General features: G+C 45.9%; 1 protein-coding gene and 1 pseudogene across 10 annotated transcripts; one reads left to right on the forward strand and one right to left on the reverse strand.

The window, feature by feature from the left end:
• Positions 1-13693: 13693 nt before the first annotated feature.
• On the forward strand, positions 13694-18444 carry LOC136451727 (uncharacterized; annotated as a pseudogene).
• A 7614-nt stretch (positions 18445-26058) lies between these two features.
• On the reverse strand, positions 26059-35575 carry LOC136449658 (uncharacterized). 10 transcript variants are annotated; one of them, XM_066449787.1, is made up of 8 exons: positions 34969-35571; positions 34849-34887; positions 33910-33967; positions 33703-33838; positions 33459-33547; positions 27015-27135; positions 26443-26480; positions 26059-26324 (listed from the first exon to the last, which is right to left on the reverse strand). In XM_066449787.1, exons 1-4 carry the CDS (start codon positions 35242-35244, stop codon positions 33765-33767), a joined length of 447 nt encoding a protein of 148 aa, XP_066305884.1. In that variant the 5' UTR covers positions 35245-35571; the 3' UTR covers positions 26059-26324; positions 26443-26480; positions 27015-27135; positions 33459-33547; positions 33703-33764. The 10 variants fall into 10 exon arrangements, 6 of the variants coding, with proteins under 6 accessions (XP_066305884.1, XP_066305882.1, XP_066305881.1 ...); XR_010758069.1 differs by having other exon boundaries at positions 26059-26480; positions 33910-33980; positions 34969-35558; XM_066449785.1 differs by having other exon boundaries at positions 26059-26480; positions 33459-33597; positions 34969-35573.
• Positions 35576-72089: the final 36514 nt, after the last annotated feature.

Below are 72089 nucleotides of genomic sequence, written 5' to 3' on the forward strand. Positions count from 1 at the left end.
GCAGCCCCCGGTCTTCAACCGTGCTAGCTAGAATGTTGTGGCAGCGGCAATGCTAGTTAGAGCGATGCCCGAGCCCTCTACCACGGAGGGATGACGGGTCCACGGCGAGCTCTAGGAGCTTCTTAAGACCATCGCGGTACAGCAAGCCAAAAGCTCCGCATCTCGACGGCGCGGGGATACCCCAAAATAGCCCTCGGTGCACGACCGTCTCAGGGCTCCCTCGATGCACGACCGCCTCAAGGCTCCCTCGGTTCACGATCGCCTCAACAACCGACGTGAGGCGCAAGATGACCACAACGTGGTCAAAAGGCGATGGCGCCACGACCGCAATGGGGCCACCCGAGGCTATCGGGTGCACCAAGGCAGCCGCTACGATAGTGGGGAGGACCGTAGTCCTTCTCCCGGGCCACCTGGCCCTTGGGTCTTTAGCAAGGCCATCCGCAGCGCCCACTTCCTAGCCCGGTTTCGACAACCGGCCAACCTCTCGAAGTACAGTGGCGAGACCAACCCCGAACTATGGCTGGCCGACTACCGCCTGGTGTGTCAGCTAGGCAGCGTGGACGATGACCTGCTCATCATCCGCAACCTTCCCTTGTTCCTGTCAGACTCAGTGCGAGCCTGGCTCGAACACCTTCCCCCCATGCAGATCCACGACTGGCGAGACTTGGTAAAGGTCTTCGTCGGGAATTTCCAAGGTACGTACGCGCGCCTAGGGAATTCTTGGGACCTCAAGAGTTGTCGCCAGAAGCTAGATGAGTCTCTCCGAGACTTTATCCGATGATTCTCCAAACAATGCACCGAGCTGCCTAGCATCAGCGACTCGGAGATTGTCCAGGCGTTCCTCTCCGGCACCACCTGCCGAGACCTGGTCTGGGAATTGGGCCGGAGCGTGCCGACCACGGCATCGGCACTCCTCGACATCGCCACCAGTTTCGCCTCAGGCGAAGAGGCCGTTGGGGCCATCTTCCCCAACAACAATGCCAAAGGGAAGCAGAGCGACGAGACCCCCGAGGCCTCAACATCCCGCCCCACCCAGAAGAAGAAAAAAGGTCGTTAGGGGAAGCGGGAGGCCCACGAGGCCGACCTCATCGTGGCCGCGGACCGCAAGAACCCCCGAGGCCCAGGGTTCTTTGATGACATGCTCAAGAAGCCCTGCCCTTACCATCAGGGCCCGGTGAAGCACACCCTCGAGGAGTGCACCATGCTCCGGTATTACTATGTCAAGCTCGGACTCCCCAACGACGACACCAAGAAAAGGGGCGTAGGTGACAGGGAAGACGACAAGGATGATGGGTTCCCTGAGGTTCAAAATGCCTTCATGATCTTCGGCGGACCTTCAGCGTGCCTCACGGCGCATTAGCGGAAGAAGGAATGCCGAGAGGTCTTCTCGGTTGAGGTAGCCACCCCCCAGTACCTCCACTAGTCTCAGGAGGCAATCACCTTCGACCAAAAGGACCATCCCGATTATGTCTCGAACCCTGGGCAGTACCCACTTGTCGTCGACCCAATCATCGGCAACACCCAGCTTACCAAGGTGCTGATGGACGGAGGCAGCGGCCTCAACATCCTCTACGCCAACACCTTAGAACTCCTAGAGCTCGATCGGTCACGGCTCCAAGGCGACGCCGTGCCCTTCCATGGCATCGTGCCAGGGAAGCGCACATGACCCCTCAGACGCATCGACTTGACCATCTGCTTCGGTACCCCCTCCAACTACCGCAAGGAGGTTCTTACCTTCGAGGTGGTTGGGTTCAAGGGAACATACCATGCCATTCTGGGGTGCCCGTGCTACGCCAAGTTCATGGCGATCCCCAACTACACCTACCTCAAGCTCAAGATGCCGGGCCCAAACGGCATCATCACTATCGGGTCCATGTATGAGCATGCATACGACTGCAACGTCGAATGCGTCGAGTACGCCGAGGCTGTCATTGAGGCCGAGACCCTCATCGTCAACCTCGACCAGCTCGGCAGTGAAGCACCCCACTCCAAGTGCTGAGCTAGGACCTTCGAGCCAGCAGAGGCCGTCAAGCTCGTCCCGGTCGATCCCACCTGCTCCAGCGACCGAGCACTAAGGATCAGCGCCACCCTCGACAACAAATAGGAGGCCATGCTCATCGACTTTCTCTGCGCGAACGTTAATATTTTCACGTGGAGCCCCTCGGACATGCCGGGCATACCGAGGGAGGTCGCCGAGCATGCCTTGAATATTCGGGCCGGCTCCAGTCCAGTGAAATAGCGCCTACGCCGATTCGATGAGGAAAAGCGTAGGGCCATTGGCGAGGAGGTGCAGAAGCTTTTGGCGGCTGAATTCATCAAGGAAGTGTCCCACCCAGAGTGGTTAGCTAATCCTGTATTAGTTAAAAAGAAAAATGAAAAGTGGAGGATGTGTGTAGACTACACCGGTCTAAATAAGGCATGTCCAAAAGTTCCGTTTCCATTGCCTCGAATCGACCAAATCGTCGACTCCACTACAGGATGCGAGACCCTATCTTTCCTTGATGCATATTCCGGTTATCATCAGATCAAGATGAAAGAGTCCGACCATCTCGCGACTTCTTTCATCACCCCATTTGGCCTATACTGCTATACGACTATGCCATTCGGCCTTAGAAACACAGGGGCCACGTACCAGTGGTGCATGACCCAGGCCTTTGGCGAGCACATCGGGTGAACCATTGAGGCCTACGTGGACAACATCGTAGTCAAGTCTAGGCAGGCCGGTGACCTCGTCAAGGACCTGGAGATAGCCTTCAAATGCCTCAGGGAAAATGGCATCAAGCTCAACCCCAAGAAGTGCGTCTTTGGGGTCCCCTGAGGCATGCTCTTGGGGTTCATAGTCTCGGAGCGCGTCATCGAGGCTAACCCAGAGAAGGTCTTGGCCGTGACCAACATGGGACCGATCCGGGACATCAAGGGAGTGCAGAGGGTTATGGGATGCCTTGCGGCCCTGAGTCGCTTCATCTCATGCCTTGGCGAAAAAGGTCTACCTCTGTACCGCCTCTTGAGAAAATCCGAACGCTTTTCCTGGACCTCCGAGGCCGAAGAATCCCTCACCAAACTCAAGGCACTTCTCACCAATCCTCCTGTCCTAGTGCCACCAACTAAAGGTGAAGCCCTCTTACTCTATGCGGCCGCAACGACCCAAGTGGTCAGCGCAACCATAGTGGTTGAGAGGTAGAAAGAAGGGCACGCTCTACCCGTCCAATGACCTGTTTACTTCATCAGCGAGGTGCTCTTCGAGACCAAGACGCGCTACCCCTACATCTAGAAGCTAATCTATGCCATAATCTTGGCTCGACGCAAGCTGCGTCACTACTTCGAGTCCCACCCGGTTACCGTGGTGACATCTTTCCCCTTGGGAGAGATAGTCCATAACCGGGAGGCCTCAGGTAGGATTGCTAAGTGGGTTGTGGAACTCATGGGGGAAGCCCTGTCTTTTGCACCCCGAAAAGCCATTAAGTCTCAGGTCTTGGCAGATTTTGTGGCAGAATAGACCGATACCCAACTACCACCTACTCAAGCCTAGGCAAAATACTAGACCATGTACTTCGATGGGTCTTTGATGAAGATCGGGGCAGGCGTGGGTCTGCTCTTCATTTCACCCCTCGGAGTACATATGCGCTATGTAATCCGACTCTACTTTGCCGCTTCCAACAACGTGACCGAATACGAGGCCCTTGTCAACGGCCTGCAGATCGCCATTGAACTTGGGGCACGGCATCTCGACGTTCGAGGAGATTTGTAGCTCATCATCAACCAAGTGATGAAGGAGTCAAACTACCATGACCTCAAGATGGAGACATACTACATGATGGTACGTAGCCTAGAGGACAAGTTCGATGGCCTCGAACTCAACCACGTCGCACGAAAGTTCAACGAGGCCACGGACGAGCTAGCAAAGATGGCGTCAGCACAGACCCTGGTCCCCCCGAACATCTTTGCTAGAGACCTCCATAAGCCTTCCATCAACTACGTATCAACGGTAGAGGCAGGCCCCCCGGTTGAGCCCACCGTAGGGCCCGAGGCCCCCTCTGTCGCTGAGACCTCTGCTGCCGAGCCCGAGGCCATGGCAATCGATGCGGAACCTCCCATGGGCGACCAAGGCATGGACTGGCGAGTCCCATTCCTTGATCGCCTCGTTCGAGGAGAGCTTCCTGCTGATAGGACTGAGGCCCGATGGCTTGCGCGACAAGCCAAGTCCTACGTCCTCTGCAACGGCGAGTTGTATAGGCGTAGCCCATTCGGTATTCTCCAACGATGCATCACCACCAAGGCTGCCCAATCCCTACTTTGGGACTTGCATGCGGGAGCCTGCAGGCACCACGTGGCGCCTCGGGCGCTCATGGGAAACACCTTCCGCCAAGGTTTTTACTAGCCAACAGCGGTGGCCGATGCCACGAAGCTAGTACGCTCCTACGAGGGATGCCAGTACTACGCTTGATAGATGCACCTCCCAGCCCAAGCCCTCCAAACCATCCCCATCACATGGCCATTCGCCATGTGGGGGCTGGATATGGTTGGGCCTCTGCAGAAGGCACTCGGGGGCTATACCCATCTGCTGGTATCCATCGACAAATTCTCCAAGTGGATCGAGGCTCGTCCAATCACCCAAACCAAATCCGAGCAAGTAATGCTGTTCTTTATAGATATCATCCACAGGTTCGGAATACCGAATACCATCATCACCGACAATGGGACACAATTCACCGGCCACAAATTCCTAACGTTCTGCGATGACCACCACATCCATGTGGCCTGGTCAGCCATAGGACATCCCAGGATGAACGGCTAAGTAGAACGTGCAAACGACATGATCCTACAAGGTCTCAAACCTAGAATATACAACCGGTTGAAGAAATTCAGCAAGAAATGGCTTACCAAACTCCCGTCGGTCATCTGGAGCCTGAGGAATACACCAAGCCAAGCCACGGGGTTCACACCGTTCTTCCTGGTCTATGGTGCCGAGGCTATCCTCCCCACCGACTTGGAGTACGGTTCCCCGAGGCTACAGGCCTACAGTGAGCAAAGCAGCCGCACTACCCGCGAGGACACCCTCGACCAACTAGAGGAAGCCCGAGATGTCGCACTACTACACTCGGCCAAATACCAGCAAGCCCTACGACGCTACCAAGCCCGGCGCATTCGGAGCCGAGACCTAAAGGTGGGCGACCTGGTGCTGAGGCTAAGGTAGAGCAGTAAGGGCCACCACAAGCTGACCCCGCCATGGGAAGGACTGTACATCGTCGCCCAAGTACTGAAGCCCAGAACCTACAAGCTAGCCAACGAGAAGGGCGAAATCTTCACCAACGCTTGGAACATAGAATAGCTATGTCGTTTCTACCCTTAAATTTCCAAACATTGTTTACATTGTTTCTCGAAATACAATAAAGAAGCGTTCTTTAGTTGTTATAGTCTTTCGAGGAACCCCCTTATAGACAAGTCGATTGTATGGAACCTAAGGACCGAAAGATCGTCCCAAAGGCAAAAGGCCGGCCGAGCCGTGAGAACGGCCTACGCCCCCGAGCTACGGCAGCTCCCTCACTACCTTTTTCACCCAAGGGACATCTTAGGCTCCGAGGAAGTTCTTTGCAAAAAAGCTGTCTATCGATAGGGGCTCGATGTCACAATAACGCTATAAGGGAGACTCGGCTCTGCCTCTGCAAAGCCGAGCCTCCCTCGGGGGCTATAAGGGGGAAACCACACCATTTTTAACCATCTTTCGAAAATTTCTACGCCAAACTCTCTCGTGCTCTGACAGGACCATCGCAAAAAACCTAAGGACCAAAAGCTTGTCTCGAGGCCAAAGGGCCGGTCGAGCCATGAGAACGGCCTACGCCTTTGGGCTACGGCAACTCCCTCACCACCCTTCACCAAGGGATGGCTTACGCTCCGAAGAAGTTCTTTGCATGTGTCCAAGAACAAGACAGAGGGTACAGGCTCGGAAATAGAACAGAAAATGGTTAAAAACGCACACGCGCAAATACTTTAAAGGCCTCAACAACCACAAAACGTCATGATATGACAATTAACCCAATCCGGTTACATGGCCACTTTTGGCCCAGGTCAAAGCTTAAGGATCAGCGCCTGGCGTGGGAGGGACCACCTCTTCTTCAAACAAATGGGCCAGTGCCGTGCCAGGCGCCTCGGCCGCCTCCATCAGCTTCGCGACCTCTACATCGGCCTCCTCGTCATCTTTCGGCAAGACGTAGCCATCGCTGACAGCCTCAAGGTTGACGGCGTAGTGCGAAGAGACAACGGCTAGGGCGCGCTTGACACCCATGTGCAACGCCCCTCGGAGTCGCTCGTCGACACGGCCGCTCAACGTAGTCAGGCGGCTCCCAAGGGAGTCGGCTGATTCGACCCCCTCAACCTCTAGAGCCTCGCAGGCGATATGGGCGGCACTGCACAGCGCCTCGTGCTCCTAGACCTCAATGTCCAGCACTGCTTGCATTGCGACGGAGGCCTCGGCCGCCCGGGAGAACTCTGTCTCTAAATCTATGACACAACAAAGAGTCAGGAGTCAAACGCAAACCAGAGCAAATGGAACAAGGGGCGCGGCTCGGTAGAACTTACCCTCGGCTTTTTTCTTCCAATCTAAACCCTCGACTCGAGAAGCCTCAGCCACCTTGGTAGCCTCTGCCAAAGTGACTTTCGTCAGCTGGTCTGCACTCTGCTCCGCACCTAGCTGCCCGGCGGTGGCCTTGGTAGAGGCCGTCGCTTCTTGGGCCTAGGACCTAAAGGAGTCCCGCTCCTCCTCCAGCTCCTTGATCTTCGCCACCAAAGGGGCAGACTGCTCCTTAGCCATGGCCACCTAGGCCTGAAGGTCAGCACAGCGAAGGCGGAGGTCCCCCACTTCCGCACTCCGCGCCAACAAGAGCCCCTGGGCATCGGCAAGCAGGCCCTTCTACCGCCGAAGCTGGTCCCAGATGTCCCTCTCCCTTCGTAGGAACACCGATTTCCCAAGGGACAGGGCCTCGAGCTCCTAAAAAGGCAAAAACGCACGTCAAATGCTGCGACGGGGCTCAGAGAGAAAACAACGTGGCACGAGAGAGGAAAGTACTTACCTAGGTAACACCAGGTAAGTCCCCTTCCATAATAGACATCGCTGTCTGCAGCGACTGCACTGCTAGTTGGCGGTACTGCTTGAGGGTGTCCCATCGCCCCCCCTCCGCAACATCTTCAAGGGCGAACACGGGCTCCCCCTCAGGGTCGGCCCGGTCCCACCAAAAAACACGCGGGAAGTTCCACCCGCGGGGCTTAGGTCGGACCCGGACGAGGACCGAACTCCCCTCGGCAGGAGTCGGGACTGGCTGCTCCGCGGTACTGGCCGCCTCGATGTTCGTCGCCTCCTTCCCATGGGAGGAATCATCAGACGAGATCGCCTAAACCAGGGGCGGTGCCAAAACTTGCCCCGTCTCCGTCTCCACCGCCTCGGCCTCGACGGAACCGGGGCCTCTGGCCTCTGCCATCTCTACCTTGATGACCCCCGCGTCCACCGCCATGGCTTTGGAAGTCTTGGGAGCTTCGGCCTCACCCTCGATGGCCTCGGCAGGGGTGGACGCCTAGGCCTCATTCACCCCAAGACCCACAACACCACGGGGCATGGGCTCCTCCTCCCCCACCCGTTCCATGGCCGCCTCGACGCCCTTTTCTTGGGCAGCCGGTTCCTCTAGGACGGCCTCGCCCAACGCCGCGCCACCCTGCACGCCAGCCTGCGCCTCCTCTACCTGATGGGCGGTGGAGCTGATGTCCACCTTGAGCGCCTTATGGGGCGCCAAGGCAGGTTCCTCCACCCGACGCTTTAGGCTAGACGCAAAGACACCCCTAAGGTCAGCGTACAACCAAGGGGCGAGCAGGGAATACTACAAACTCTACAAAAAAAATACACTTACCGCGAACGGGGACACAACCGCTTATGTACGACATCCCTCCTCTTCAACGGCGGCGGTGGCGGCGGTGGCACGGCTCTGTATCCACCGGTACCGGCTGGTCACCACCGGACCCCGGCACCCCCTCAACCGTCCGCAGAGACGGTTGAGGTGCCCCCACCGTCGCTCGCCCTACTTTCGGCACCGAGCTCACCAGGCTAACAGCCCGCTTCCCCAACACCCGCGGCTCGGGCGTATCATCCTCGACAACAAGACGGACGTCTCCCAGAGACACCCTAGGCGCCACCTCCCTAACGTCGGGGAGACGGTCCAGGGTACCCTTCCCCGCCTCGCTCTCATCGTCATCGCCCGAGGATTCCGACGACGATGGCATCGGCGATGACTCCACTGGGAGACCCTTAAGCTTCTAACGCCGGCGACGTTCGTCCAGCTTTTCGCGCTCAAGGATCTTCCTCGTGCGCCTTGCCTCCTTGGCATCCTTCCACTTCTTTTGCTCCTCGACACGCGTCTGGTTCGCCGCCCGTCGAACCGCGTCCTCAGGAACAGGCGGCGGGGAGGCTCACGCGTCTCTCATCCCCTGCAGGAATGACAAAATAAGGCGACAGACAAAAAAGACAAGGAGCAAGAAGGTCGTGAAGGCCTCGGCAACACCCAACTTACCAGTGGGATGTACCCCCACGACGGGCGCATCGAGAAAGGCATCAAATCGTCAAGCTTCACCTTTCCATCCACCGCCTCTCTCACTCGACGTAGGGTCTCGTCGTTTGAAATGGCGAAGGCGGACATCTTGATACCTTCGATCGGATCACTCGGGGTCATCTCAAACAGGCACCGCCACCGAGCCATCAACGGCAGCACCCTCCGACGATGAAAAGCCTCCACGACCACGGCCGTCGTAAGGCCGTGGTCATGCAGCTTCCCTAGGGCCCTTAGGAGCGGTTCTAGCCTAGGCTGATCGACCTTGACAATGCCGTAACCCCATTTCTCCGGCTGACTCTCCACAATCCGCCCAGTATAGGGGGGAAACCTGCCATCATCATTGCAGAGGTAGAACCATCCATTATGCTAGCCACGGTTGGACGACGCGAGCTAAGCCAGGATATAGAGGGACTGCCAGTCTTGGCGCACTTGGAGAGTGCAGCCGCCGGCCCTCAACGCCTTTCGAGCGCCCTTCACGCCCGCCGGCTTGGTGGTGAAAACCGCCCGAAATAAGTGGAGCCACAACTCCTAGTGGGGAGCGATCCCCAGATACCCCTCGCAGATGGCGACGAAGATGGCCACCTGCATGATGGAATTGGGGCTAAAGTTGTGAAGCTCCACACCGTAGTAGTGCGGGAGCGCCCGCATGAACTGGTCCACCGGCAAACCGAGGCCTCGCTCGTGGAAAACGACGAAGCTCACCACGTAGCCGTCGCGTGGCCTCGGCTCCGACTCGCTCCTCGGAGCGATCCACTCCAGCCTATCGGGGTCGGTGATCGGGCGGAGAAGACCAACGTCGACAAGCGCCTACAGCATCTCCACCGATGCGTCGGAGCGACCCCAAGGATCCGCCTGGAGGATTCTGACACCCACCATCGGTGTAGTGGAGAACACAACTGCAACGGTAAGACGAACCCTCGACTACTCGCTCCATCTTTCTCTCTTTTCCCCTCTCCCCACTTCTTCCCGGCGCTCTCCTCTGCTCTTAGCAAACGCTCGAAGGCAGAGAGGGCGATTGCGAGCGAAAAAGGTAAGGAGAGGCAGAGCCACGGCTCGTCGCGTATTTATAGGGGAGAGGGCGAACGGAGAACGACGAAATCGGAAATGGGTGAGCGATGAAATCGAGGTGATGATTTTCTAGATCTAGCGCGATTAATGCAGATCCGGTAAAACCGCCCACGTGTCCGTTTTTTACTAACTACGCGTAGTAACATCCCGACCGCAGACGGCGCGACAGAGTCTATCCGCAGCAACGACAAGCACCTTTTTCGCCCCCCAAGAAACCGCCATGAAAGGCGTGCCTGCCGTTGTCAGCCGATGGAAAGGGAATATCCCCCACACGATTCCTTCCAGACTAAGGAACTGGGCACGAGCCCATTATGGTCCAGAGGTTCGAAGGCTGGGCCCCCGAGGGTCTCGACAGCCGCCTCAGGACAACAGAGTCAGGGATAACCATGGGCGAGCCCGTACATGGCCGAGGCCTAGGCAAGCGATTGCTTGGGATGCCCTATATCGTGTCCGAGACCAGCAGGAGTTCTCTAAAGGGGATTCCATCGTAGGGAGGCACCGAGCCCCTAGGGCCAATCGAACGGCCCTGGCACCCGCTAGAGAAGCCCTCTGGTACCTTTTTGGAGTGCGTCTCTAGATCACTAGCTGACCCCTATCAAATGGGGCACGGGCCTCCACTCGGACTTACCCGATAACAGCTCACCGGAAGTGTCACCGCTCGCACCCACCGAGGGTAGCCTAACATATTCCACCCCTCCTTGAAAAGGAAGCACGAGGGTCGTACAAAAAGCCAGGGGAACTCTTGATCGCCCTCTCACTCTGTGCGGAGGCTCGGGGGCTCTTCCTACAACCTTGCCGAGACCCGGCGACCTAGGCTCGCACGCGAGGGCTCGGCAAACAACCCCTCCTTCCAAACGAAAAGGATGCACGAGGGTCATACAAAAAGCCAGGGGAACTCCTGACCGCACTCTCGCTCCGTGCGGAGGCTCGAGGGCTCTTCCTGCAACCTTGCCGAGACCCAGCGACCCAGGCTCGCACGCGAGGGCTCGGTAGGCTCAGGGACTCCTCCTGCACCCCGAACGAAAAACTAACGACCTGAACTCACCCTCATGGGTCTAACAAACACGACAGAACACCTTGCTCGACGAAGAAAAAAGCCCCTGGAGGAATGAACTCACTCCTCTAGGGCCTCGGGGGCTACACCCGGCGGGTGCGCTCACGCGCACCCACCGGAATCACGAGTACAAAACAAACCCGACAAAAGCCACTGAGAAACAAAGTCCCAAAAAAAACCTCAGGGAGAGTGCCTCACACTCCCGCCCGAGGCTCGAGGGCTACTGTCGGATACCAGAAAAAGGGATACCCCAAGCAAAGACCGAAAAACTGCTTAGACCCTAAAAAGCATGAACCAGTAGAACAAACAAGGTCTCGGCTAAAATCTCCGATTCGCCCGAGGCCCCCTCGCTGAGGCCTCAGAAGAAGTACCGATTCTCCGATTCGCGTGAGGCCGGCTCGGCACCGGCCCCGCGACCGCCGCTTTGACCAAACTGCTCTGGCTGAACATCACATCCCATCAAAGCGCTCAACTACTCCGACAACTGCACGACGGCACAGTACAGCGAAGTGGCCGACTATACGTCAGTCGCATCAACACCCTGCCATCTGTGACGGGACGAAGCAGGGGTTACCGACCACTGTGCTGCCTAACTCCTGCACCAAGGATAACGCGACGTGGTGAGTCAGGGCTGGGTCCCTGTAACCTTGGAATCAGCGCACCAACCGCTCCATCTTGCCCGAGACCCCTCGGCAAGGCCTCGGACTCACTGATCCTGCTCCGTCTCGCCCGAGACCCTCCAGAGGGGCCTCGGACAAACTGTTCGTGCCCCGCCTCGCCCGAGGCCGGGCTCGTCCCGCAACCTCGTCGTCTCCGCCTCAAACGTCTCTCTGGCAAGTTGTCGCATCCAATTAATGCGCCCAGCTGCACCCACTACATAAGCCACGCTCGGCGGTGCACTACTACAAGAGCGACGGGACAACGGTCAAATCTCCTTTTTACCATCCCTTGCTGACAATACAGGAACCATACCCTGTAGACGCACGTCCCGCACTGTTCCGCCTAAATCAACTACGACGATGGCCGCGGAGACCCCCGCATTGTCGCTTCTAAAGGCCTCTGCACAGCGGGCCTCGGCGCGACCAGCTACAGCAGCCGCCAGGCCTCGGCACTCCACAAGTCAACAAATCCATAGGAGCGCAGCATGTCGCCTGTCTGACCATACTGACTAGACTTCTACGGGAACTCCCACGACGGCACACTGCCCCAGGAGTCGATTACGTCATCAAATAGTCCTTTAAAAGCTCTACGTATAGCTCTCTCGTGTACGCTGGCTTCCCCCTTGCGGCTATAAAAGGAGGTAGCCAGTACCGTTTCGGACGAGGACCAGGAGGACATATCAAACGGCTCACGAATGCCCACCCAAGTAAGGCACCTCGCTCTGTAATTCAGATTTCCCCTCGCAGAGACCTGGGACGAACTCCCTCTCTCGCCTAGCTTGTAACCCCCTACTACAAGCACCCCGGTGCGAGGAATACAAGAGCACTCTCTCAGACTGGACGTAGGGCATTCATTGCCTGAACCAGTATAAACCTTGTGTCTCTTTGCATCACCATCCGAAATCAGGAGCACGCAGTATAAATTCACTCGTTGGTTGAGGACCCCGGTCCAAAATACTGACAGAGGGACTCTAAAATACAGTAATATTGTAATTTAATTTTCCTGCATCATTGCAGCCGTACCGTCGTACCAAATACTCTTCTCGATTATAATCACCCCAGCGAGTCGAGCGCACGAACCATCAAGAAGATGGCACTGGACAGGACAGGTGACGGCACCCGGAACAATCTCTGCAGACAGGACACGCGCGACGACACCATAGGACTGCGCCATTGATGGCACGCAACCGTCACCACCAGGATGAGATAATGCGCGTAGCTATGGGACAAAAGGAGTTGGAGTCGAGAGGCACTCGCATCGTTACTACTCCGGCCGGTCGCCTCCCGGACCGCACTGACGGAAAGCTGTAGGTGCATGCAAGTCGTCGACTCGTCGCTGGACGCAAGCTCTGGGTGAATCAGTGGATCTGCTCGATCCATCGATTCTTTTTCCTGTGGTTTTTTCCATGCTGATCGACCGCTTCCCGCTTCGTGCATGCAACTATGCAATTTGAGTGCCTGCCTAGTGAGCTGTGAGCTTAGTGGTTGCTTACACAGCAAGCAGATCTCTTTACCTTTCCGTCAAGGGGGGATTTGTATCATGATGGCGTGTTTCCAGGGAGATTTTTCAAAGATTATTAACGGTGTGAAAATGTGCATGCGAGAGTGGCCACCTTTCTTGACTTCTTGGCACACAAAAAGGGAGGGGGCTAGGTGATCTGAAAGTATAACCAGTGTGGCATCACACGCACTAGTGAACGACCAGCCCACTACCGAACACGCTAATCTTAACTGAAAGTATCATGCAGGTGGGCCCGCCTCCCGAGAGACAAAGACGCCCGTTCCACGTTGCCGGGCTCCACTCCACCGCTCCAGTCTCCACTCTTCCCGTCGCTTCACCTCCAGTCACAACCCTACTCATCTCCCCCAAACTACCCCTGCGTCACAGGCTCACATCCGTCTGCGATGCCAATGGCATATCCCGTAATTATAAGCGTACTTGAGGGCAGTCTGGCCCGACCGGCACCAGTCCCCCACCGAGCCACACGAGATCCGGCTGGGTCCCACCCTCCATCACCCCCTGTCCTTCCCCTTTCGCGCCCTTTGGCCACCAGCGCTACGTGCACCCGTCCCCGCGACACCCGGAGCTCTACCCGCCCACTGGCACGCCGGACCACCCGCCCACGTGTTCCCCGCGCGGGACCCAGCACGCACTCGCACGGCGTGTACCGCGTCGCACGCGGCGCGGAAAGGCAGGGGACACGTCACCGGCGCCGCGCCGCTACGGGCACTCCGTGAAGCGCACACGCGATTCCACCTCGCGCCGCGCGGGCGTACAAACAAGACCGCAGGCACTAGTGGCGTGGCGCGCCGCGACAGTGTCACTAGCGGTGGTCTCCCCCTCCCTCCCTCCCCCTTCCGCGCTCCCGCCGTTTCCCAGGGGCCAGGGCCGGCCGACCCACGCCGCGGTGGGATCCCTAGATGCGGCCGGGGCGGCGCCGCGAACCGTGAGCTAGCGCGGTTCCTGCCGCGGCGATGGGTTTCCGCGCCTCCGCTGCCGCTGCCGCGGTGGCCGTGTTTGTGGCGGCGGTGCTGGCGGTCGCCGCCGGTGCCTCCGCGGACTCGCTCGCCGACCTCGGCGGCGCGGCCAGGGAGATCGAGAGCGCGCCAGGTACCACCACCCGCCTCCGCCTCCGCCGGCGATCTCTGTCTCGTAGTCGTACCGCTATCTCGGTTTGTCGTTTCTGCGCGACCGGTACGGTCGGGGAGTCGGAGTGTCGGACTGTGATCGGGCGACGCCCGATTGGTGGCTCCAATCCATTCCACTTGCGGAACAAGCTGCGATAGTCATGGTGGTTTTACTGTGGTTTATTAGGAGACTGTCCGATGTGTTAATCTGCCTCCACTGTTTTCATTACCTGCTAGTACTGTCGTCGTACTTCGGTTAGGTGTCTGCGGAAACGCCGCCGGTGTCAGGCGATCTCAGCTGTCAGCTCACTCGCGATGGATAGGCGTTTAGTAGGATCGGATTGGAGTTGGAGTATCGAGTGTACCCGACCCGAATTTGCTGGGGTCTGTTTTTTCTTCCGCTCGATTTCGTAGCACCAGTTCAGGACGTTTGTGTTTATTCGGTGATCGCAGTTTCGTGCAGTGTAGAATTGTTTTATCGTAGTGACGATCTTGTCGGTAGATCTTCTCTGTCAGTCAAGTAAACCCGCATGTGTCTCGGCTATTCCAATTTTAGTGTTTTTTTTAGTTAGGACAAGTCAAGTGCCGGCCATTCGATTGCTGTAGTTAATAGTCATGTCGGTGCTCTGATCCACCTGCCCTTCTCTCTCACGTCTCGTTAACATGTTCATGCACATGCACTTGGTGACTCGTACCAGGTTCACACGTACTCCATTTACGAGTTTCTGTGGCAAAACATACTCTACATCTTTGTAATCCATTTACGCAGTATCATGCACTTTCGTGTCATGCCTTTCGTATCGCGTAAGCAAGTGGGAACATTAGTTGTAAAGTGTTGTGTTTCACGAAAATATATATCTGTTTTATTTTAGAGGTGAAGAACTTGGGACCATGGGCAAAGGGGCTGCTGAAAGGTATGCCGGAGGCTGCGGCGGGACCGGCAGCTATGGCCCCTGTTGCCAAGTATCCGCTGGTTCTGGCAGAGGACCGGACGCGGAGGCCGGATGTTCTCAGACATCTCAAAATGTATGAAGGAGGGTGGAACGTCACCAACAAGCACTACTGGGCGGTATGTGTCGTTGTTTAAACTTTAAAGAATCTCATGAGTCATGAGCATAAAGCTTGAGTTGGTTACAGATGCCACCGGAGTATGTTGGTAGTATTTAGGTGATTGATGGAAGCAGGTTAGGCAGGACTAGTACAGGCTTTGCATACAGCCGAGATTCAGTCAGTTGCTTATAGTGTAATGATACTCTGATACTTTTGAGTAATCTAGATGATAAGGAGATGGACTAGCTTGATTATTTCCTTCCTGTAACAGGAAACACTGCATGGGCCAAGAGTCAGGACTATACAACATCCTGTTGGTTGGCTAATTTATAATATTTACAGGACCGGACCCAGTAACATGCTTTGTCATCTAGAGTTCAGAAATAGTTGGAGAAGTTCAGTTTTCAGATGTACATATATCCAGTAGATATTGTAGGGCTGTCTTTTCTTTTCCGGACTTTCTCTTGCTAAAAAATATTAGTTTAAATCTTAAAATGACATTGCTTTCATGGATTGGCATAGCATACTTTCAAGTTAAAGTAGTCCTAAGTCTGGACTCTGGACTTCTATACTTACCAAGCACAATGAAATTTGTTAGTGTTCAGTTTGTTTATTAGGATGGGACTGCTATCTGTCAATCCATCCTTTTCCATTTTGCTGAATACTAATATTCGATTGTTGCGTTAGCTGAATCAAGTTTGTTTCAGTCTGTTTCATTCACAGGAGTTTCTGGATTTCTTCTTGGTGCTTTGTGGTTCATATTTTTCGGGATAGCTGTGGCTGGACGATGCTATTTTGGATCAAAAATGCCCAAACGAAAGGTTTCTTATACAGATGTAGTAGGCCCTGTGTTGCTTGGTGTCTTCGCACTTGCTTTAATGTAATGCACTAAATCTCTTCATAAACTATTTCTTCTTGAGCTTTGTTTGGTGATTGTGGTATAAGCAAATGATTCTTCTACGTTATTTTATGATTATTTCCTTGTCAATAACTAACTTTTCATGGCTGTAGTGCTGTATTATCATTGGTTCTGATAATTATCCATTTCGTACAGAGCTGGGTGCATTGTCCTTCTTTATGGGCAGAGTAAATTCCATGAAGAAGCTACACGGGCTGTTGATTTTGTTGTGAACCAATCTGATTTCACTATTCAGACACTAAGGAATGTTACGGAATACTTGTCATTTGCACAGACGATCACTGTGGCAGCACTCTATCTTCCATCTGACGTTCAAAGTCAAATTGACAATTTGAAGGGGGACTTGAACAAAGCAGCTGACACCATATCTCTGAAGACAGCAGAAAATTATAAAAGGATAAGAAAAGTTCTCCATATCATGTACGTTTCAGAACTTCCCTTTCCCCAGATTCCTTCTAGTTTCCTTGACTGATAGAATCAGCATTCGATGGCTATCCATATGCTATATATATCACTTTACCATTAGGTCAATTTTCCTATAATATAGCACCGCTGTACTTGCAAGAAGCATATTAACATGCCAAAATGGATAATTATGGTGTTGTTTCTTGTATCTAGCAATGTTAGTGATATTTTGCTGCATTACATCTTCAGAATTGAACTCCTATTTCCTTACAGGTCGGTTGTATTGATTTGCATAGCCGTGGTGTTGCTTGTTCTTGCATTCATTGGATACGGTATGCAGTCCAATTAATCAATATGCAATTTTTTGCACCCCCTTGTTCACATTGTGTTTGTTACCACTCCTTTTCTGAACACATGTTCCCCTCTCTTCTGCAGGCTTAGAGCAATATGGACCGAGATATACTGTTTACATGTATGCTTTCTATCATGTACCGGGTAGTGTATTTTGGACTGGTCTGTACAGCTGCAGTCTTGACACCTTTCCATTTGAACCTTACAGATTTGTTACCTTATGCTGGAAAGTTGTGGCGGCTCTCTTTATTCTTCTAGGAATTTTCCTGATACTAAACAGGTAATATTTGCCTTTTGAACCTTTCCTGTGATGTGGATATGTTCAGGGTTGTTAAGACTAAATTAATCAGGGTGTTATTCTTGTTGAACTTCATTTAGTTGTCAGTTTTTCCTTATGCAACCAAAGCAAATGGAACCATCTTTGTAGGATCAGTATATTAAGTAAAATTGCTTGTACACTAATATATGCTCTGTTTCAAAATGTAACTAGCATCAATTGTGTCCCTTGCTAAACACATGGGAATTCTGTTCTGTTATGAAGAGAACAAAGTCCATTAAACAATTTTACAATTCTTTTGCAACAGTGCTGCGAAGGATACCTGCGAAGCAATGGACCAATGGGCCCAGCATCCTCAAGCAGAGACAGCTCTAAGTAACATCCTTCCATGTGTGGACGAAAGCACAACAAATCGAACATTGTACGAGAGCAAAGAAGTTGTGGTGAGGATTGTGGGGATAGTTAACAGAGCTATATCTGCTCTTTCAAATCGAAGACCACATCATAAGCATCCAGGACAGTTCATGCCTTACTTATGTTCTCCATACGATTCAAACCTCAATGATCGGCCGTGCAAGTATAGGGAGGTCACGTTTGAAAACGCAACAACAGTAAGTTTTGCTATTCTTCAGTTACTATTTTCAGTCTTTGTAAAAAAATTCACTTAAAGTTTTTCACATAGCGTACAGTCCTTTTTTACCCGGTTCATTTGCATCTGTGCACCACCCAACTGGTGATTTTAGATAGTTTGTTTGATGACATTTTCACTTTCCAGGCATGGTTGAATTATACATGCATGGCTCAAGACACGACTTGTGTTCAGGCAACAAGACCTTAACCTATGACATCTACGGCCAACTCGTCCTGGCTGCAAATGTAAGCTACGCGCTGTACCATTACGCCCCCTTCCTGCTCAACCTCCAGGACTGCAAGTTTGTCCGTGCCACCTTCAGCGCCATCGCCTCACAGTACTGCCCTCCTCTGGAGCATGACCTCGGGCTAGTCTCTGCGGGCCTGGCGCTCATTGCCTCGGGCTTTGTTCTCTACCTCATCTGGATGCTCTTCGCGGACCGCCCCCAAAGGGAGGAGGTGTCCGATCTGGCGTCAGGGTCGAGAATCACACCAGTAGTAGACAGCTCTCCGTCGTAGCAAGGGGATGTGGCTGTTTAATCCCATGGTAACCAGAATTTAGTACAGTTCCATGGCTATGTAAAATAGTTTCGGTATAGCGAGTTCCAGTATAGTTAGGAGAAGTATTGAAGTGAGGAGAGGAGACGGAAGCACTTGGGGGCAAAGCCCCATTTTGCAGTTTAGAGTTAGGTTGAGACGAGTGCTTCCTTCTGTTGCATGTTAACAAGATGCAGCGGCCCATGGTGTATTGTTGCAAGAACGATGGAATAATTGATCAGGGGGTGAAGGCCTCCCGTCACGCGGCGAAAGAAGGGTGCGTTCGATAATTCTGGATGCTCAACTCGAGGACATGCTCTTTGTCGCGCATATGCCATTTTCGTGTGGAATGCTGTTGTTATTTCCTTGTTTGGAGAGACAAGCCTGGGAGTTGGAGCTGATCAGCGAGACGCAAAGTGCCAACCATTTTACAGGGTGTCTGGACCAAGTGGGCTAAACTTTAGCCCCGTCACACTGGATGTTTGATGCCAATTAGGAAGATTACTGAATATGAGCTAATTATAAAACTAACTGCAGAAGCACTAGGTTAATTCGCAAGACGAATTTAGTAAGCCTAATTAATTTATGATTAGCACATGTTTATTATAGCACCACATCGTCAAATCATAGACTAATTAGGCTTAATAGATACGTTTCGCGATTTAGTCTCCGTTGTGGAATTAGTTTTGTAATTAGTCTATGTTTAATGTTTAATACTTCTAATTGGTATTAAACATGTGATGTGACAGTGCAGTTTCCGAGCACAAGAGTCTAGGAGAACCGGTGGACTGTTACCAAAGGCACTATAACACAACATATTTTTGCCGACACTTTCTATTGTAGGCAAATGGCACTTTTGTCGACAGATAACCTCCTGCAAAAAGTTTTGCCGACAATTTAGAAATAGTCGCGCTAGAAGCCGTCGGTGAAACTTTTGCCAACAGTTAACAGAATTCCCGACACTTTATGTGTAGGCAAACGGTCTACCTACGCCGACAGTTGAAACCTTTGTCGACAGTTAACCCTTTGCCGACAGTTAATACCTACGCCGACAGTTAAGATCTTTCCCGACAGTTTGTATGTTGGTCAAACCATTTCTAAGATATTTTACAAACCATACCCTGCCAAAAAAAATTGTCTGCAAAACTGCATAGATATAATTACAATTAAAATAATTTGACAAATCCACTTTTGCTCATATAGAAGGCATCACATTGAACAAATTCACTTGATTTTTGTATAAATAATATATTAGATCTTCCATACTAGTATATTAAATCTTCTATACATACTGGTTACAGACATATAGCCAAATACATGTCTAAAATATAGATGAGTTATTCACAAACATAGACTTATACTAAATTATTACAAGCTATAGTGTAATTATTCAAATCAAAAGCAGAAGTGTTGAGCAACACTATGCTATGGACTGGTGCATTAGCTATGGGTCTTTGAGCTAAATGGTTATGGCGGGAAGGGCTGCCACTCCAAAACACTTGGAGCAGTTGCTTGCTTGTTCCACAAAAGGTTTGTCAACCCAAAATACTTGCAACACCTCATAGCTGAAGTACCTAACAAGGGAAAAAGTTAAACTATCAGCGTAATATGCTCTATGCTTTAAATTTGTGCCATGCAATTCACACTGTTATATCACATATAAGTCGAACTCTCCAAGTAAGTTTCAACAATATTTGCACTGTTATTTGCATGAGGACATATCTTTCTGTAAACATATTTTACCAAAAAAAACTAATGATGAAAGGCATGCATGGGAGAACATTCCAAGTCCAACAGCAAGTAAAATAGAGTAAAGCTAGTATAACTGTTATCAATAAATAGATGTGCTTTAAGGTAACCAAAACAACTGAAGAGTCATACCGTCCTGTTAGTAGAGTCAACATCAGATTGCCTTGGTGGAGAAGAGCCTACAAGTGAAATTTCATTATCAGTGACATTCATAACTTTATTGACATTACATGGTATAATGGAATACTACTTGACATTGCTCACTATTTCGTTGTCTACCTGTTTTGAGTGTTAAATTAGTATGAAAAATAAACAAATTATCATGTAAAGTGACCTGAAGATCATCTACAGCAGCTATACTATACACTAGTAATTGGACTAAATGAAAGAATTTTGAGGTTTCAAACTGAAGGCACTATCAATAGGTCATAGTAATAGTATTATGGATAATTGTTGCTAGATTAGAACATGATAAATGATATTAAAGGACTAGAGGGTGGTATTATCAAAATTATCAGCACCAACAAAACTTGACTTGGGTGAGAGTGAGTCTTTGTGACTACACACAAGGTAGTGCTCATGGCTTTTGAATTTCGTGACATGCATCCACAGTCTTTAAATGCCTACTAAAATTGACAAAAGCATGCACAAATTAACTTAACCATGAATCTAGTGTTACCATGAACCCAGGGGAATAAATGTAGGGAAATTCCATGGTCCTCTTTAGGTCACCCTGAATATATGTCAAGAACAGTACTAAAGGTCCACAGACAAGTCCTGAAATATAGACAGACATGTTATAAGATACAACAACTGTCGTAATGTTGGCCACAAAGACAATAGCATACCCACAAGCATCAAATGACAAGTCTCGAGCTCCAGCAACAAATGCACCAAATACAATCAAAGCCACACTGATAAAAAGCTTGGTTAACAACCAGATAGTGGAACATTATAGATTCAGAACAGTACCAAGTTTTGAAAATGTTCGGCATAACAAATGTTGTATCCAAAGAAAAAGGGTACATGTAAAGTAGTAGGTACAGAAACCTATTACTACTGGATGAAACAAATATAATCATATAATCAAAGGCTTATACAAAATCGATAATGTGTTCAAATACTTATGTTTGACACTGCCTAGGGCATAAATGCATTAAACGAAATGAAACTCTTAGAACTGTGTACTGGTATTTGTTGATATTTGGAAATGTAGATGTTGGGCTTGAATTTTACCAGCTCCTCTAATTTACCACTATAAATGAGGATCCCACCAAGTCCTCAACAGATTACTGTTAATCAGTTCAGGACATGAGACTCAGACGAAACAGACTACAATGAATTTCAAATAACAAAAATGAATTAATGATCAAATCAGGAACTAATTCATATTGAAAGCAAATGTGAGTTTAAACATTGTGCTGGGGATGACAGCTTACAAACCCAATGGCACAACATTGCGGTTGCAGCTTCACAAACTAGCAGAACAGAGATAATTGTGCTATATTATTACAAAGGTATTTGTCCCAACTTTCAGACCATGTCATGTAAAATTAAAATTCAGAATAATGGGATAGATACCAACTAACAGATGGCTATACAAGACCGAATGGCGTACTGAAAACAGATAATGGCCTCAATATAGTAACATTCACACAAACACAGAGCATCCAAGAGACTTGGTATTTACTACCACATAATCTGATTTGGATAATAAGATTCATCAGAAACATTTAATGGAGTAGTGACAAATTTAAGTATACCACGTCAGTGAAGTATCGGTCATCAACCTGGAGCAGTGACAAATTTAAGTTAGAAAACTTGTACATGTTATGAGTAAATAGCTCATAATTAAACTCCTACCATCACAAGATTTGAGGCTAAACAACCAAAGTAAGTCTCTATTTCCTTAGCTACTCCACTAGGTTTCTTTGTATCTGCACTCAACAGGACAGGTATATGCAAGTATAAATGGTAAAATATTGGAATTTTAACTGATTTGGAAATTGCTATTGATATCTCTCATGCTATTACGTATCTTCGGGATGTACCTCTCCATTCAGTTAAACATGCATCTTAATTTTGAAATAGCTGTACTCCAACTTATAACCTTGTGATCGGATTCCATGAACATAATGCAGCAAAAGAACTACAGCATCTCTGAATGTAACAACCTTAAAAATGGAAGAAAACTTTATGTACATGTACTAACAAAGAAAAAGGTTTTCTGCAAGGAATATAGCCATTACACGTAGTGCTGAGAATGTAGATGGAAGGATCCTAATCAGTTTGAAATCACTTCAAGAATAGTTTATGGATTAAATGTGATTGCCCTAATCAGTTTGAAAGCACTTTAAGAAAAAATAACTAGAATAATTCTCTTTAAGAAACAAAAAAGAAATGCAATGTACTATAGTCAGTGTATATATCTTAGATGGATCGATCTACCTTCTTGATTCAGTAAAATATGCATCTTAATCTCGAAATAGCTATGCCATTACACGGTCATCGTTAGCTAAGTAATAAAAAGCAGGGTTATTATCTATAGAGGGCGAGGTAGTGCACGCTGCCGCATCAGCCAGTCACCTGCACGAAGGACAACACAGAGGGATGCAGGACCTGGGAGAGCAGTCATGGAATAGAGGAGTAGAGGGTGAGGTCTCACCAGATCCGGCCGCAACGGAGAGGAAGAGGCGACACGCCACGGGCAGGGCGAGGTGCCAAGCGGAGCCGCAGATAGGGCAGATGAAGAGGCGACCACGCAGGGCCGACGGGTCGGCCGGCGTCGCCCGTACCGGGGCAAGGGGCGACTCAGCGGAGCAGGCACCGTCGGGGATGGGGCCTAGGGCGCGACGGGTGGTCCGCGGCTGTAGCGGCCTGGGGCGACAGCGTGGCCCTGCGGGAGGCAAGCGAGGTCGGCAGGAGCGCCGCACCGCAGTTGCGTGCGCTGCAGACGGGGGAGGGGGAAAGCATGGCGCCTACGCTACGCCCACCGCGGGGGAGGGGGCACCGTCGCCCGCGACCCGTGTTGGGCCTGCCCACGCGAAAGCTATCGAGGACCAGGAGGCCGGATCTATGCGCCCCTCCCTAGAGATGCAGTTGTAGTCGGCGGATCCATGCGCCCTCCTCAGTGGGCGGCCACGAATGCAGCTTTCTTCACCAGTGCAGAAGGGGTTGGTGTGGGGGCAGCCGGTAGGGGCTGGCGTGGTTAGGGTTTCGGCGGGTGGCGGTGCTTTGCAGGGCGGTGACGGCGGGAGCTGGCGTGGGAGGCAGAGGCGGCGTGCACTGGCATGGGAGGCGGCGGCCACGGGCGCTGGCGCTGGTGTGGGAGGCAGCGGCACGCGAGGGGCAGCAGAGAGAGAGAGAGAGCAGGGTTGGATTGGGTTTCCTTTGCGTGGGCTACAGACTCCGTCCCAAAAGGACTCCGCGCGTGCATACGGTGAAAAGATCTAAAATCGGAATCTGGGCAACACCTTATATCCTTTCGCCGACATTTAGATAGTTGGCTTGTTTAGGAAACACCGACACTTATTTTGTCTAAAAACATTTGCCGACAACTTTATTGTCCTAAGAGAAATGCCGACAGTTAACCTGTAGCCATACAACATTATTGCCGACAGTTTACGTGACTTTAAAAAGATTGTACAATTACCAACACATAGTGTGTTGTCAAAATCAATCATTTGCCAACAGATAAGTGTAGGCAAATGTGTGTCGCGGTGTAGTGAGGGATCTTTCCTTGAAACTGTCATGGTCTCTTGGTGTAGCTTCATTTCATGGACCTGTTATCTGGCTCAGAACATTTACCAGCAAAAGTACAGTACAGAATAGCAAGTGTTCAGCCTCCCGTGGATTACTCTCGCTTCGTTAGATCAGATATTCAGATACTAATTAGAAAGACTAAACATAATCCTAATTAGGCTGAATAGATTCATCTTATAAATTAGTCTCAATCTGTGTAATTAGTTTTGTAATTAGTATACGTTTAATACTCTAAATTAATGTTAAATATCCGATGTGACAGAGACTAAACTTTAGGACAGGGAAACCAAACACCCATTTCCTATCTTTTCTTCAGGACAACAGGCACCTTCAATAATTCAAAAAGTTTGGATCGCAAATAAATAAAGTTTGGAGAGGAAGCTTTTTCTTATTTACGTAAACCCAAGTAAAAACACCTTGCTATTTTTACCACAACCACACGCACTTGTAACGGTTACAATGAATTTACTCCCGTGAGTTGCAAGATTGCAATAAAAAATTTAGTGCGCATGTGTTCTTCTCTCCCTCTCTCGATTTGGAGTTGTTGCGATGCATCATGGCACTAGGCATTAGCTCTGGATAGACTGGAGTAAAAGGCTTCGGTATAGTCTTGTCACTTTGGTAATAACAATGGGTCCATCCGTGGGTGGTGTCGGCTACTACCTCCATCTAAAAAAAGAACTTTAAAAAAAAAATAAAAATCTCACTTCCTAATGAAATGATTTAAGTTTGACTAGTTTCATAATAAACATCAACATTTGTATATTTAAATAGAAAGTGAACTGATCACTCTTACGTGTACTCCGAGTGTACTAATAGACCTAACATGAAATGATCAGTCTCATGTCTCCCAAGAGTGTGATCAACCTAGTACTAACATGATAGAAACTAAGCCGCCACTCTTATGTGTCGTCCGAGTGGACTAATAGGCTAACATGATAAGAAAGACAACTGCTGACTCTCATGCCTCGTCTGAGTGGACTCGTCGTCCTAGCCCGATAGTAACTGAACCTACGCTCTCACGCCTCGTCTGAGTGAACTAATATGCCTAAAACACGATAATAAGTTGGGAGTGGGTACGTCACGTGTAGTAAACGACATGTGCTGATGAAGTGCGTGCAACGTATTATCGTTTGTAATTGTTGGTGGCATGTTAGCGTGTTTTACATAGCGTGAGAGGCGTGATTAACATGTACACGATTTGCATGTAGCGTGCAACATAATACATCCGCGGTGTTGCCGCGATATGCGCACCAAGAGAAAAACATCCGTGTTTCTGTTTCTCCCGTCCGTGATTAGGGGATTCGGGAGGGATTTGTTCACCACGAGAAAGGATTGTTGCCTCCCGTCATTAAGGTAATCGGGAGAGATTTTTCTCTCTCTTTTTTTTAGTTACATTAATTTATTAATTAATTCATAAAATCTGAAAAAACAAGGACCCAGCCCAAGATGCTTCATGGCCCAAGAAGAACGTGTCCATAAATACTTTCCGTATTCAACCATCGCATCCCAGTGGACCCAGTCGTTTGCATCCGATAATAACCGCCGCCGCTGTCGCATCTGCTCCGTACGTAGTGACGAGCGCAATCCCGTTCTCCAACTCGCCGTCCGTCGTCTGCGAGTCCGCACCGTCTATCGTCCGTTCCCGGCATCCTGAGTTCTTATTGCAAGAGGTATGGATCTTTGTCTTATTTTGGATCTCATACCAGTAATCCAATCTGCTAGTTTAAAAGGCGATGGCGATGGGATCACCATTAGTAATTTTTTGTCTTCCGTTTGGCCGTGTTCTTCGTTTATTTCCAAATAGATTTAAGGCGATGGGATCACCATTAGTAATTTCTTGTCTTCCATTTGTCCGTGTTCTTCGTTTATTTCCAAAGAGATTACGTTAATTCAGTCGCATCCTTTTCCTTTCCCAGGCTGTGTTAATTCTCTGTTTTTCGATTCAAAATTCAGCCCGTATGTACTCCACCGCGGGAACACGACCTCCTTTCCTTTCTCAGGTCGGCCCGCAAGGCCGCTAGGCCCACTAAGCCACGCATGGACACTCCTGTACTCCCTTGTTCACTGTTCTGCATTATTCTTTTATCTTAGTTAATAGGTAGAGTAGCATTAATTATTGCTAATATAGTGTCCATGCTAACGCCACGACTTTATTTCAGGGATACGCATAAAACAACCAAACAATGATATTTTTCATAGTTTAAGTTTCACACAATTATATACGACCATGTATATAATCCAAAAAATATTTATCTCGCCGCAACCATTTAATTTACGATTTGCTACTTGATTGTCATGCGTTGCTACGGACATATAAAATTCCATCACATAATGTCACACAAGAGCAGAAAACAATAAACGTAATAAAAGAAGCATGAAAATAAATAGTAACATGTTTTCAAAATGAATTAGTGGAGTCACCAATAATCTTTTTTGTTTGACAAACATAATAATTTGCATTGATGCATGATGAGTTAAAGTTTTCCTTTGAATAATAAGCATTTCTTGCAATTTTGAGCTTGGACAAAACAAGAGCTATTCCCTAGTTCGTTTCATCTCACAAGAGTCAGGCAATCAGCTTTTAATCTTTCTCTCTTGCTATAATGCATGAATATTTCATTTGCCCCCAAAACATATTTTCCTGCAAACAACCAACCAAAAACATGATTTTGAAATAGAATCTGTACAAAGGAAAACTTACTCGATTAATTTTAGGTTTCAATTTTTTCCTGCCAAATGGGATTATTTTTATGCATCACCTTTGCACCAAAAAAAATCAGTTTACGAGCCTTGACTCCTGCAAAGAAAATCAACAAACTGAAGGTTAGTGAGTTTTAGATGTGCTCACGAACACCATGGGCTACGGGAAACAATACTTATAATTGTTTTTGGTGATATAAACTATTAAACTATAAAGAGAAATTTACGGAATGTTTTTTCTCTGGTATAAACTTAGTAATCAGGGGAGAAGTTCATAATTATTTATTTCTAGAAGAAACGGTAATGACTACACCTATATCTTGTCCCTGATGGATGAAGGACTAATTGTTTTGTTGACACTGGGTGTCACATTAGGCGGAGATGATCTGCTTACAGTTACAGGTAATCTGATTCTCCTTGTTGCTGAAGGAACTGAGTTATAATTTGTATATAAAAAAGAAATAGGTGTAGCATTTACCCAACCGTTCATCAAGACTTTATAAGTAAACAACAAAGAGACTCTTATGTGTTTCTTTACCTCTTGCAAGGTATAGAAAAATAAATTTAGCAGATGCGAAAGTAGTAGCAAGTAGCCAAGTACAGCTAAAATTACAAAGGGAATGCCCCTCACCTGTAAGAGAAGATCTTCTTTGTCCAGTGCGAAGACAGTTGTCGTTGATGGCCTCCTTGACAAAATTCGATTTGGTGACTTCTTCCTGTCCAGGACGTCCGTCGGGTAGTCCTTTTCTTTCCTACAAACACCATCACCAGAAAACAATCTCAGTGAGATTTATTATGTCAGTTCCAAATGCCTATTTTCAACGCACAAAAGGTTTAGTCCAAGGAGATTTATTATGTCAAACATACCATATGCAATGTAATTCGGCTAAGTAACAGGCTTTTAATTCGGCTTCAAACAGATAAGAAAATTGAAAATACCACAGTTGTCGAAAGTATATGGAGGCTCCAAGTCCATAATTGCACAACAACATATGCATCAACTGTGCAACCTATATTGCAATTTGTAATTTGTAAATTTGTTACATATACTGTCGACAGAATATCGTCGGCAGTCCACCGAGGGGTATCCCGCGATGGTAGATTTGTCGGTGGGGTACGCGTAATTAGGAACCGGATGGTGACACAAGGCGCAGAGACAACGATTTAGATAAGTTCGAGCCGTCTTATCGACGTAATACCCTACGTCCTGTGTCTTTGGTATATTGTATTGAGATGTATTAGATAGATCTTGTTCGCTAGGGAACCCCTGCCTCTCCTTATATACAATGTCTTGCGGTGCACGCCGAGCAGCGCCGTGCACGCCTTGATCTTGTGGGCCGGGCCACCTCTGATGGTGCGGCCCATGTCTTGTCTTGTAGATACCGGGGGCCATACCCCCACAGCTAGTCCCCAAGTCTGACAGTAGGTGACGTAGTCGCGTGATGCCAGGGTCAGAAAGTAGAAGACCAGCCGAGCAGACAGCCAGTCCCCGAACGTAGCCTCGAGATGAGAACAAGCACATTCACCGCAAGGTGAAGTGTGCCCACTTAGTCCCCGAGCCTGCTGGAAGATGAAGAATGAATCTTGTAGTAGGGAAAGAAAAAGAAGTCTGAAAGCTTGTTGACGTCGTCTGATATGCGCATATCAATACTCCAGACGTGCTGCCCAAGATCAGCACCATGATCCGAACAACATGGAGCAGCTTGATAGCACACTGACGAGACGTAGCAAGATCCGACCACCAAGGGAGCACCGAGGAGTCCCCAGCGTCGCTGGCGATGACCGAGCATCGAGGAGCGAGGAGTCCCCGGCGTCGCTGGCGATGACCGAGCACCGAGGAGCGAGGAGTCCCTGGTGTCCTTGGCGATGACCGAGCACCAAGGAGCGGGGAGTCCCTGGCGTCGCTGGCGATGTCCGAGCACCGAGGAGTCCCCGGTATCGCTGGCGATGACCGAGCACCGAGGAGCGAGGAGTCCCCGGCATCGCTGCCGATGTCCGAGCACCGAGGAGCGACGAGTCCCTGGCGTCGCTGGCGATGACCGAGCACCGAGGAGCGAGGAGTCCCCGGCGTCGCTGGCGATGACCGAGCACCGAGGAGCGAGGAGTCCCCGGCGTCGCTGGCGATGTTCGAGCACCAAGGAGCGAGGAGTCCCCGGCGTCACTGGCGATGACCGAGCACCGAGGAGCGAGGAGTCCCCGACGTCGCTGGCGATATCCGAGCACCGAGGAGCGAGGAGTCCCCGGCGTCACTGGCGATGACCGAGCACCGAGGAGTCCCCGGCGTCACTAGCGATGACCGAGCACCGAGGAGCGAGGAGTCCCCGGCATCGCTGGCGATGTTCGAGCATCGAGGAGCGAGGAGTCCTCGGCGTCGTTAGCGATGTCCGAGCACCGAGGAGCGAGGAGTCCCGACGTCGCTAGCGATGTCCGCAAGGTAAAGTGTGCCCACTTAGTCTTCGAGCACGAAGAATCCGAGCGCCGAGGAGTCCCCAGCGTAGCTGATGACGAAGCACGAGCGACGAACAGTCCGATCAACTGGTCGGCGACGAAGTCAGCATTGAGTAGAAGCGACAGGCGAACAGTCCGATCAACTGGTCGGCGATGAAGTCGATGAACCTAGCGGTCCGACCAGTTGATCGGTGGAGAAGTCTGCGCACCAGGTGATCCGATCACCTGGATGATGATCCTACAATACAAACATGTAGAACGGGTCGTACATGATGTAAAAATAAATGAACTCTGGAGAAAAATCAGCAATGGCGATGAAATAACGTATGCAGTTCGGCGATCAGTTGGTGTGAAAATATATTTATGTTTAATATAAACCGCCCGAACAGTTAGTGTGTAGCTGAGTCTCCAGCCCTAGCTAGCCCGTTAACCATAACGCGGAGCGCGGAGCTCGTGCACGTGTAGGAGGAACAGGCGTGACCAAAGAGTCACTGTCGACCACCCATAACGTAGAGCGCGGAGCCCGTAGCACGTGTAGAGAGGAGCCAGAGACAGGGCCGTCTCTGGAGGCATCCGAGCATCAACGTGACTGTTCGAGGATTCGAAAAATCGTTTAAAGAGCAAATATGAAGAAAATAGTTTGGAGAAACATTATGGCTATATACGAAGATTGGAGAATATTTAGAAAAATATTAAAGCGTGACTTAGCTTTGGACGGAATGTCTGGTCTACGATGTATGGTGTTTCTGGTCGGCGAGAGGATGGACGTCTTCAACCTGGTTGATGAATTTGCCCCTTAGAGCATCTTGGAAGGTGGCGGCGACGTTGGTGAACCCAAAAAGTAGGGTCGTAACCCCTGGAGTTTCCCGAGCAGCCTCCAATAGATCTGATCGATGGATGCGATCAGATCATCGTTGTTGATCTGCCTCCTCTAGTAGCGAGGAAGTGGGCGGCGAGTTGTTGATGAAGGCGACCTCGGAGACGGTTCCGAGATCGGATCTACAGTCGTAGGGGCTGATGTAGCCAGTGATAAATCGTCGTCGTGGACCGGCATGGATCTCCACAAGATTGATGACGAGAACGCGCTGTTGATTTGAGGTCCATCTGGCTCGCCATGGATCAAGCGCACACCCCTACCTGGCGCGCCAACTGTCGATAGAATATCATCGGCAGTCCACAAAGGGGTATCCCGCGATGGTAGATTTGTCGGTGGGGGTGCGCGTAATCAAGAACCGGATGGTGACACAAGGCATAGAGACAGCGATTTAGATAGGTTCGGGCCGTCTGATCGACGTAATACCCTACGTCCTGTGTCTTTGGTGTATTGTATTGAGATGTAGTAGATAGATCTTGTCTGCTAGGGAACCCCTGCCTCTCCTTATATAGTCTAGAGGGGCAGGGTTACAAGGTAAGTATCCTATTTGGTACTATACAATGTCTTGCGGTGCATGCCGAGCAGCGCCGTGCACGCCTTGATCTTGTGGGCCAGACCACCTCTGATGGTGCGGCCCATGTCTTGTCTTGTAGATACCGGGGGGCCATACCCCCACAGCTGAATCAGTTCACTGTTCGTCAATACTTCAGGATTAAAAGTATCAGGAATAAAAATCGAGATGATTACCTCTGGGGGCGGATATGTGCAATTGTAGGCCCTCGTTTGCTTTGGCCATGCGAACGAAATATTGGGAGCGAATAGCTCTACGGCCCGCTCCAGGACATCCTTCTTCGTTCTGTCCTCTCCCAGGTCTCATCGTCATCACCTCTGAAATCATAGCTCGGGTGGGCCCTCTCCTTGCAGGGCTGGACGCGGCGCACTATGAAGCTTGTTGCCACCAGTTCGCCTCTAATTTCCACGCCTCTAATCAGGTCGAGGAGCTCCATCACTTGTTCTATTTCAGCACTGTTCGGTTTCTCTGACCAACTCCTCTGGTTCTCCGGGATATGGTGGACGTCGCAGCGGATTGCAGGGTGGCTCTGTTTCATGTAGAACCATTTGGAATTCCACCCTTTCAGAGAAGTGTTCAGCGGTACATTGACATACTCATTGGCCATTCCATCCCGGAGCTGCAAGTAGACGCCACCGACCACCCTAGAGCCACCTCCGCCTTTCTTCTTCAACCAGAATAGGTGTATGAAGAGGTTGAAATGCGGCAGAACCCCTAGAAACAACTCATAGAAATGGATAAAGATTGAGATGTGCAATATGGTATTTGGGTGGAGATTGCACAAACTGACCACCCAAAGCTCCATCAAATCCCTAAGGAATGGGTGAACAGGAAATCCCAACCCACGCCAGAAATAATCTTCAAAGACTACAACTTCATCGGTGTTAGGCATTGGGAAGGGCTCACCACGGGCTGGCCGCCATCCAGCGGTTACGCAGTCAGGGAGAACGCCGGCTTCTACCAATCTATTCAACTCCGCTTCTCCCATACGCGACAACACCCACTCTTCGTCACGACGTGCTTCGTTTCCCGTTTTCTTCAGGCTCGTCTTCTTCGATTTGGCGTTTCGCTTCTTCGGCGCCATCCCTCGGAATCGATTAGGGTTTGACGGCGGAGGCTACTGTGGATGCGAATTTGGAAATGCGAGAGCTTTGGGGGAAGACAAAGTGGCAAAGGTGGGAGCGCGGGGTGCGGCACTGCTGTTATAAAAGCATTTTCCCCACCTCTTCATAGTCGAGGGTTTTTGGGAAACCGTTCCCGTGATTTGCGTCTCTCCGAATCCTCCACTACAGCAAGGTGGGCCGTAACGTGGGTTTTTCGTGCAACCGCATCCCACGTTGCCCATTTATCGACGCCGTCAGTTGCTAATCGCCGAATAATCGCCGACTTCTCCGCCATTTATTGAGGCTCGGTAACCAACACTGTACAGCCATTACTCTGGTTTCTTCTGCACGGTTTGATTTCTCCGATATCTCCGCTGGCATCTCGAGGACTGGCTGCCTGCTCGGCTGGTTTTCTGCTTTCGAACCCTGGCACCACATGACTACGTCACCTACTGTCAGGCTCGGGGACTAAGTGGGCACACTTCACCTTGTGGTGAATGTGCTTTGTCTCTTTTTGGGTCACGCCCGAGGACTGGCTGCCTGTTTGGCTAGTTTTCTGCGTTTCTTCTACTTTCTGACCCTGACACCACCTGACTATATCATCTACTGTCAGGCTCGGGGACTAAGTGGGCACACTTCACCTCGCGGTGAATGTGCGAGATTTTTTCTCGAATAATACATGACTATAGAAGAAGATTGACTCCAACTACCGTGGTCGGACTCTAAATGGGCACACTTGGTCCACTACGAAGGAATTTTTTATTCAGAACTTGAGCTCCTTACACCCTTATGGCAAGCCGTACTTGGGACACACTGCTCGGCGACAGGTCACCGCTGCTCGGCGACAGGTCACACTGTTCGGCGACGGTTCACGCTACTCGGCGATGGTTCACAGTGTTCGGCGACAGTTCACGCTGCTCAGCGACGATTCACGCTACTCGGCAACTCATCACGGTGGTTGGACCATGAGTTTGACTGCTCGGTTTTATTCGCACCTGCTCGGACGAGTTCAAGATGGCGTTGCACAACGGGTACAAGGCGCTCGGGGACTAGTTGTGGGGGGTACGACCCCGGATACCCACGGCAGACCACATGGGCTGCGCCCCTAGGGGTGGCCCAGCCCACAAGACGAAGCCTTGTGGGGCACGACTCTGCTCGGCACCTCCCGTAAGACACCAGGAAGATATCCTGAAGATACTATGAGATCTGTTAGGATATGTATGATCCCAAGATTCCTGTAATAAGTTATTACTTTCCGGTTATCTCTCAGATCTAACCGACTTGTAACCCTGCTCCCCGGACTATATAAGACGGACAGGGACCCCTCCAAATTCACGCAATATCATACGATAGCTAATACAAACCAACAGACCATAGGAGTAAGGTATTACGTCATACTGACGGCCTAAACCTGTCTAACTCGTGTGTCTCTATTGCCTTCTTGTTCTTGATCTCACGCTCCTCTACCGATCAATCTACCTTCGTGGGATACCCCTCGAAGGACTGCCGGCGATATTCTCACGACATATACCAACCAGCTTTGTTTCAATTTCACCTCTCAGTTCTATCTAAACAAGAGCCATTACTATTAATGTATGCCACTTTTGAATGCCATCATAACTGCCTTTGAGCCCTTTCCTGCATGGTGTGCATGCAGATCCAAGAAACATGGGTTATGCATTTAGAATTAGACTAATGGATCATAAATATTCAAGATTGAAGTTGATACCCTTTATCACTACATTCTAATTACTTTTTGGGCAGTAATATCAATGCTGGATTAGGAATTCTCGCTAATTTAAAAATAAGGCTGCACAACAAATATATTCATGCTGTCCTGATCGACATGTCAATATTTATATTTGCTTCTACTTATAAAAAAAATATACTTGCTTCTTGACCATATAGAGGTGCTGCTGCTACTCTACAAGAAGCACAATAACCACAAAAGAAATTGTGAACTACCTATAAGTCTCAACAGCAGCTAGCAAAAGGTCGGGCTTCTTAAAAAAACTTGTAAATTTAGATATCCAGTAGCAAGTAAATCCAATCCATAAATTAGTACTGCTCAGTGCGTACCAGTGTTTTCTTCTTTCTTGCCCGGTATCCATGCTGCTTTCTATCCGTTCTTCTCTTTGCTCAATGCTTTCTTCGGCCCTTTTCCTTTGCTGTGATATAGAATGCGTGCCACAATTTCACAAAACAATTCCCAAAAAAACTACACGTATTAATGAGAAAAACATCAACATATATCTAAACAATTTGTCTCCAAGCCTCCAATACTGGCAATACATCACAAGCACGAATAGTGAATTAGTGCTACCTGTCAATAGCAACAGACCATTTGTTGTCGATAAAGTATGCAGCAGACACCAAGGTAGCAGGTCAGGCAAATGCTAAAATAATACCACTTAACACAATCTGTATTTCACCTTCCCTCGTTAACTCAATTGCCAATCCTACAGTTATAACCAGATTGTTTCAATTAATATGGAATGCAAAGCAAATTATCAGTTCAGAAGAAAATTACTTGAGGCTAGCCAATCCTGAATTGCTGTGCTGACGCTAATTACATGCTTAGACTCCCACTGTAGAACGCACCTGCCAATATCATATCAGTAAAAATTCCAGCTATGCTCTAGTTATACAAGGCAATCTTCAAAACAATAATGCACTGCAACTGTTTTCCACACATATAATGACCTTGAGAAAATCACTACTATTCATGTTATCTGGACTCTTTATTCAAGATGCATTATGTTTGATGATGATTTCTTTTTTTATTTCCGTAAAATTGCATGACAAATCCAATGTTCACCATTCAACTGCTAAAGAAATAGGTACCTCTCTAAGTTAGTTTTCCAACCTTCCCAAGGCTTTGGATAATCGTCCTCAGAAAAAGCAAATCCAGAAATAAAGATGCCAACTTGTAGTGCTAAAAGACAAAAACCAGTAACGAATGTCTGGTCAATAAATTTCACTCGTATGTTTGTCCTGATTCTTGAAAGACAAGAACTTGCTTTGTGCCCTTTTAGACCATCTGATCATCAAGCAAGTCACACTACACATAGGAGAACAAAAACTCACACCCTGGCTATGGTTCTAGCCGATGGTCTTGAACTCAGATTTTTTTCACATTTTAGATTCTTGTGGCCATTTTTGTCCTAGTCAACCCAGCTCCAGCAGCTGATTTCAAAAGATGATGATTTAGTCACTATGAACTCATGGCCAGAGACTTTTGAATTTAGTGCCAGTTCATAGATGCATAAATAAAAATCAGTAATATGTTTCCTATTTCTTCACTTAATCCCAAATTCAACCAGTTCACTACTATTATTACTAATATAAGATGACGATGACGACTCACCAACAATCGGTAAGTGAAACAAAATATAGGAAAAATAATAATGTGAATTGAAGAAAGCATCACCAGAGTAGCAATAGTTAGGCAACATTTTGTTAGGCTCACCTCCAAACTGCACGGCGAGAGATCCGGTGGTGGCAGGGGCTGTGGCCAAATTTCAAAAATTAGGAAACCCTAGATAAAGAACAAATTTGAGAAAACATCAAATTTGTGGTGCTGTCATACCTCAACGTCTCCAGAAACACGGACAAGGAGGGAGAGGCAAAGGAGGATGGCCTGGTGCCCGCCTTGCCTGGTGGTCGCCCCGGCTGGCCGGCCTGACCGGCCGCCGAGTGTTGGCCCGGCCATAGCTAGCACACACGTCGGGTCACGTGCGGACACCAGCAGCCGGCACCACGCCTTCCGCAGCGTCACCGCCACCTCCTCCGCCATGCTCGTCCTCCGCCGTTGTGGGCGTGAGTCCATCACCTCTGGCGCCTTCGACAGGCCACAGGGAGACATCGGTGGGGAAGAACCTTGGGTGCGGCAGCCAATCCAGGGGAACCCTAGTGGGACCCCTGCTCCTCCTACTCGTCCACAACACTGCTGCGCACCCTAGATTCCACCTGCTTCGAAGAGGAGCTGAGCCGCGCCTCATGGCCACAGGAGGGAGGAGGAGGTTTTAGGGGAGGAGGAGTGGGGGCGACGGCGATGCGCGTACGGCGGTGGCGAACGGGAGGCAGAGATCTGCGTCGAGGCAGAGAGAGAGATGCGAACGGATGGTGTTTCATTTTTTTGGAAAAAAGACAACTGCACCAGGGATCGAACCGTGGGTTCCAATTCGCGTGCGTGGGGGCTGGGGGTGGGCGTGGGGTGTGAGACTGGAGAGTGATGAGGTTTGGTTCGAGCAATCTGGTCCACTGGATTTGAGTGAGTGAGAGAAAGGAGATGTGAGAGTGGATCTCATCCTTTCATTTCAACGGTTGGTTGGCTTTGGGTGCATTTTTGGTGCACTTAGGAGAGTTCTGAAAGTACATCTAGCCCTTTAGTGGGTTTTGGTGGATTGAATGATAACATAATTAAAGGTCTAACAAGTTTGCTAAGTGTTGAACAGGAAATTGAGTCTATTGCATATACTTATGGATTGTGGAATGAGAAGTGACTAAAGGTTCAACAAAAAGACAAACTTGATGATATTCCACATAATGTTCAAATCAAGGCCAAAGTTGTGTATTGTTGTGTTAGAAGATCATGGAAACAATCTAGTTCAAGAAAATGACAACAATGAAAATAGAGTTGATAAAATGGCTTCTATGTTGTGGGATATCATAGTATCATAAGAAAGCAAGCATATTTAGCAAATGGTAAAAGAGACATGCGTTGATAATTTTGGATTGGTCTTAATAATGGCTTGCTTCACATGAACAAGAAGAGTTTGGTAGTAGATTAGCTTTGATCAAGAATTAACGAATGAGTCAAGAATGCATAAGTGAAGAAATACCAAGCAAATGTTAAATGACAAAGGACATAATTCATATTGGATATAAGTCAGTCTCTACATTGGTTTGCTTGTATGGATAAAGATTTAGAAAATCACTTTGTATTGATTTGATCATGCTAGAAGTATGAAGATATATATATTAAAAAGAGAGTTAGAAATATCAAGCCAAAATGAAGAGGATACGAGGAATCATGAATTGGCTTGACCATATTAATGTTTATTCATATATGTGTCAATGTGAATCAAACTAAAGCTTGATTGATCTCAATATTCATATCTAGAAGATATTGAAGCAAGGATTACAATATTGAAGAAATAGTTTTTCAATGGATGCTTAGTATGATGTGACTTGAGTATGGCTTAATAAGGTGAAGATAGCAAGGAAAGGGCTTCGAAGGACTAAGTGGAGGTGAAGGGCAAGCGATGGCTTGAGGACCGAGGTACCATGGCTAAGGTGAAGAAGAGAGTACTTGCATTGAGTTGAGGAACTAATCAAGCTATTGAAAGGTCCTAATATGGCTAGAGGGGGGGTGAATAGCCTATTTAAAAATCTACAAATCAACTAGAGCAATTTGATTAGTATGACAAATAGCGTAACGCAAACTTGCTCTAGCTCTACAAGGGTTGCAAGCCACCTATCCAACAATTCTAGTTGCAATGATTACTTAGGCACACAAACTTGCTATGTAATTATCCACTAAGAGCTCTCAATCTTGCTACTCTAAAGAGCTCAACTAGATGAATGTAAATAATAAAGCAAGCTCTCAATTCTAATTACACTAAAGAGCTTGTATCAACTAGTTTGTAAGAATGTAAATAAGTGAGTAGGGTGATTATACCAACATGTAGGGGATGAATCAATCACAAGATAAATATATAGCCAATCACCGGGAGAATGCCAAAGATAAGAGACAATCGATTTTCTCCCAAGGTTCACGTGCTTGCCAACACGCTACGTCCCCGTTGTGTCGACCAACACTTGGTGGTTCAGCGGCTAAGAGGTGTTTCACAAACCTCGTCCACACGATAGGACACCGTAAGAACCGACCCACAAGTGAGGTAACTCAATGACACGAGCAATTTACTAGAGTTACCTTTTGGCACTCTGCCGGGGAAGATACAACTCCCCTTATAATCACCGGAGATGGCCACGAACAATCACCAACTCGTGCCAATCCTCCACCGCTGCTCCAACCATCTAGGTGGTGGCAACCACCAAGAGAAACAAGCGAAATCCGCAGCGCAACATGAATGCCAAGTGCCTCTAGATGCAATCACTCAAGCAATGCACTTGGATTCTCTCCCAATCTCACAAAGATGATGAATCAATGATGGAGATGAGTGGGAGAACTTTGGCTAAGCTCACAAGGTTGCTATGTCAATGAAAATGTGCAAGAGAGTAAGTTTGAGCCGGCCATGGGGCTATAAATAGAGCCCCAATCAAATAGAGCCGTTATACCCCTTCACTGGGCAAAACGCGCTCTGACCGGACGCACCGGTCATACAGACCGGACCCTGGACTCAGCATCCGGTCCACTGATTCATACCACGTGTCACTAGCTTCAAACGCTATTCGTTAGATTTCAACGGCTACGAAGTTGACCGGACGCTCCAGTAAAACTGATCGGACGCTGAAGCCCCAGCGTCCGGTCGTTTCCAGTAAGCTCCCCGAGGCGTATTTCTTCGACCGGACGCGTCCGGTCCACCTTGACTAGACACAGACCAGCGTCCAGTGCAATACCCTCAGTACTGTGCAGACCCGTCAGTTTGATCGGACACACGCTGCCAGGGTCTGGTGCTTTCAGACCCAGCGTCCGGTCAGTTAACCGACGCCAGCGTCTTTATGATCAACTCGTTTTCACTTCTAACTTCTTCACCCTTGCTCCAATGTTCTAACCACAAGAATTTGCATCTGGCCACAAGAATTTTCACTTCTAACTTCTTCACCCCTCTTAATAGTACGGCTATCAATTCTAAATATGATCACACTCTCTAGGTGTCTTGATCACCAAAACAAAATAGCTCCTATGGTTTATATCTTTGCCTTGAGCTTTTTGTTTTTCTCTTTTTTTAAGTCCAAGCACTTGATCATCATCATGGTATCATCATCATCATGCTATGATCTTCATTTGCTTCATCACTTAAAGTGTGCTACCTATTTCATGATCACTTGATAAACTAGGTTAGCACTTAGGGTTTCATCAATTCACCAAAACTAAACTAGAGCTTTCAGCTATGTGGAGTCATATTATATTGAGGATCAAATCATTAGTGGAAGTGACTTAAGGCCATGTATTGAACTCACATGTGTTGAAATGGTTCAAGTCACATGCTCAAGGTGAGTTTGCTTAAAGAGATGAGACAAAGGTGATTGCAACCCCTCATGAAGAGATATTGAGAAGAAATGGCATATAAAGACATTAAAGAATCAAGTGGTTGAAATGGCTATATTCTCTTGATCTTGAGTATAGATATGCCGTACTATCAAGGGGATGCAACATGAATCATTGACAAGTCTCAAGTGCTCAAACTAACCAAACCCAAGTGCTAACATGAGAGAAACATAATGACACAACACTTGTACTTGTTGGTTTTGGGGCTTGTTCTTTGTTGGGTTGGAAATCCCTCGAAACAAGCTTTCCGAAAAGTCCAAGATCACTAAAAATGGAGTTTGGAGTAAAAAGTTATGGTATTTTTCGTACGGTGATCTGTGCTGTCCTGAAGACCCATGGAGGTTCCACCCATTTACGCGGAGGCTCAGCGCCTGTGCGCGGAAGGTTCCGAGGTCTGTAGGTCATAACGGCTAATTTTTGACCTCCAACGGCTAGTTTTTGGGGGGTGAGTATATATACCCATTCCACGTCTTCTGGCCGTGCTGCTGGCTCCTATTTCACTCCCAACCTATTCCAAACCATTTGCGAGCTCTCTCTAACCCCTCTCTTTGTGAGAGTAAGTAATTAGTGTGTGATTAAGTGCTAGAGAGCTGATTAGAGGAAACCAAACCTTGAGCACTTGTTGGGCTGCGTCAAGCTGTCGACACAGAATTTTCGTCTCTGTACCGAGGACACGCATCAAGCCGGAAGGGTCCGCTCGATGGAGCAGATCTGCCTAGCTTCAGCGCAAGGGTGGTCGATCCTGCGCAATCCTCCCAAGACGTGCCAGTTAATTTAATCCTATAATTGATAAGGAGAGAAAGCTTATTAGTAATTAAGGGCGGAACGTGCCGGTATTGCCAGACAGTCCCGAATGTGTGGCTCTAAGAGCCGATATGAGAGGAGATCGACTAAATAGTCAATTCCAGCATATTCATAAGAATAAATCGATTAAAGCTCATGGGGTCGTATAAGAAGAATCGGTTATCATTCAGAATAAACATTATTTAAGCAAATATTAATCAATGGCAATAAGATATCAATGATGATCAGTTTATACCGAGCCAATGATTACAAGTAACCGAACTCCTTTTTATATAAAGAAATAATTCAACACCACTTAACCATTTAATAAAGATAAATCTAATGAACATGTTAGATCTTATCTATCGCCATGACCAGTGGGGCATGAGGTAGAATCGTGCAGGCCGTAGTAACAACAATAGACTCGACGACCCTAACTCATTACTAATATCAGTGGGGTATGAGGCAGAATCATGCAGGCCATAATACAATAATAAGATCATGGGGCTAACATATCTTTCAACTTATCTCTACTTCAATGATCTCGTAATGTGAACTATTCATGAAAGCGCTCGATATCGGCTAAACAGCCGATTCAGGCATAGCGCACAGTTAAGGTCATGCCTTCTTAGGAACGGATCTACCAACTAACGATCCCCACTCTATGATGCTAACAGTGGGGTGAGAGGCAGAATCCTATAGGCCGTGATAACAGGCCATGAAACAGTTCTCGCTAACCATTAGATTTACTCAAGATCGAACATGCCTTAACCGCACGCTATGCACGATTAAGATTGATATAAAACAGCCGATAAGACATAACTCATCATTTAAGGTGTAGATTAGATCAATTTTAGATTAGCAAATGATGGGTTAAATAAGATATAAGGCCGATCCCGATCAATCTCAATCGGGCAGAGTGATATTGCTGTAATTAGATAAACGATGAAAGCAATAAGCAATATCGATAACTTAATGAATCTACCAAAGACTGTCATTCTAAGGTAGAGCCGATAACTTGACCTTGATCTAATTCAGGCAGTGGAGTGTGAGGCAGAATCACACATGCCATACTTGAATTAGACAAGAGGCAATAACTAGCATATACCAGAGTCGTAGTGGAGGTCGACCGGATCGATGCAGCCATACGAACAGAGGTATAAACCATGACGGTACTTACAGACAAGCAGTGGAGGTCAACCGGATCGATGCAGCCGTACTCGCTGAAGAACTCGCCGAAATCTACTCTACTCCTACTCCTAGGGGGTGGCCGGAGCCGAAAAAAGTAATTGACTTGTATTTGATTGATTGTTGTTTTTACAATAGGCCATAAACTCATATATATACACATACACGAATCGGTTGGCCTTTGTCGTGTACAAGCATGACTCTAAAATAAAGATGGAAATATAATCTAATTTTACAAGAAGAATATATCTCCATTGATTGAGCTAGGTCCAGGTCTCCCATGCACGTTCCGCAAACGTGGCTATGCCAACATACGGCCCGGCCACAATATTATCAATCTCCAATAATTCCCGATGTGTGCTTCTTTAATTAATTACCATCTCGTGCACCAGTCAGATGACTCCTGTAGCCTTCATTAGTAAATAGAAATCGATTTGGCTTTCAGCTCGTATGGCAATTGGACTTAACTAAATTATTCTTCTTCTCTTTGCTTCCAAAGTTGTTGCTGTCCCAATAGAACACGTAGTACAGGCCAAGATCTCATGCTCTCCGTAATCAAGCTTTCTCCCGTTAGCTACCTTTCCATGTTTGCCTCCCTAGTAAGCCAAACCAACTTGCTTATGGACGTTGCACCTTGCATCCATGCAAACATTCATTAACTCATACATGACAACCTCCAAATATAATATTTTATTTCCTTCTTGAGCATTGGCAATCACATATGATTTCCAAATTGATCCTATGCGTGCGCCAAAGCTGAGTTCCATAACGGATCAACTATCTTGGCTATGAAATATCCCTTATTTAGGAAATCTTCTTGTTTTTAACATCATCGTCCGATCTCTTCCTTTTCAGAGTAAGCTTACCAAATTTTAGTGTAAACACAGGCCCCCCTAGTTCGGAGTATGAATTTTCATGCTTCGAACTATTTGAATCCAATGGTCTTCTTTCGTGAGTCAGCGATATCTGATTGTAATACTTGGCCTTGATGATTTACTTGGGTTGACTGTTCATCTGCTTTAGCCGACTAAGAGCTGGCTCCCGAGTTTATAACTATAATCGGCTATCAAATCACCGGTAAAGAGCTAAAGAATTCACTGGTAGCAGCATTACCTCATTCCAAGCCTCACCTATACATGTGAACTTTGAAGTATCTATCACACAATCTTAGGTGGTTGAAGAATGGAACAGATTAGAATCCAGCCATCCTCATTTTTCCTGCTCAGAAAACTTGGGTTTTTTGAAAGATTTTTTAAATCAAAACATAGCTTTGCTCCCCAAATGATTCTCTCAGATCGCTCAGTGTGTATAGTTCCTCACCAAAACATTGTTTTGCCTTTCTTTATCCTACTTCTAAAAAGCTTAAGTGGAGTTTTGGTGGGGATAAAATATGTAGCGTACTTACCTTGCATATATTGTAAAGTCAAATCCCGGATCCAAGGAGAGAAATATCATACTCTTAGGTAAAAATGTGCATGTGTGTGGAATATTTAGTGGCTAACCTAATTCTGCTATGCTCTCTGAAATACATTTCTCTCTCGTGGAATATTTTTGCGAGAACATGGATTATCTTTATTCTCATCTCTTATTCTTTTTTTTTTACTTTGGACCTCTTTTGTGTCCATCTTTTTATATTTTTGCATAACCCATGTCTCTTCTTACAACAACTTTTGAGAGAAATATTATCAAGAACTTGGAGCATTTATTCTGATAAAACCTAGCAAACATATTTTTGTCTTCTCCTAGTGTAGGAGCAGAACATTTTGAGGTGGATGAAAAGCATGTTTTTTGTGTACTTCCAATGTAGAAGCAGCACACATATGTAGCGTGTACGTGATCTTAATCTTGGGAGCATGATAAATCTCTCAACAAGGGTCAACGAGTCTTGACAAAACTCAACACAAAATAAGCAGCTTATGTGGAAGGTTTTTAATGAAACTAACATATGGCCTTGGTAGGAATTTCAACATCATTGAGGAGACAAGCTATTGATTTTGAATTTTTTGTAAGAAAATTCCCCAAGTACTTTACAAAAAGAAGTAAGGTTCCTTTCATCACACCATATATTATTCATCAACTACTTAGATAGCATATTTTCCCTATGATAGATTATTCACAATTAATAGGAAAAGCGAGAAATAAAGAATAATATACGAGCATGTACCTCATATTTGCATGTACGCTTCTCCACTCTGAACCGATGAGTGCCTCTGCGTGGGATCCATTTTTTTTTATAACGATGCTTTCACTAGTGCGATTATCGGCTGTTGCATCTGGAATGCTTGTATGCTACTACTGAAAATAATATTCTTAATCCTTCTTGACTTACGGCCAGTGGATACATGTATAGATATCATCAGCTTAATTGAAGCCCCGTCGGAGTACACCTCGTATATACTGCTTGAAGTTGCCAAACAGTTAATCCATGTAGAATACCTTTCTTATCTCCATGTTAGATCTCTATTCATGTTTTCATCTTTGTTTTCTTCACACATTGCACACCTGCACTTCATATGTCGTGCTCAGTAGCCAAATAACAAGCAATATGTGTGTTATCGGCTTGTTAGGGGAGCAAGATCCTGAACCCCAAGGTTAGCAGCCGATTCTACTCCAGGATAGCCGATCTCCATATGCCAGAGTTGATTTGTTGGATTTCTCTGAGTAGAATATATAGCTAACTCCGGACGAGCCGAATCTTTAGATCAATAGATGAATTCCAATCAACAGTCTCTGGCAATCGTCATGGGAAGAGAATACCCGTGCTAGTACGATCGGCCCGTGCGGCGGCGACAAGATAATTAGAGCCGATATCTTTGTTGATCGGCCATCGGCTCAACTCCTTCACCATGAGCTTGAGCACTAGGTATGTAACATTTACTGCTCAGAACTATTTAGCCGATGGTGGGGTAATTAGAAAAGGATATCTCGGCCTATCGGCTATCTACTTCTGTTAGAAGCTGGTTCCAGATAAGTAATAGAGTCTACTCCTGTTCCGATCTGATTTTCGTAGTAAGTCTACTGGAGAAGCCGATGATTATGGTACGATCGGGTTTATCTTGTACCGTCACCATCGTCTTGGTAGAAGATGCTGAGCCGATCAGAGAGGCTTCTTACCTATTAAGGATCGACTTTCATCAGAACTAGTAGCAACTCTTACTCCAACCAGCTTCGATGAAGTGAAGATGATTCTTGATGATCTTCAGGTCTTGAAATTTTGCTGGACATGTATGCTTCTTTTTGTTTTAGCAGCAAAATTTGGCCGATAGTGGTTGCATCGGCTCTACATAGCCGATTTTGCTTTCAGAGCACCCATGTCTCCAAGCTCTCCACGTCGCACACGGTTGTCTACTGTTGAGGCGCCTTTGCTAGCGGTAGCTCCTCCTGAGCCGGCCATGTCGCTTCTGCTAGGCCAGATGGCTCTATCACCTGATGTATTAGCTGAAGCCTGCTGTCGAAGCACTCTTCGGCATTAAATCAACCGCTTCCACTTCCATCAGCTCTTTTAGGAATTCGTGGCTAATGATGAGGCGTGTTCTCATGAGCCGATGAGATCTTGGTGGACGATGCTGAGCCGATGAGGACCATCTTGTAGATACAGGATCAGCTCATTCTCAGATCTTAGAAATACTCTGACTCCAGCCTCATATATTAAGGCGACCTGATCGGAAGCCACTCTCGGTTCCAGCACCATGCCTATCCGGTATTGGCGATGTGCATGCACATGCGGCCGACGACGTTGCTTGGTCTTCCTGGCTAAAAACTCGAGTTTTCCATCAAGATAGCAATCCCACAACTCACGTCAGCACATGTGGATAGCCGATTCCAGAAATTCTATTTTGCAGCTTGCAGGCAGCACCAGAAATTCTATAGATTGTTATTATATATATTTTATCTGGCAAATCATTGGCTTTACGCCCTTGTGGATCGGCTGCATGCAGACTCCATCCTTTGCCTTCCGCTGTATTATTTTCTCCAAAATTAAATCAGCTGACGGAGGTGAAAGATCAGCCTTCTTTTGACAGCCGATCCATACTTGCTATTTCTTTGCCTTCTTTATTAATTACGTGAGACTCAAAATGGATGCATGGTGGCTGGCTTCTTCCTTGCTTCCTTACGTCACGTTCCTATGTACATATAGCCAGCCATCTTGTCCTTCCTTGTATAAACATCGGCAATTTAAAAGAAACAGCCAGTCGTCTTCTAGTTAAGGAGCAAACAAATTTCAATTAACAGTTTCCGACACATGCCACAAGAAGAGGAGACCCGTGTTGCCACGATCGGATTGTGCGGTGATGACAGGAATACTTGGAGCTGACATCTTCTTTGCTATCGGCTATCAGTTATCTGCATATGACTAGCCGATAACACTGATGCACAACTGTTCATTGGCCGAAAACATATTCAATAATAAAATATTCCGGCCAGCCTGCTAATGATATACTGTGGAGCTGGCCATTATCCCGTTTTCTAGATCAGTCGGCCTCTTGAATTTGAACAGCTTATTTCTATATTAGCTCCACGAAGATTGTGCTTGGTCGAACAACCGATGACAATAGCTGATGGAGGAAAACTCAATCTGATCTCAATGCAACCATCGGCTTGATGTTTTGAGTAGTTTGATGCCTACAGGTATGACTTCTGTAGACGCCTGCATGCTTGGCTTCCAACCTTGCTTGCTTGCATCTACTCCATATTGGATTCGATTTAATAAAAGAATCCGTGCCCGACTCCAGTAAATAAACAAACCATATTTGCTTCTGGAGCAGAAATTTTTTGTATGACTTTCTTCTGAGCAACTAATCGACTTCGCGAATTTTGAGAAGCATATACCATGCATGGACGTATACGCACTTCCTAGCTTCTTCCATATATGTCAACATGTATATATGCATGCGTGGCACTGTAATGTGTTAGCTCCTTCCTTTTGACTGACGTGAAGTGCTATCCTCACAGCCGATTCCATTTTAGGAAGCGATCGGCTCTCGTCGGTTTGGGAAGCAAATATGTAGTTAGCAGGACCCGTGTTTTGTATTCAACAACACCGCGTTGTTGCCGTGAGCATGGTGGCTTGGACATATTAACAGGAGCTCGGTCATCTTCTCTATCCAGCAATCCACCGGCTTTATGCTCTGGCCGATTGGCTTCTGTTGGCGTCATCGGCCCAAATACTTGGTTTTGGTAAGATAGCTGCTTCCCGGACAGATGAGGATAGTAGTAGATTGATGACAACTGCAGCCTTGCTAACATATAATTAAATATTCCAGCCACCATGCAAAACATGTATGAATCATTCTTATTTCCAACGTCGCCTTCCGTGCACATGTATTCTTTCCTTAATTTCTTGACTAATACATCCCAAGCATGTACATGCAGCAGATGTGTAGCTCTTGATCTCCGACCTGTCCACATCAATTTTCTTGCTCACGTGATGACCTCTGGATGCCTTTCCTGTGTTTTTCACCGTGCAGGTTCTCATGTGCTGCTAGTCTTCTCCATGATGTCTAGTTTCCTAGGTTAGCATCGGCCTTCAGATCGGTGCTTTAGATACTCAGCCGATGCAAATATGAATTGGGTGTCAACGATGAATGCAATCTTCTAGCCAGATACAACTGCGATCAAAATAATTGTGATCAGCCCACCCTTTTCTCAGCTGATGCTTCCAAGAATTTGCTGATATGTTCAACTCTGATATGGCAACGCATCCAATACTTGATTTCCTTTCTTCTCCCGTGAGTAAATAATCATGTGGCATCTAGACTCCTTTTTCCTAAACACTGCACCTCCGTGATCAAGTCAGGCAAATAACCTCTGGTATGTGTCAGTCATCTGGCCTATCCCTTGTTTGTTTTATGATGATGAATTAACATGCAGCGTCTTGATGATGGCCGAATAAATGCTAATATCGGCCTCTGACTTCTGATCAAATGATTGTGGTCCCACTGGACGTGCCAGAAACGTGTGTCGACACAGAATTTTTGTCTCCGTACCGAGGACACACACAGCAAGCCGGAAGGGTCCGCTCGATGGAGCAGATCCGCCTAGCTTCAGTGCAAGGGTGGTCGATCTTGCGCAATCCTCCTGAGACGTGCCAGTCAATTTGACTCTATAATTGACAAGGAAAGAAAACTCATCAGTAATTAAGGGCGGAACGTGCCGATATTGCCAGACAGTCCCGAATGTGCGGCTCTGAGAGCCGATATGAGAGGAGATCGACTAAATAGTCGATTGCAGCATATTCATAAGAATAAATCGATTAAAGCTCATGGGGTCGTATAAGAAGAATCGGTTATCATTCAGGATAAACATTATTTAAACAAATATTAATCAATGTCAATAAGATATCAATGATGATCAGTTTATACCGAGCCAATGATTACAAGTAACCGAACTCCTTTTTATATAAAGAAACAATTCAACACCACTTAACCATTTAATAAAGATAAATCTAATGAACATGTTAGATCTTATCTATCGCCATGACCAGTGGGGCATAAGGTAGAATCATGCAGGCTATAGTAACAACAATAGACTCGACGACCCTAACTCATTACTAATATCAGTAGGGTATGAGGCAGAATCATACAGGCCGTAATACAATAATAAGATCATGGGGCTAACATATCTTTCAACTTATCTCAACTTCAATGATCTCGTAATGTGAACTGTTCGTGAAAGCGCTCGATATCGGCTAAACAGCCGATTCAGGCATAGCGCACAGTTAAGGTCATGTCTTCTCAGGAACGGATCTACCAACTAACGATCCTCACTCCATGGTGCTAACAGTGGGGTGAGAGGCAGAATCCCACAGATCGTGATAACGGGCCATGAAACAGTTCTCGCTAACCAATAGATCTACTCAAGATCGAACATGCCTTAACCGCACGTTATGCACGATTAAGATTGATATAAAACAGCCGATAAGACATAACTCATCATTTAAGGTATAGATTAGATCTATTTTAGATTAGCAAACGATGGGTTAAATAAGATATAAGGCCGATCCAGATCAATCTCAATCGGGCAGAGTGATATTGCTGTAATTAGATAAACGATGAAAGCAATAAGCAATATCAGTAACTTAATGAATCTACCAAAGACTGTCATTCTAAGGTAGAGCCGATAACTTGACCTTGATCTAATTCAGGCAGTGGGGTGTGAGGTAGAATCACACAGGCCATACTTGAATTAGACAAGAGTCGATAACTAGCCTATACCAGAGTCGTAGTGGGGGTCGACCGGATCGATGCAGCCATACGAATAGAGGTATAAACCATGATGGTACTTATAAACAAGCAGTGGAGGTCGATCGAATCGATGCAGCCGTACTCGCTGAAGAACTCGCCGAGATCTACTCTACTCGTACTCCTAAGGGGTGGCCCGAGCCAAAATAAGTAATTGACTTGTATTTGATTGATTGTTGTTTTTACAATAGGCCATAAACTCGTATATACACACATACACGAGTCAGTTGGCCTTTGTCGTGTACAAGCATGACTCTAAAATAAAGATGGAAATATAATCTAATTTTACAAGAAGAATATATCTTCATTGATTGAGCCAGGTCCAGGTCTCCCATGCACATTCCGCAAACGTGGCTATGCAAACATACGGTCGGGCCACAATATTACCAATCTCCAATAATTCCCGATGTGTGCTTCTTTAATTAATTACCATCTCGTGCACCTGTCAGATGACTCCTGTAGCCTTCATTGGTAAATAGAAATCGATTTGGCTTTCAGCTGGCATGGCAATTGGACTTAACTAAATTATTCTTCTTCTCTTTGCTTCCAAAGTTGTTGCTGTCCCAATAGAACACGTAGTACAGGCCAAGATCTCATGCTCTCCATAATCAAGCTTTCTCCCGTTAGCTACCTTTCCATGTTTGCCTCCCTAGTAAGCCAAACCAACTTGTTTATGGACGTTGCACCTTGCATGCATGCAAACATTCATTAACTCATACGTGACAACCTCCAAATATAATATTTTATTTCCTTCTTGAGCATTGACAATCACATATGATTTCCAAATTGATCCTATGCGTGCGCCAAAGCTGAGTTCCATAACGGATCAACTATCTTGGCTATGAAATATCCCTTATTTAGGAAATCTTCTTATTTTTAACATCATCGTCCGATCTCTTCCTTTTCAGAGTAAGCTTACCAAATTTTGGTGTAAACACAAGCATTCGTTACTCTTGGAGGTGAAGCCTCCTAGACGGCTAGGCATCGCCCGATGAGCTCCCGTGCTTTGTGGTGAGCCATGGAAAAGTTTGTATTACCTAGAGATGTAAGTGGAACCCTCAAGCTCAACCTCGGTGTTGGACTTAAGAAGAGGATAGGGTTGTGTGGCAGAACCACCTAAAATAACTCATTTCTGGAGGTGCTTATCTTCCATTAGACACTAAACACCCCAAGAGTGAGCTAAATTAAACAGTTCTGTCAAGCACACCCCAACAGTTTTGTCAAGCACACCCCAACGGTAGGATCCCTTGATCGTGGAGGGAATCCCTGTCCACCCGCCAGAAAGAAGAGCCAGTGTTGCAGTGCCGCCAGCACCTCCACTCTCGGAACTGTCAGAAGTAGAACCCTTGATTCCTCTCACTCAGCCCTTGCCAAGGGAAGAGGCAGATCCATAGCCAGGGTACTAGAAGAATCCACCGAGCCCGAGAATGAAGATGCGTGATCTCGAGTAGATTAGTTGCCTTAGGATACTGTACTCGTAGTAGTAGTGTTTTTTGTCGTTGTTCTCTAGTACTGTACTTTTGCCGTTGTTGTTGGTCCGTAGTTGTTGAGATCGTCCACCAGTAGGGAAGGTGAATGATGTGTTGAGAATGGGAGACTGGATGCCTGTACATTGTACCTATATAAGACCGTTCGAAATATGCATTTTGTTTATTTCATTGTGTTTATTGCATTAATCTACTTTAAGTCCCGTTAGACGTGCTTAGGGTTTTCAAGGGCGATGTTAAGTGGGTTACAAGAGAAGATACCATTTGGATGCCGGTAGACCAGCCGTGATTGGATAACATAGGATACTGTATCGACTAATTATGGATGTCCCAGCAGAACACTTGAATCTCTTTAAATCAAATCCGCCGTTGGATTTGAATTCATTGTCCCTAGTTGTGAAGGGAACCCTTGTTATTTGAATGTTCCCTTGTAATACTCCCCTTACTCTGTGGTCTATGACCCCACTGCCTTCATGGTGTGTAAGTTAGTAATAGTTGCCTGGTTAATAGCTTATGGTGCTACGATGAAACCGAGGTTGTTGACCAAGTACCTTTACCAAGTTACACCGCCGCACCGTTTTTGCTACAAAATATTTCTTGGAAATATTTAGGTGTTCAAACGGGAAATTCACAATGGGTTGATAAAATAGTGTTCTCTCAAGGTAAACAAGAGGAGGTGGTTTTGGAGGAAGCGTGTATGTCGTGCTCTCAGTTCATACAGAGGTTGGTACACATGGTGGACAAGAAAGGGAAACAAAAAGAAGAGTAGTAAGGAAAGTTAGCCTCGGGTAGTCGGGAGTGATTGGAAAAGCCGGAGTGGACGTCATGTCCCTAGGCCCTGTGTTTAGTTGACCGCACTACACCTGCCGGACTATTTCGCTGCATGCCCTGCGGACATCATCTGTGTCAGGCCCAGTAGCACCCCATTCTCATGTGGCCGCAGCATCGTGCCGCACTCACTGTCTTTGTGCACTGTGCGTTTCTCTTTTCCCAGCATCCGGTCAACTCTCGACTACCATGCCTCGTCCCCGTACTGGACCCCCCTTCCCCTCTCCTTTTTCTTCTTTTGGGGAGACGGTCGCCCACATGCCTGCTTCGTCGAGTGGACCTCCCCTCTCCTCTCCTCTCCTTTATTTTCCCTTTTGCTACTCGCATAGGAAGGGCACCACGGCCGAGTTTATCCCCACAGTATGAACCATCTATGTATCCCATTCACATAGCCTCCACTTTTGGTGTGTTGCACCCCACCTCCATTCGCCTCTATAAGATACCTTTGGTCCTTACTCTTCTTCCTCATCCCCATCCCTTCGAACTCGACGCAGAGCTACGAGATCCAATTGCCATTGTGGAGCTAGGTTCGTCAGTTTGAGGTGATGGTGTAATCTGAGAAGAAGAAAGGATCTGGTTCGTTGAAGAAGTTCAAGTTCCCTTGGTTAGTTTGATCTTAGGGTTCATGATGTTTGACTTCTCAATCGACTGTTTTTGGATCTGTTGGACCTACTGAAAGGATCTAGGATGTCGCCTAGAGGGGGGTGAATAGGCGTTTCTGAAAAATCAACACCTTTAAAAGCGGAAACGATTAGTAATAGGAGTTTCCAAAATGGAAACTCCAAATCAAAGTAATACAACCCCTCACAAGTTAGCCACAAAGTATATAAAAGATACTAGATAAACCTAGGGAGCCAAACAGCGGCAACCAAAGAGTTGAATCAAAATGCACTAGTCAGTTAATGTCGGAAGTCCCGACGTTTGGGTCAGAACTTCCGACGTGTCGGAAGTCCCGACGATTGGGTCAGAACTTCCGACGTGTCAGAAGTCCCAACAGTTTGAGTCAGAACTTCCAACGCAAACTGTCAGCACTTCCGACCCCTGCGGGAAATGAACTACAAGTGCTAAAATGAACTTTGCGATGCCGATAACTTACAAACCCACTTCCTAGTGGTAAGGTAAGGTGTTGGGTCACTCTCTTGACGTCGATAAGCCACCAATCCGTAGATCGAGTCCCAAACCCTAAGAAATAGCTAGAGAGAGGGAGACAACCAAATACAAGTAATTTCGAGCAAATCACAACAACAAGCACGCGGGAGACAAGAATTTATCCCGAGGTTCGGTAGCCCCACAAAGGAGTTCCTACGTCCTCGTTGTTGAGGTGACCACTTAGGTCGGAGTCTCTTCCACCTCCTTGCCTCACTCAAGGATACCACAAAGGTCACTTGAGTTTCTTCACTAGAAAACAAGGGTAATACAAACTTCCCAAGGCTCTTCCACAAGATGGAAGCTCTTGGGCGACGCCTAGCCGGCTAGGGGAAAACCCCCAAGAGTAACAAATGCAAATCAAACCGGCTTGACGAAGAAATCAAGTGCTCAAGCTTGCTCCAAGTGTTTTTCTCACTCAATCCACTCTCCAATCACTCAAACCCTTTGGGAATCGAAGTTGGAAGTAAGGGAGTGAAGAGAGGGGAGCCTAGAATGCTTGGGGGCTGTTTGGCCGAGTGTTTGTCGCAATGAAATGAGTGGGCAACGGTTAGAAGTGAGGAGAGGGGTATTTATACCCCAAGTGAAAATCAAACCGTTCAGATCTACGTCGGAAGTTCCGACGCAGATCTCGGGACTTCCGACGTATGAAGAAAACACTGTTCACAACAGGTCAGAAGTCCGTGTGTGCAAGTCAGTGTCGGAACTTCTGACAAACGTCGGGACTTCCGACGGTCATCACTTCCGACGTACGTCGGGACTTCCGACGGTCATCACTTCCGACGTACGTCGGGACTTCCGACGGGCACAGTTAAACAAACAGCCAACACCGCTGAGGCCGGGACTTCTGACTGTCGGGACTTCCGACACACGTCGGGACTTCCGACTGTCGGGAGTTCCGACACACGTTGGGACTTCCGACGTCCACAGTCACCGCGCAGGCTGTGACTGAGAGTCAGCACTTCCGGCAAGAGTCATGACTTCCGACTGTCGGGAGTTCCGGCTTACGTCGGGACTTCCGACACCGACAGTCACAGAAAATTATTCTATGTGCTCGTGAAGTGCTAGAGTGTCTCATTATTGATTTAGTTATTATGCTTGAGCACTCTATCTTCCTCAGACCACCTAAACTTGCATCCCTCTTAATAGTACGGCATTCCTATTAACTCAAATTTAAAAGTATAAGGAAATTAAACCTTTTGAGTTGATCTCTTTGAACCGAAGCCGTGTTTTCCAATCTTCATCAAGTGAGGGTGCCAATCATGTTGATATTGATCTTTTCACTTGAGCATAGCCATCTTGAGCACGTGACTTGATTCCATTCATCAAATATGAATAACTCCAAATGCATCAAGTCACTTCCAACGCTTTGTCTAATATAGGTTTGATCCTCCACATCAATATGACTATCGCAGCTTGATTAGTACCTCAACTAAATGCAAGTACTTCCTTCTTCACCCTAGCTAGGTTCTTCGGCCGCCAAGCCGTCGCTTGCCCTTCACCCTTGCTTAGTACCTCAAAGCCTTTCCTTGCTATCTTCACCATCTCAAGCCATCAAGTCACATCTTGTGTTGAATCATCCATTCATTTGTATTGTTGTCTTTTTCTTTTCAATTTAGCAAGCTTCAAATATGAGACCATTCCATATGCAATCCCTCATGTCTCATTAATTAACTTTTATCGTGCTTGCTTTCACATAGATCATTGAAATCCCACAATAAATAAGCCTTCACATGAATTCCATTTGCATTGTTGTCTTATGCTTGAACTAGATTGTTTATACAACAATACATCATTTTTGGCTTTATACAATTTCATCAAGTATCTGTGAGATAATCAATTTCCTGTCTACACTTAGCAAACGGGTTAGTCCTTTAATCACGTTGTCATTCAATCATCCAAAACCCACTAAAGGGCTAGATGCACTTTCAATCTCCCCCTTTTTGGTGGGTTTTGGATGATTGAATGACAACGTGATTAAAGGACTAACCCGTTTGCTAAGTGTAGACAGGAAATTGATTATCTCACAGATACTTGATGAAATTGTATAAAGCCAAAAATGATGTATTGTTGTATAAACAATCTAGTTCAAGCATAAGACAACAATGCAAATGGAATTCATGTGAAGGCTTATTTATTGTGGGATTTCAATGATCTATGTGAAAGCAAGCACGATAAAAGTTAATTAATGAGACATGAGGGATTGCATATGGAATGGTCTCATATTTGAAGCTTGCTAAATTGAAAAGAAAAAGACAACAATACAAATGAATGGATGATTCAACACAAGATGTGACTTGATGGCTTGAGATGGTGAAGATAGCAAGGAAAGGCTTTGAGGTACTAAGCAAGGGTGAAGGGCAAGCGACGGCTTGGCGGCCGAAGAACCTAGCTAGGGTGAAGAAGGAAGTACTTGCATTTAGTTGAGGTACTAATCAAGCTGCGATAGTCATATTGATGTGGAGGATCAAACCTATATTAGACAAAGCGTTGGAAGTGACTTGATGCATTTGGAGTTATTCATATTTGATGAATGGAATCAAGTCACGTGCTCAAGATGGCTATGCTCAAGTGAAAAGATCAATATCAACATGATTGGCACCCTCACTTGATGAAGATTGGAAAACACGGCTTCGGTTCAAAGAGATCAACTCAAAAGGTTTAATTTCCTTATACTTTTAAATTTGAGTTAATAGGAATGCCGTACTATTAAGAGGGATGCAAGTTTAGGTGGTCTGAGGAAGATAGAGTGCTCAAGCATAATAACTAAATCAATAATGAGACACTCTAGCACTTCACGAGCACATAGAATAATTTTCTGTGACTGTCGGTGTCGGAAGTCCCGACGTAAGCCGGAACTCCCGACAGTCGGAAGTCATGACTCTTGCCGGAAGTGCTGACTCTCAGTCACAGCCTGCGCGGTGACTGTGGACGTCGGAAGTCCCAACGTGTGTCGGAACTCCCGACAGTCGGAAGTCCCGACGTGTGTCGGAAGTCCCGACAGTCAGAAGTCCCGGCCTCAGCGGTGTTGGCTGTTTGTTTAACTGTGCCCGTCGGAAGTCCCGACGTACGTCGGAAGTGATGACCGTCGGAAGTCCCGACGTACGTCGGAAGTGATGACCGTCGGAAGTCCCGACGTTTGTCAGAAGTTCCGACACTGACTTGCACACACGGACTTCTGACCTGTTGTGAACAGTGTTTTCTTCATACGTCGGAAGTCCCGAGATCTGCGTCGGAACTTCCGACGTAGATCTGAACGGTTTGATTTTCACTTGGGGTATAAATACCCCTCTCCTCACTTCTAACCGTTGCCCACTCATTTCATTGCGACAAACACTCGGCCAAACAGCCCCCAAGCATTCTAGGCTCCCCTCTCTTCACTCCCTTACTTCCAACTTCGATTCCCAAAGGGTTTGAGTGATTGGAGAGTGGATTGAGTGAGAAAAACACTTGGAGCAAGCTTGAGCACTTGATTTCTTCGTCAAGCCGGTTTGATTTGCATTTGTTACTCTTGGGGGTTTTCCCCTAGCCGGCTAGGCGTCGCCCAAGAGCTTCCATCTTGTGGAAGAGCCTTGGGAAGTTTGTATTACCCTTGTTTTCTAGTGAAGAAACTCAAGTGACCTTTGTGGTATCCTTGAGTGAGGCAAGGAGGTGGAAGAGACTCCGACCTAAGTGGTCACCTCAACAACGAGGACGTAGGAACTCCTTTGTGGGGCTACCGAACCTCGGGATAAATTCTTGTCTCCCGCGTGCTTGTTGTTGTGATTTGCTCGAAATTACTTGTATTTGGTTGTCTCCCTCTCTCTAGCTATTTCTTAGGGTTTGGGACTCGATCTACGGATTGGTGGCTTATCGACGTCAAGAGAGTGACCCAACACCTTACCTTACCACTAGGAAGTGGGTTTGTAAGTTATCGGCATCGCAAAGTTCATTTTAGCACTTGTAGTTCATTTCCCGCAGGGGTCGGAAGTGCTGACAGTTTGCGTTGGAAGTTCTGACTCAAACTGTTGGGACTTCTGACACGTCGGAAGTTCTGACCCAATCGTCGGGACTTCCGACACGTCGGAAGTTCTGACCCAAACGTCGGGACTTCCGACATTAACTGACTAGTGCATTTTGATTCAACTCTTTGGTTGCCGCTGTTTGGCTCCCTAGGTTTATCTAGTATCTTTTATATACTTTGTGGCTAACTTGTGAGGGGTTGTATTACTTTGATTTGGAGTTTCCATTTTGGAAACTCCTATTACTAATCGTTTCCGCTTTTAAAGGTGTTGATTTTTCAGAAACGCCTATTCACCCCCCTCTAGGCGACATCCTAGATCCTTTCAATTGGTATCAAAGCGAGGTTCTCACCTAAAGCTTCACCGCCGTGAGAAAAGGATGTCGACGCCTATCGAGTTGGAGCCAATGCTTCTCCAAAATGATGGTTCAAACTTTCTACCTTGGTCAATTCATGTACTCAATGCTTTTAGAGATATTAGTCCTCTTGTTGAGCATATTGTGTTTGCAAGCATACCTCTTCCTATAGTTGATTGGAGCAACTATAAGAATTTATCAAAAGAGGAAGAGATATGCGTGCAACTCAATGCTCATGCTATTAATATCATTTTGAGTACATTGAGTGCAGAGGTTCAAGATGAGGCAATATTCAATGGACAACAACCTCCGGAGAGTGCTCATCTCATTTGGACCAAACTCGTTGAGTTATATGGAAAATCCAAATGCGATGATGCACTTGAGGTCGAGTCAATGGAAAATATGTCCATTATGTCTTCATGCAGCGAAGAAGCCTCACAAGACCTCAAGAGCGCCGAGCCGGAGCAAGAGGTGCAAGCCGAGGCAACCGGACAGCAGACAGTCCGTGATGATGAGGCTCAAGCCCGGTGGCGGCCAAGTGATGAGTCAACCTCATCTCATGATACTCATCACTTGTGTCTCATGGCCAAGAAAAGCAGGAAGAAGGCTAGCAAGAAAGATCAAGCCAAGGAGATAGCACGAGTAGATGATCAAGAAGAGAGTGATGTTGAAATTGAAGATAGCTACACTCTTGATCATCTAAGCAACAAAGACAAGCTCATTCTCATGAAGCTAGTTGAGAAGAATGATGAGCTAGAGGAAGAGAATGAGAAACAAGAGCAATCACTTCAAAATCAAGAAAAGTTTCTCATCTCCAAATTGCAAGAGCTAAAGGCCATAAATGAGAGGTATGAAAAATTATCAATTGAGCATGCTTTAGTTACTAACTCCTCTTCTAGTGTTTCACAACTAGAGAAGGAAAACTTTGAGCTCAAGGCAAAATTAGATGAACTCTCAAGCAAATATAATGTGCTACAAGCAAACTATGTTCATCTCAAGTGCTCTCATGAAGAATTAGTAGAATCAAGCATCATGCTTGAGGTGGCTCATGAGGTTGTGATTACAACGGTAAAATCATCTCAACCTCCCACTCACACACTCACTTGTACACAATCTCAATTGAATATTTCTTGTGCTAATGAGTGTGCTTCTCAAGCAAGCCAATCTTCGATTGAGCAAAAATTTATAGAAAACATAGAGCTCAAAGAAGAGGTAAAAAGATTAAAGAAAGATGTGATTCGATTGAAGGGTAAGGAGAAAGCACAACCTTCTCAAGATAACCGTGATAACATGGTGAAGAAGCTTGAGAAGGGTTCAAACCTTGCTTCCTCCAAAACCCAACAAAAGAATCACATTTCAAGCAAAGCCAACACAACCAAGAGCAAGAAATATGAAAAAAGGATGTGCTATGGTTGTGGATTGTATGGACATGAGTGGGCTACGTGTCCACATAAGAATTGGGCCGACAAGGTTGAAGCCGCCACTCAAAAGGTTTCAATCAAGGAGGCCAAGCAAGTGAAGAGTGATGGACAAAGCGCTTGTCTCATGAGCAAGAAATTGGGGCATCCTATCAAGAAATGCCCTATATATCAAGAGTCAAGAAAGGAAGCCCAAGTTGCAACAAGAAGATGCTATGGATGCAATGAGATGGGCCACAAGGTTGATGGATGTCCATACAAGCAAAACAAGCATAGAGCAAACAAAGGTCGCATATGCTATGCTTGTGGAAGAAAGGGGCATCTAAGCTATGATTGCCCAAAAGGTAACGTCCCTAAGCCGAACACATTTGTTTATAATAATATGCTTAGGAAGACCTCAAATGGAGTTAGCACTAGCAAGGTGATGTGTTCACCACAAACTAGTACTAAGGCCATTTGGGTGCCTAAGCACTTGTTGACTAACCCAAAAGGACCCAACAAGAGTTGGGTACCAAAATGTGCTTAGGTTGATAATGTAGGTACTTGGTGGTGAGATGAAAGCTTCGGGGTGGTTGAGCAAACAATTTGACAATATTCACTCAATCTATCAATCAATTCTTATCATAATCTCATATATGGTTGACCCGAAGATAAATCAATGACCATATCATTTACTTCATCTCTACCATTAATAACAAGTACCTAAAAACCTTATAGGATAGCCACTTTGTGTTTAGTGCTCAATGGCTCACAAATAAGCATATTTGTGAAATAATTGGAAGTGGCTAATTAGTTTCATTTAATAATTATCATGTTTGCCATGTGATGCTTTTAATGGCTCTCTAGTAGAGCAATGCATTTGTTCAGATGCAGGCATACAAGAAGTACTAGAGCTAAAACGAAGAATCACAAGCAGCGCTTCAATTGTTTCTGTCCTGCACCTACCGGACGTGTCCGGTATGTCTACCGGACGTGTCCGGTATGGCAGGAACCAGAGCACTAATTGGGATGCAATTGAGGTTTGATCCATATGATTTCATATATCCTTAATTTGCTCAGAAGCTTGTGATCTATCAAACCTAAGTGGGTTGTGAGTATGTCTCAACGAAATTTAAATATGGCAAATTACTTTGTGTTGGTCAAAATAGAAAATTGACTCCCAAATTCTTAAAAGAATAAAGTGCTTGTTGAAAGTCATTCAAATTACTTGTGGTACTTACTTAGGGGGAGCTCAGTTTCTATTTTGCACCATTGTGGACTAATAAATTTATCTAGCATTATTTGTAGTCCTTTAGATGAAAATTGGTTTCATATATGGTATGATTATTTGACAAGTGAGGTCAACATGATGTTGTAATGCCATGTATTATCTCAGTGATGATATTGTGGACTAACAAATTTATCTAGCATTATTTGGAGTCCTTTGGATGAAAATTGATTTCATATATGGTATGATTATTTGACAAGTGAGGTCAACGTGATGTTGTCATGCCATGTATTATCTCAATGGTGATATTGTGGGCTCAAGGCAAAGGTATGCAGTTACATACGTGCATTGTAAGTGCATCTAAGGCCCTTTATATGCTAGTGTGTGCATTTGTGTGATATAGGATAGATGTTTTACAAAATCCCTAACTAGCATGTGTAGGTGGTGTGGTTTTTTGAAAATCATGTGGTTTTTGGGTCTTTGTGACCTAGTCATGTCATATTGTGATTGTTGCTACCCTTGGTTGATTATTTGCCTAATCACATGTGACATGGTTCTCTCAAGTCTACAAATATCCCTATGTCCCACTAAAATCTCTCTCAAGTTTTGAAAATCATAAATTTGCCAAATATTCAAAAAAAAAGGAGAAAATCAATTCTTGGCTAATTTATGTCCCCTAAGTGAGAATCCTAAGCCTATTTCAATTGATGCAAATATTATGCCTAGGAAGGTTTGTTATGGTACCCTATTGGTTAGTATTGCAAAAATATTCCGCTATTCATACTAAGGCTATGCCTAAGTATGTTGCGTCTAACATGGAAGGACCCAAACTAGTTTGGGTACCATCGAAAAGTGGATGATCGTTTGTAGGTACCATGGCATTGGAGACTTGATTCAATGGAATTATTATTGTTCATCTTATGTTGAGTCAAGTATTGAAGCCTAGTGCAATTCTATCCCAATGCCAAGTCAAAATTGAGTGAAGTCCATATGCTATCAACATACAAGTGTCATATTCAAGTTGTGGGAATTTATTGATATATTTGAAGGCATACAAATAAGTGGAGTTGAAGCTTGCAAAGATGATCATAAGCTATCAAGGTATATCTCTTGTTGATCAAAGTTTATTTGGGTGCATATGAGTTAATTGAATTGGATATATATGCATATGTTGCTTGCTATGAGATGTTTGAATGGATTAAATGCTTAAGTAATCAAGTTTGAAGTTGGTTTGATTGAATATGTTCATAAGATTTCTTCTAGTAAGTGGTTTGAATGGACATATGTCTTGTGAGAGTATTCAAACAAGTTGATTTCAAGTTTGGTTCAATTTGGAGAAAAATGGCTCAATTATTGAAATCTGTCCAATATTGAAAATCTGAGCTAGCAGTGATCATAGACATGTTTGAGTAATCAAATCTATTTATATTGGCTTGAAATTTGGTCTGCATGCTCTACACTTATGGTATTAGTTGCTGTGCAAATTTCATAAGATTTGGATAAGTGATACTTCGGATTTGGAGTAGATCTTGTCAGCTATAGTGCAGCAGTTTTCAGCATGTAGCAGTGTGGAAAAATATGAAATCTGGTAGCAATATAGAAGTCAAAAGAAGCTAAAATTTTTACAGCTACTAGAAGGCTTAGTGTGTCACATCTTCACCAAATTTTGTGGTTTTTGGATATGTACTTTGGGAGATATGATTTATTCTTTGAAGAGTACAGAATCTGCCAGGAAAGTGACAATTATTGGATTGATCAAAAGTCACTTAGATTCAAAGGTCCTCAAATTAGAATCATATCTATAAGTGATTGAGGTACCTATATTTTGGTTTTGGTTTGAGATAGAAGCATGACAAATGATGAGTACAAGACAATTTGTTTGAAGAGTATATCTGGTACACATTTGGTACTCAAGCTAGAGATCAAGACCAAGATCAAGATGAAGATGAAGTTTAAGTTCTAGTGATAATTGGAGATCTTTTGATAGAAAGAAAAGAACTTAAACAAGTAGAAAGAAAATGACTTAAAGAAGGATTCAAAGTTATTCATCAAATTAAGTCCAACAATATGGATCAATCAAACAAAATCCTTCAAGTGGATCAAGTGATTTTCTTTCAAGTTATTTCAAGTGAGCATCAAGGATGGTTCTTTGGAGAGAGGTCACTTCACCCTAGGCTTGGATGGCTAAAATCGAAGTGGTAATCTAAAGGAATATTTGAGGTACTTGGTTGAAGAAAATCAAGAGATTGGTCTAGAAAGCAAGCAACACCCAAAAGAGAACAAGTCATGAAATTTCAAGTGGTATTACAAGTGGTGCATCTTTTAGTTCTCTCAAGCAAGCAATGATCAAAGAAGAAGCAAGCCAACCACAACAAGAAGAGTGCACTTGATCATTAGTGATTCTCAATTCATAAGGGTGAAGAATAGGAATTTAAAGAATTGGTATCTATTGGTCTTCACCAAGCTTATAATTGGACTTCATGGTGCTATTGGAGAAATGAATTGAAATCTATATGACTATCTTCCTCTCCAATATAGCAAAGGTATCATTGTATTGTGCATGATCATTTTTCATCCCTTACTAGTATGCGGTTAGTGCATATAGTACATGCTTATAGGATCATGCATTACAAATGAAAATTTTTTAGATTCATAGACTACCACTGTTGCTTGAATGGTTATATAATCTAGTGGTTAGTGTATGAGTTTGTTCATGAGCTAGTAAACCCATGTACTTGATCTATTTTAAATTGCAAACAAGTGTCAAGTACAACCTCTTTAAGATGACAAAGGGGGAGAGGTTAATACAAAGAGGGAGAGATTAGTACAAAGTTTGTACCTTAAACACCCTTTATGCTTTGTGTGACCCTTTTTGGCGATAGATGACAAAGGGGGAGAGATATGATTAAATCTTAAGGAGGAGAGAGAGATGAAAGCTTAAGGGGGAGAGATATGGGAGAGATATGCTTAAAGCTTCAGGATAGTCTCATTTGCTTATCTTTGTACCTGAAGATATGTACTGCAGGCTGTCGTTTCTTGTTTTTGAGCTTCATTGATGTATCTTGGATTTGAGATAGATTGTATCATGTGAGAGATGAGACTTACTTATGCTTTATCTATATATCTCTTGAGACATGATCTTTATCTATATATATCAGTGGTTTCTGGACCTGAGAAAATTTGTAATGAGTGCTATGTGTGAATTACATGTGTCATATTTATTTTCATAAGGACTATGCATGCTAGAATGAAAATATTTGATGTGATGCCTTTATATTTATTCTTGTATGATATATCTTGTCATATGCATCACAGTTTCTCTTTGTCACACACACATGCACCCCACGGATGCAATGATTTAGGGGGAGTCTCCTATTTGTTTTAATATGTGCAATTGACATTTGAGGTCTGTTTGTGAATTCTAATCATAAGCACATATTAAGGGGGAGCCTCTCATAAATCATTGAACCCAAAAGTTTAAATGTTTATATCATTTTGTAAGCTTTAATCAAGTTGTCATCAATCACCCAAAACCCACTAAAGGGCTAGATGCACTTTCACCTACGCCATGATTTAGATAATCATCTTTCTGTTGTTTCTCCATTGTCCTCATCTATCTTGACTTCTAGATTAAGCTTTGGTTGTATTAGGTTGCTCTTAACCATGTATCCCTAAATCCCTGGGTGGTTTAGTATTCAAGGTCGTGTAATCTTTCCTGTAATCCTTGATCTACGGAATGTAATCATGTTTCCCCTCTACCGGTTATTGCTTCGAATCTCGGGACAAAATTCTTTTTAGGGGGGGTTGGTTGTAACACCTCTAGTGTTACGAGCTCGTTTAGCACCGAAATTTAGGCCTAAGAAAAATTTCCAAAATGAGTTTCTTGGATTTTTAATTTAAAACATACTTGAAGCAATAAGTGAATCCTGTGTAACTGAGTTTTGTGGACTCAAATAAACATCCAAGTTAAATTACTCAGTGCGTAAGGATATTGAGGAATGTCGAACGACAATTCTAGCAAATAGATAGCAAACGGTTTGTTCTATTAGATTAAGCATGAAAAACAATTTTTATAAACAAACTAAAATATAATTTGTAATTGGTACTTAAATAAAATTTGAAGTGCAAGTTTAGTAGACGAAACTACAACTGTGGATTTGGCGTATAGATGTTGTTCCAAGGCTTGGTATGGAGTATGAGCTATCACATGAAATGTTTAGTGATGGAAGTCGATAGGATTTAGATCTTTTGGTGTGCCGACAACGTATCGCTGTTCACATCTGTGTCGCACGCGCAGGTAGGTAGCTAGTAGAGCCACGTGATGCCCATGTATTCTGCTACTGCATGATCTCTCGTGTCCTTGCAGCTGTCGCTGCTGTCCTTGCCTCACTGCCATCCTGGACGCTTGAATACGGTGGTGCCCCTACTCTGAATCCATCAATCATCGGAGTCATTCACGTCGCACCATGTTGTCGAGTCCTAGCGCCGTGCCGTTGCTCCCTCTCCCTCGCATCCTTTCTCTAAGAGTGCCTTAAAGAAAGTTGGCCAGGCTGCTGCTGCCGGGTACTACTTTTCCCTACCTCCGTTGTCCCATCGAACTAATGACCTTGTTGTGATGTCGCTGTTGTTTGCCTCTGTGCCGAGCTGAGCAACCGACGGTCTGTGCTAGCACATGTGCCACTGTCGCTCAGTCATGTCGCGCCTAGACAAGGTTAGGCCGGGTCACCTCCGTGCCGCCGCTGCTACTCCCGCTCCGCAGCGCTGCCCCTCCTCCTTCCTCCCTCACGAGCGCGTGCATGCCCATGGCCTCACGCTTGTCCCCGCCCTCTTGCCGCTGTGCTACTCTTCCCGAGCCATCGCACCCGTGGCCTGCTGCTCTAGTGGGCCTCCGGCAGCACCTGTGTCTACTCCCGTCACCGTGGCCATCGCTGGGCCATGGACGCCACCGTCTCGGCCATGCCGCTCCACCTCCGCTGCTATGGCCCCATAGTGTTCCTACCGTCGACCGCGCCATGTTTGTCGGTGCCAAGAAACCTGCCAGCACCGCAGCCGCCGTCGTTGCGCCGCCCGCCTGCCGTCATTTTCCCCCTCGCATGTTCGTGCGCGAGCGCACGAGCTCCACTATGTTGCCTTTCCAAGCGCCTCCTCTGCCTCCAACCTCCTCCCAGCGCCTGCCACCGTGCGCGCTGCACGCCCGGGCTGCGTGGACCCATGCCAATCCACCTTTGTGCCGGGCCATCAAGCCCCGCCGTGGTCCGCTCTTCTTCCTCGGTCCCACTACGCCCCGCAACGTCGTTGCCGCCGTGCGCCTGGCCAGCACCACCGCAGCCACTGTGCCCGCCACCATGGCTCGTGTGGACGAGCTAATGGGGGTTGGCTCGTGTCTTGCCGTGGCCAGGCCATGGTCGCTCAGTCTCCCGTGCCCCTCACTAGCGGGTTACCGCAACCGCCGTGTCTTCCCCGGCCAGGGTTGACCATTGGCCGGTGATTCCCTGTCCATGCTATGCTTTGTGGATGAAGAAAAGGACCGCGGGGTAAGGAATAAGTATTTCTAGGGTTCCCAATGCAAGATCAGTGACTCACATAAATAGTTTTTGTGTCCTACAGGTTGATTTAAGGAAAGTACAGGGGCCTCTTAGCAAAATGGTGTCGCCGTCGCTGGGCTCGCCCGCGTGGGCCGATAGCTTTCGGTTTGCTGGGCTGCGGCCTGCGCACTTGGGCCGACCATGCCAGTTACCGCGGCCTGCTCACCGTTCGCGCCTGGGCCTAGTGCCGCGCGCCCCGCGTGGGCCGGCCTCCTTCGGCTGCACTCTGCCGGTTGGCTGCGTGGGCTAGCCTCCGTACCCGTCGGATTGGGCCGGCTTGGGCCGAAATGGATAGCAAAGCCTTTTTCCTTTTTATCACTGTTATTAATTCCTTTAAATGACTAAAACTTGTAAAATTCGTAGTAAATCATAGAAAAATCATAAAAATGCCAAACCAGTTTTGTTGAGTTTGTAAAATCATGATCTACCTAATAGTGTATTTTGTTCACATAGGTTCAGTATGTTTTTAGGGTTGCTCTAATTATTTTAACATGCTTAATATTGTTAAAAAGGTGAACTTGTAGGAATTTTCGTGATAGAATGGTGATAGTGTTGACTCTAAAATTTTACAGTAAATTACTAATATTATTAGTTGCTCACTGTAATTTTTGTAGCTCCGGAATAATTAGTTTGCTAGATAGGTAATGATACCCTATTTCGAATAAAGATTAAATCGATAGGATAGAATAAAGTAACTCCATGGAATTGTATAACTAAAACACTTGTGGGGGAAATGACACCTTTCTTGATGATGTTGATACGTAGATTAGTACGTTAGTCATTAGAACTAGCTCGTTAACTTGAAAGGCATAAATCGTATTTTACGAGTCACGGTTGTAGTTAATTAATTATGTCTTTGCATTGCATCGCATTGCATATCAGAATAGGGACGTTGATGGATCGCGGAGTCATCGGGAGTTGCTAGAGAAATGGTGCTTTTGGAGATCATGTCGCCATGATGGAAAGCTAACTTCTGATTATATTTTACCCAGGCAAGCCCTGGTGCATAACCCCTACTTTTCTACACTTTAAATTATAGTTGTGCATTAAGTTTTAAGGAGTTGATTGAAACCCACTTGCATATATATATGTATATATATATATATATATATATATATCTTTATCCTATGAGTCTTACTAGTATGACAGGATCGTGTAGATTGCTATGCTATAGGACTCTGGTAGAAGTCGAGTGATTGTCTGTCACTTGCGAGAGATAGGAAATATATTACTGTATTAATATCACTTGGAAAATATAAATGGTGGAAAGGAAAAATGGTGATCAGATAGGGATATGGTTTGGGTATTGGTGGACGTAAGAGGTTGTGTCCTACGGCCACGGGGCCTAGCTTGGTTACGCTGCTTTCTCTGTCTGTGTCGGTTAAGGACCGACCGTTGCATAAGACTCTAGGCAAGTCACAGACTTATTATCCTGAGCACATACTTAGGTATGACGCTTGGAAGACTTGTTGCTCTCTTGTCATGGGTTTCGGCTCTTTCCAGACCGACTGATTGGAGGCGGGGATGGTGGAGGTCCTTGCACCGCACTAGGTCCGGGACTCAGGAGCGGGGGCTTGGAGTCCAAGTTTGGACGATGACCTAGACCCCATGACAGGAGGGTGATGGGTTGGTCTTGCTTGTGCCCGGGGTACAAATAGGGCATGTGTTTTTGGGGTACCAAGCTGGGGGCATTGATTCATGAATCGCTGACATTCAGTTAAGGCTTGTCGATGGTCTAACACCGAGTAAGAACTAGAAGACGAAAGATGGCAAAAGGAAATTTGATTGCTTACCACCTATTTGAAAGTAGCATAGGTGCTTACATAGAATGGTTAGATAATGAACTAATGCACTGCTAATAAAAATCAAATATATGGGTGCACTTTTAGTAATGCTTCCTGCAGATGCAATAAACCCATAAGCCAGATAGCCTTGCATATCCTTGGAGTCTTTTATTTCCTCATGTCGGGTAAGTCTTGCTGAGTACAATTGGGTACTCAGAGTTTTATTTCCCCCTATTATAGGTGACAGGTGGATGCTAGAGCTGACTCTTGTGTGTGGATTCCTCCTGGTGGGCTCAGAGAGGATTTCCTTTACGCTGCAATCATACTTTTATTTATAACTCTCACTAAATATTTTTATAAATGAAAGTTTTATAATCTATTGTCATAGTTTATATATCGATGCTTCATCATGTCATGAATAGATATTTATTTTTGTTGTAATTCTGATCACATGTTTATATTTCGCTGTTAAATTAAATTGTTCATAGCTCTGATAACATGTTCATGTTCTGCTATTATAAATAATAAATATTATACTCTGATGTTGTATTAAAAGTGATGTAAGAAATGGTTAATAATGATGTAAGCTTTATTCTCTTATTTATGATCCTGATGGGAAAATGTGGATTTTTGGGTTCTTCCCTGGGGTGTGCCCGACGGAACTGCGTAATTTGGTGTCCTCCCTTGAGTACTTAGTGTCTAATGGAAGACGAGTACTTCTGAAAGGCATTAGATTAGGCGGTTCTGCCACACATAACGTGCCCTCAAATCTTTATTTCCACACTATACTCCAGTTATAATTGGTCGTTGTTCATAGAAATTGTTTTCATGCCAACAATTAACAAAACTCATTCTATTATTTTTGCTAGGAGTTTTCATCACCACCTCTTTACGCTAAGTAAATGAACTCACTATATTATTAGATCTATCTCTCAGGCCATAATCTTGGTGCTTAGCGAGCTCGTAACACCAGAGGTGTTACAGGTTGGAAGAGACTCAAAGCCTTTGTGACTTCCTCAACAACATGGATATAGGCAAGCCTTGGTGGCGAGCTAAACCGCGATATAAATCATGTGTCTTGCCCCTTATATTTAGAATTGCATTATTTATGTTCCACTCGATCTACTTGGTTGTGTGTGTTTGTGAGCGTAGTAGGGACTTCGTGGACTTGCCACTGGACATCTCCAAGCACATCATCAAGAAGTTTGGTTTGAGTTTGATGTCTAGGCGTAGCAGCTGCTGACTACTCTGTGTTGCTCGGAGGGTCCGCGACATCCCCCGGAGGTTCCACACCTAGGAGGTTCCACGGTCTGCTAATCCGCTGCAAGTTTTATTTGTTGATAATTTTTAGAAACACCTATTTACCCCCCTCTAGGTGACATCAAGGTCCTTTCAAGTTCATGGCTGTGTTGGACATATTTTGGTGTGGCTTTAGGAAAGTTTACATCGGTGTATTATATATGGTAGAGATCCATTTTTACTTTTTCTTTCTTGTTAATAGGTACAATAGCATTATTCTTTTATCCTGGTTAATAAGTAGAGTAGCTCTCTTTGTTCAGCTTTTGAAAGTTGATTTTTCTTGTTATTAGGTCTATACATAAATACACATCTTTAATTTCTTATATGTGCAGCGTAAATATAATACAACAGCGTAAATATAATACAAAGACAGCACCTAGTTTTTAGATGTAAGTTACAGCTCAACTCAATTAAATCTTTGTTAATCTTACAATCTTATATAATTAATAATACATCACTTGTAGAAGCATAACCTGATTTCATAATTTGATGTAGCATACTTTTTGTCTATTTGATGTAGTTTTAAAAGGGTTTCAATGTAGCATACGACTACTTCTTGTTTCCAAATCCCTAGGTGTCATGGATCCTAACAACGACATGCAACAAGTTCGGAGGTCCCATGTCACACCCCAAAATTTTTGATTTTGGGTTGTGCATGGAAAACACTAAATAAAATAAACGATTCCAATATTTGTATAAACTTTTCCAAGATTAATTAAGTTGTGCTAATTTAAATATCGAAAACTATGGTTTCAAACTTTTCCATATTAATTTGATGGGCTTTTCGTGATGCGATGTTTGCTTCTTGTTTGACTTTGTGTGTTGTTAGTAAGTAAAGTTTTCAAAACACGTTTAGTAAGTTGTTTATCTTTCTCTGACTTGCCTCTGTTTTTTTTAATCAAATCCCGACTTTCTCAATCTTAATCTTTTTGTTTGGAATTTTCCAAGATCTTCTTCTTCTGTTCCAAATCATACGTTTGGGTTCATCATCCATCAACCATCCGTGAAAATGTCCTAGAACTTTTTCTGGCTTTTTTTTTAAATTCTTTCTCGCTTTTCTACGAGCATATCTAATTTTTGGATGCTTCAAATAACTTTTCATAAGCTTTAAATACTTTATTTGCGCTGAATTTTTGAAGCTTTCATAGTGTTTTTCACGATCTAAATATCAATTCTAGACTTTTTTCACGAAATTAATTATTCTAGAAATAATAAAATATCTCGTTTTTTCACGCACTTCCCTACCAATATACATAGGCCGGCGATCTACTCGAAGCGGTATTTACATAAGTACGAACCGTTTTTGCAGCCATATCTCGTAGTCTCCTAGATCTAACGCCGAACTTTCAGAAACACTAGAACTCCGGCGAGCTTTTCCGGCCACCTCGGGCGTCCCCGGCGAAAATCATCACCACCGCGAGGTTCATCTCGTCGTTCTCTACAGCTTAGTTGCCTCTTTTTCACGAATCCGTGACCGTTCGACAGTTTTCCGTTCGTTTTCTTTTTTCCGGTCAACTTTCCGGCGAGGAGCTCCATGGTCTTCTTCTTCGTTTTCCGGCCATCCCGGCCCTCACCATGGACACCTCCGGCGGACGTCGTCCTGCGGCTCGTGCCCAGCCCCTTCGTGTGGCCGCAGCCAGCAGGAGCCCGACCAAGCCGCCCGCCTCCTTCCCTGGCCGGAGCTCCCGGTGGCCACCAACCGGCCATAGGCGCCCCGCTCCGGCCGGCCAGCAGCAGCCGCCACCGTTGCCCCTTGGGCGAGCGTGCGCGCGTGCGCGGCTGCCGGCCAACGCCGCAGCCGGCAAGGTTAAGACCCCCCTCCACGACCTCAGCAATCTCCATGGCAAGGTTCTGTACATGCTTCACAAGAAGGAAGATGGTGTTAACTACGGTTCTGCCACTGTTCGCAATATCTCTGCCATTCTTTCGTTTTAAATCTGTTTTCCTCCGTTCAAGTTGTGTTAGATTTACGTGATATATGTGTTAGTAGCGATGTTTGCCATGCTAAATATTTCTAAGTTTTATAATTTATATAATTTAAATATCAAATAGATTAATGATTATGCAAACACCTTTCTAGGACAATATCGATCTTTTATATTTAACTGTTAACTTGATTAATGTCAAATTAAATATGTTTTAGTATAATTTACTTAGGCTAAACACGGACATATAAAACTCGCTTATATGTTTTCACATGCACTTATATTTTGCAAAGTTAAAGTTTAATTTGGTCAAATGGTACAAGCATGTTTATAATTAAAATATGATTAGTTTAACTCGGCTTTTTAGATTAAAAGTATAATTTGACTAATCTAAATTGTTAGCTTCACATGATTTTTTTGCTCACTTAAAATAAATAAGCATGTAGTCTTTGTTTTCCTTTTATAATGTAAACTTTCGGTAGCCGTTCTTTCTAACGGTAGCTTCGTTTTCGGCATTTCTTGCGATCTCATGATCGTAGCATCTAGCTCTCTTTTAGTGCGTTGTTTTACCTTGTATGGTGTACTGTTCTTAGTTGCTTTTATTTGTTGTTTGTATGTTTGCCTATGCGTGGTGCTTGCTACTAGTAGAATAGGAACCGCTTGTGAGCGCTGAATATCAGAAGGTGATGACCAGAAACTAAGTATGAGGAAGTTTGAGCAAGTGTTAAGGCTAGTATAACACGGAACTATCCTTGTTACCTATTAACCTTTTAATCACTATAATTCATATTGCATGTGTCTAAATTTATTGCCGGAAGGATTGATCTAGTACTTTGTTATCTTGTATCTTATACCTATGGGATTACTTGCATATGGTAGTTTTGCTAGCGCTCAAATTTAAACAATCATGATCTTAATGTTGACAAAGGCTTTATGCAACAAAGGATAAAACTTGCTTTTTAGCAACATAATTATAGGGTGAGAGAGCTCTTGGCTTTATACATGATGCTCTTGGCCCTTTCTAAGGACTTATTTGTCGGTAAAAGCTAAGAGTTACCGTACAACTGTGAGGGCTACATGGCTCTGGTTTTAGCAAGTAGGAGGACCTTTTCTAGCTGGGGTTTACCGTACAACCATGAGGGCTACATGACTTTAGCTTTAGCAAGTAGGAGTACCTTTTCTAGCTTGTTAGTGGTTATCGAAAGGAACAAAAGGGGCTTGCCGAGCTGAGTATAGTGCGGCCTCGGTCCCTATGTGTATAGCCTGCATGGAATGTGCCATTTAGAAGGGGCTCTATATTCCCTTGACATAGAAACCTAGCCACTACTAATTTGTTAGGGAGACCTTTGAAAGACTTCATAGTATACCCTGCCTGCTCACCTTAATTGTTTTGGGAGTAATTAACCTGGGCATATGGGCAACATGACTCGCGGTGAAAGTGTGCAACATCTGCAGAGTGTAAAACTATTATAACGGACGTGCTCACGGACACGAGCGGCCCGAAAAACTCATGGAATAGTGAAACCACTTGTGTTGTTGATTAATTATGAGATAAAAAGTTGATTTATATGATCATGTGATTTAATTGAGGCTTAAGAACAACTATATGCTAATTTAGTGCTAAAATTGTGACTTATTAAAATGCAAACCGCAGTAAACCAGTGTCATCCTTTTGAGCTTCATTCGTCCATGTTATATTTACTGAGTACGGCATGTGCTCACCCTTGCTATTTCCCCTACACCCCTAGTCTCTAGTTCAAGGTGCTTAGAATATTTAAAAAGACATGGAGGAGTTCCTAGATGACTGATGGAAGTGCTAGGCGTACGTTGCTAGGCGTATGTTACCCCCAGTCAGCCATTCCTATGAAGAATAGAGCCTGAAGATTAGTTACCGTTCTACAATACTCTGATATAAGCGTTAATATAGCTACGTATACGTTATTTAATAACATTGTTTCTGATACTATTCATTCTGTTGTTGTATGTGTGGTGTCGGTGTTTCGTAAACCGGACTAGTAAATTTATACGATTGCCGTGCTACTCTAGGAAGACAATTGTAGCATCCAAAAGGCATGAGGATTTATAGTGGTTTAGGCTAGAGCCCTACATCTAGTCTCAGAGAAGATCGAGTGCGTGTTCCTCGCTTGAACGCTCTAAAGTTCTTACAATGGGGGTGTAAGAATGGTGGAAGAGGAAGAAGAGCTAGAGCTAGAAGATGGACTCCCTGAAGAGAAGCTCCAGGAGCCCTACTATTGTGGAGAATGAATGAAATGGTAGAGGATGTGAATCATGTCAAGATGGGTGCCCTGGCTACCCTTATATAGAGTTCAGGGCCAGGGCACATACAAAGCAATAGGTTCTCCTGACCGAGAGGTCATGAGTATGAGGGAGGGCCTAGCTAACTTGGCTTGCAAGCTACGCCGTCTTGTGGAGCACATTTGGGTGTGACTATCATCACGGTCTTATGGCCACATCGCGTCATGGTGTGGTGTGGTGAGCACGATGGTAGTTCGCTAGCTGTCCTATGCGACGTGGTCTCCATCCTGATCTTCGTCATCGTCTCCTGATTTCTTTAGGCATCGTACAGGAGTTGGTGGCTGTCCCCAGGTCATTGATCGCCTTGTTGTCTTGAGGAGCGGGGGGGGGGGGGCACGATCCCTATCATTGGGATCGTGGTTCCCGCTAGCCTGGATGGCCTCTAAGTCAGGGCCCTCATCGTGGATCCCATCTAGTAGTGAGTAGGATCGTACTCTTGTCTCATCGGGCCATATTCTGGCCGCTGGTCATCGTACCTATCATCGCCGCTTTAGGGCAGTATTGTCTTGTCTGTGCGGTGTGGCACAGGGATGGCGTCTGATCAGACCAAGGTGACTGTTGTCCTCTCGGTCCTTGCGGGGTTAGTACGACATGCTCGTTCTTGTCAGAGCTGGCATGCTTGCCAGCGCTCGACCTCTCCCCTTTCCTTTCGGGGCTCGGGACGGTGGAGAGGTCGTGTGTGATATAGACTAGGCCCGATCTTCCGATAGGTATGATAGCGTCGATTGGTGGAGACTCGATGTTCACGATCTAGGCTTCGAACCAAGACTGATTTGGACCCCCGTAACCATTACACCACAGCTCCATTGGTTATCAACCACGTGAACGCGATTGACCTCGCCGAGAAAGCTTTCCTGCAAGCGAATCGAGAACACAAGCAAGAACGGGATGAAAGCAATATGAAATTGCA

The sequence above is a fragment of the Miscanthus floridulus genome, chromosome 5 (genome assembly GCF_019320115.1).
Source record: "Miscanthus floridulus cultivar M001 chromosome 5, ASM1932011v1, whole genome shotgun sequence".
Classification (NCBI taxonomy): Eukaryota; Viridiplantae; Streptophyta; class Magnoliopsida; order Poales; family Poaceae; genus Miscanthus; species Miscanthus floridulus.

Coding starts and splice junctions, on each gene's coding strand:
- LOC136449658 (XM_066449785.1), bottom strand. CDS start 35,244: ATGTCTCCCTGTGGCCTGTCGAAGGCGCCAGAGGTGATGGACTCACGC. Junction 34,888..34,968: donor GTGTTTCTGGAGACGTTGAG/GTATGACAGCAC, acceptor ATTTGGCCACAG/CCCCTGCCACCACCGGATCT. Junction 33,968..34,848: donor TCTCGCCGTGCAGTTTGGAG/GTGAGCCTAACA, acceptor TGCGTTCTACAG/TGGGAGTCTAAGCATGTAAT.